Source organism: Ornithodoros turicata, chromosome 1 (assembly GCF_037126465.1).
Source record: "Ornithodoros turicata isolate Travis chromosome 1, ASM3712646v1, whole genome shotgun sequence".
Lineage (NCBI taxonomy): Eukaryota > Metazoa > Arthropoda > Arachnida > Ixodida > Argasidae > Ornithodoros > Ornithodoros turicata.
This window is the reverse complement of record NC_088201.1, coordinates 232,803,734-232,864,681: the sequence shown is the minus strand read 5'-3', so window position 1 is coordinate 232,864,681 and position 60,948 is coordinate 232,803,734. Positions and strand designations below refer to the sequence as shown.

The window sequence follows — 60,948 nt, the reverse complement described above, 5'->3', positions numbered from 1 at the left end:
TCCAGCCCAAGGCTGCTTTTAAATCTGCTGATCTGACATACTGAGAGTAATTGTTCATGACAAACCTTGCAGCTTGATTTTGTACCCTTTCTATTTTCTTCCGAAGACCAATACCAGATGGGTCCCATACTGCGCTAGAATATTCCAAGATCGGGCGAACATACGACTCGTAAACTATTATCTTGATCTCTTTAGGAGCTGATCTAAAATTTCGTCGCAGGAATCCAAGTGTTTTAGGAGCTTTACTAACAGTCCGTTCGATATGTTTATCCCACTTTAAATTCCTGCTCAGCGTGATGCCCAAATACTTGTAGTCTTCTACAGTTTGAAGGACTGTGTTGTTTAGATTATATGTTAAAGTGCGTATATTCGAAGAAAACGCGATAGACTGACATTTAGAGATGTTTAGTGCCATGCCCCATTCTCTGCACCAGGTCTCGATTTTGACCAGGTCTCTCTGTAGGATATTAATGTCATCTGCTGAGCGGATTGCCCGATATACTACACAATCGTCAGCAAATAACCTGATGCAAGAATCCACGACTTTGGGAAGGTCATTTATGTATATCAGGAACATTAGTGGGCCCAATACTGATCCCTGTGGGACACCAGATGTTACATCAACTACTTTTGAAACTGCACCATTTATCACCACAGGTTGCTTCCTATCTTTAAGATAGTCATTGAGCCAGTTCAATACCACAGGGTCCAATTTCAAGAACTGTAACTTGTGAAGCATTAAGTTATGATTGACAGTGTCAAATGCCTTTCTAAAGTCGAGGAAAATGCAGTCAGTTCGGATCTGATTATCGAAATTACGTGCAAGATCATGATAAAAGCAGACAAGCTGAGTTGTACATGACAAGTTTTTCCGAAATCCGTGCTGTGATGGAAAGAAAAAATTATTTAGAGATAAGTGAGACACTATATTTGAACAAACAACGTGCTCTAAGATTTTGCCACAAATGCATAGGAGTGAAACAGGTCTGTAGTTTTCAACGTGAGTTTTATCACCTGCCTTAAAGATCGGAACGACGTTCGCAAACTTCCATTCCTTCGGGACCTTAGCCGTCTCCAACGAGCGTTTGTAGATCACATAAAGATATTCCACAATAACACTGGAGCATGCCTTTAACACAATAGAAGATATACCATCAGGTCCCGGACTTTTTTGGGTGTTTAGATTTCGAATCTGAATTAATATCCCATTTTTTGATAACCTAAGACTGTCCATGTAGTAGTCTAACGGCACAACATACATTGGTTTGCGTGTAGCAGCATGACACGAAAACACAGATTTAAAATAATTATTTAAAACGTCACACTTGTCCACATCATTTGTTACAAATTCACTAGCAACCTTAATCGCTGGGATACCTGTAGGGACCTTATTCATCGACTTCACATATTTCCAAAGTTCCTTTGTATTGCCGCCAAGTCTGAGCTCTACTTTGGAAAAATATGCTCGCTTTTCTAACCTGATAGACTGTCGAATGAGTCTTGATAATAGCTTTATTCTATCGTACCTTGACGGGGTTTTATTCTTGACATAAGCGGAAAAGGCCCTCGCTTTCTGCCTAATTAGTTTCTTTATGTGCCTCGTAAAGTAAGGTTTGTCACATTTTGCTTTATGTTTGATTGTAATCAAAGGGACATAGGTACGAACTAAATTCATCAAGGTATTTTTAAACGCATTCCACAGATCATCAATATCTAAATGTTCTCCAAGAGCCTGGAAATCAGGAAGACTAACTACGAGCTCTCTACTTATAGCCTCGAAGTCTCCATTTCTATACGAGAAGACTTTCCTCTGGTTGCGATAATTTCTGACACTGTGTGGGGTCCTCATTTTAAATACTACACAGTTTATAGTAAAGTAACATAGTATAGTAACAAGTAGTAACGTAGTAACAAGTATAGTAAAGTAACAGTAAATACACACAGTTTGTTTCGTCTTCTATCCAAAAGTTATTGCGTGGGTAAGAGCACTTACGGGATAGAGGGAATCCCATGCACTGACTAAAGTCATGATGTACTGGTACAACTTCTCCTGGTACGCACCTGTGGGCAGCTGGAGAATTAGAGCGGCCGCGTATTACTTCCCACCAAGATGAGTGCAACATATAGTATATGCGTGATAGAAGACATTTAATACCTCTTTCACACGACACTTTCAATGCGGACTCAATCCGATCCGCATCGAGTATCTCAAGAGAGTTCGGTTCGTGATGATGCTACACAGTCCATTTCGATGTGTAATGAAAGACTCGCTTGTCGATAGGCGGCGCGAACAACCCGGGGGCAGCAGTGCCGTGTATGCCAAAGGGAGGTTGGCCATTAATGGGACCTGCCCATACGTGAGACTCAACCCACTTTTTGAGGTATCCAGTCAATCACAGGTCGAAATACAGTCGTCTGTTATTACATCCATCCATTACTTTTACCTCACCCTATTTACCGGGAGCCACCATTTTGGAGAAACTCGATTGATTCTGATTGAAACGGATATCACTGGTGACAGATTACAAAACGATAGATTTTGCGACCACTTTTATCAGCGCCATCTGCATGGAGAGAGGCATGTTGGGAAGGCTCACAATTGCAGAAATGGTTGCTGGCAGAAATGATTGGCCAGGAGAGCGGTACAACCGCCTCTTCGTAGCAGACGACTGCCGGTATGAAGTTTTAAATCGCGTAATGTAAGTAGATCGAATCAAAAATCAGCAAAGATCTATGTATAACTAAAATGCAATTATATAATGCAAAATCCTACGTATAAGGATCGTCGTTCTTGCTATTTTCTTAGTATCACGCTCTTAACTAGACCTAACGTTAGCGACGAAACATCCCATTTTCGCGTAAATAATGATGGCGGAGCGAAAGTTGCAGCTGATTTTGCAGATGCGTACAGGAGGATATATACTCACAGTATGGAATTAAGGTAGCCTGTGAAAATTTTTGGTCACGAAATCTCCGCTTCGCCATTCCAAGCACCGTCCTCCATCTTGGAGAAAATTTGGTGTCATGGCAGCTGTCATGGAAAACGGTAACCAATGGAATGCGTCTAAATTTGATTGACAGGTCGAGCTTCATTTTCGCGCTCCTCCCAAAAGACAGACTCCCTTTGGCATACACGGCACTGGCGTGCAGTACGGTGGGATTGACAGATGATGTTTCTAAAAAGTCGAGAATAACCGCATCCGCCAGTGGATTGTGGTGTTTACTAAGGCTTTCCGGGGGCCGCGGTGTCGAGTGTGGTCGAGATTAAACAAATTGGAAAACGCAGTCGCCCGTCATACCTAGACTGAAACCGTGAGCGTGAAATTCCATGGACTTGTACAGGAACATCTGCTAATTAACGTATGTTTTTGGTTACTACTGTAAATTCGCAGAGTTCGAGGATGCAAATGGCGGTCTTCAAGCCGTCTCGAGAATATCAATCCCGTTTGGCAAACAGGATCGGGTTTAGCAGGTGTGTCCGTGTAGCAGCGCCAGATCCGCATTGAGTTCGATGAGCATTGGCTGAATGCGGATCGAAAGTGCCCGCATTACAGGGGTATAATAAAAATGTAGAGAAAGCACAGGCCAGATATGAAGGTCCGAGTTTTTTTTCTGTTATTTTTTTTTTGTGGCTGGGCGGGGACACTTGTTTCGATTCCTGCTCAGTTGCATGGAACATTTGGCGACGGATACATCAAAGTGGCTACATGTCTTTTTTTCTCTCTCTCTTTTTTTTTTGAATTTCTGCAAAAAGAGGGGGTGCCTCTTATAAATATAAAAGCGATAAAAAAAACCCAGTGCTGGCCTGAAAGAGGAGAGAAATGACTGCCTACAAATATCCGATCTCGCGTTTTTCGAACGTCTCTAATTAAAAGTTAATTGACCAATCTCAGGTATTTTATCATCTTGTAGTTACATACTCTCGTTGACAGTATGCCCACCTAGCCGTAAAATCGGACTGCAAAATGGCATCAGTGTTGCTTTCATAGCTTGCTTTTATTAAACTGTCACAACGGACTAAATCTCGTGCCTTGAGTATCCTACCAACGTTATGTTACTGAAGTCTTTTTCTCACACTTTACATTCCTGCAAAATATTTTGGCTCTACGCGACGCGAAAGCTAGCGAAAATTATTTTTTTATTTTTTTATAAGTGTGACGTCACGTTAGGCCCCAACGGAGCGCCCGGCTGTCATCTGACAACGTTGTTGCCCTGGGCGTACTTCGGGAAGCTCACTTTTTGTGCTCCGTTAGCGGAGCCCCACGTGACGTATCATCCGACCGCTCCGACCTTCGAGAAAACACAAAGAAGGGAGGAGCCATCTCTCTCTCATTTTCCCCTCTTTCTATCAGTGTCACGTGACTTCTCCACCACGTGACCCTCCCCGGCAGCGAGCGTCGTTGTTAGGAGTGCCCTCTCCAGAAAGTGACATCATTGCAATATGTGGGCTTATGATTACGTCACCCCTCCTCACGTCATCGAAACCTGTGGAGGCTCAGCAGATCTTGAAAAATTGACGGAAACGAACATCTTTCTTTAACAGGATTGAAATTTCGCTGATAAGATCCTTGAGGCGCCTTCTTTTCATGGAGTAAATAATATAAACGCCGTTTTACGAGTCCTGACTAGCACTTTAAGAACCTCTTACGGATCAGCAGACGTTCTGTATAGTAATTGTGACTTTTTGCTGATATGTGTAAGGACATTCAGATGTCATTTCGTTTCAGACTTACATGGCTGTCGTCTTCGGCGAGAGCGTATGTCACATGTATGCCCCAACACATTTTGTCCGAGTGCTGCACGTACAATAACACATTAGTACTTAAGAAGAGTCGTACGCGAAAGATAGAAAGCTGCCTCCCAGAGGAACTGTGGTCGCAAAGTATCAGATGGCTAGAACCAGTCATAGCGACCTTCAATTGTGTAAGATCCAATAGGGAGAGTCGTTGAAGGAAAATTACTTTTTTTGTGATGCTTTACCATCACACATTAGAGTCTTCAAAAGCAACGCATTGTATTTTCATTATTCTTTCAAGCAACGCGTTATTAATGTAATTACTTTAATCAAGCAATGACATTACTTTAGCATTACATTTTCTCAGAAGTCTCCACCTCTGTCCTCTGTGGTGTTCGAAGCTCGTACTGTGACGTGATTGTACGTAATTAGAGCTTCTGTAAAACCGCTACGTATGAAGGACTTGGTCGTGAGATGTGAGCAGCATGCATAATGAGCTGCTGCGTAATGGACCTCTACCCGAGAAACGTGATCATGACGTTGGTAGAGAGACTGAAACCGAAACAAATCGGAAGCGGAGGGCTGGATTCCACCACAGGGGTGGCATCCAATGTATTGCTCCGTAGACGAAAGCATGCTGGGCGAACGCAATGCATCTTGGACAGGTGCTGGTCGCACGTCACAGCAAACGTCAAGGCACACGTGACCTTAAAGATGGCGGCACCCCTGATACGCGGCCAAACCGTTTGTAAGCAATGCGGTTGTTGTTTCAGGACGACGTTTTGGATGTTTTTCGATCACGGTAATTATTTTTATCCGATAATCTTGCGGTAAAACGCGCAGTTTTACACATAAAGCCTCGTATTGTTGACAACTTCCAAAGATGGGATGACGACCGCGCGTCAAGACTTACTGAGCCGATGCGATGTACTTAAACTAAGGTGAAATGGGCTACCATGTTGCGGAAGAAGCACGGCATACTTTACGCTGGCAAAATACGGTCATCTCTTGGTGTTATGACGGTGAAACTATGTCGGTAAGCGGTAAAACGACATGTAAACAAAGTCACATGACCTCAAAATGACGTTTTCTGTGACGTGCGACCAGGACAAGATGGCAGTTTTGCCAAAAGCACCCGCTTGAGTGTAGTTACAACAATGGCGGGTTTGTGTCACCCCTGTGGATTCCACGAACGGGCACTTGTTCGCTGCCTCTTATGGACCTTTTTCACGTACGCGTAGTACCCTAGCGGATCTCCGGCGAAGCACGCTCGGAACGCGGCAAAACGAATCCACTTGGATAGCGCAGAGGACCAAAACCGGTCCGGAGGGTATCTGGAACCCACTGATAGCTTTGACGCTCTATTACAGTTGTCAGTCAAATTTCTTCTTGCAGAGTGGTACTATATTACACTTCAGTGAGAGAAAGTTCCATTCTGTGTAGAGACTCAGACTTGTGCGTAACGCGTTACTGGTAATTGCGTTACTTGTAACCAATTACTTTTTTGAGTAATTTTTCGAGTGATCAGTTACTTTTCTGAGTAATCGACTACTCAGTAATTGATCACTTTTCCGGCAGAGATTGACTTATCTTCTAGATATTCTGCTCCAAGTCAAGCCTCTCATGACGTCGGCCTTTGTAAGGCCGTTCTACTATAGCAAGCGGAGGTGATTGTACTAAATTTCGGGAATTTCGGGGTCTCTCTCCCTGATCTCTTCCTACACCAGTGTGGTGGTACCTGAAGCTTTGGAGGTTCAGTGAGTCAAGGGGAAGTTCCACGCAATGTTCTTCCACAATCGGGTCAACGTCTTCTCGTGCGATAAATATAGTAGACGTACAGATCTACCTATCCTACACGTTTTTCTTTTTCGAATTATTTCAGCTGTTCCGCTGTTGATCGTTTTTCCTTCTTTTTTTTTTCTTCTCTGAGGCACACAAAGAAGGATATAATTTGCGTGAATGCAGAGTAACGACCGGAGCAACGCCTTACTTTTCTACTCGTTACTCAATTATATTTGGAGTCGAGTAATAGGTAACGGTAATCAGTTACTTTTTGCGTAGAAGTAACGGTAACGGTAATCAGTTACTTTTTCGAGTAACGGGCACAGGTCTGAGTCTTCAAGTACTGCCCAGCACCAGCGTAGAACTGACCGGGTGGTGCCATGGCACGCGGGACTAATGGCACGTCATCGTCTAGGTTCCAACCTTAATTTTTTTCCTATCCTAGACGCAAGCCTGAACTGACCCGGTGCGCTCGAACCCGAACCCAAACCGAGCCAACAAAATAGCGGTTCCAACCCCTGGTTCATTTAGCCAGATTATACCTACCTCAGTTATGCCGGGCTTCACGTTCATAGTGATGATTTCCTGCTTGCACGAAGCGAGTATTTCAGCTCCGAGCTTCGCTATCCTTGCGTTTTCGATGGCATCTGCAGAGAGTGAACGGATCAAGCTAAGAAAACATGGAATCATATCTAATATGCGAAGAATGCGGTGACCCGAAAAATTTAGAGCGCATCCTTCTCCATTGCAAGCACTACGAACTTTTCCGAAGCACACCTCCCAGTGTCTCTAAATAGCCCTCTCACCAGACTCGTTTCGAGGGGTTCGAGAACAGCCGCCTCGGGCCGCTTTTTACAAAAGCAAGCGCCACCTGTGGCACGCAAGGGGTCATGGGAACTTGGAGCGTCTTAAAGGAGCGTGGAAGTGACATTTAACATGACTCGAAATCCTGCTTCATTTGTGAAGCTGTCCACAAGGAGTCACCATGCAAAATATTTCCGATCTGCGACGTATAGGCCATTTGAAAAAGTCCCACGGAGCAGCGCGCGCCCTCTCAGGGCGTGCCGGGAAATGTTGTGCAAAACGACAGCGATTTGCTATCGTCTCTCATCGTTGTCGTCGTCGTCGTACTGGTGTATGTACCGCCGCTGTCGTTTTTGCACAGTATTTCCCGGCATGCCCTTACAGGGCGCGCGCTGCTCCCTGGAACTTTCGCAAATGGCCTATTGTCACTGCGCGATAAAATTTACAAAAGCCAGTCGGAGAACGGCAGTCGCGGGCGAGAGACACGAGCCCCGCGTGACGTAGCAGCTGCTCGGTGCCTTTTTTCTTTTTTTCTTTTTTTTCATCTCAGCTCACGCGCCGCTTATACATGTTTCAGCCGTGGCGTTGGACGTCACTGGTCACGTGCCGTAGCCCGTGATACGTCACGCCGTCTTCGGCTTCGCTTCGGCGCTCTTCGGATGTGGAGAGCTTTCTTTAAACGTGTGCGGAACAGAGCCTTGCGCGTGCTCTCTGGGTTACCTGCGCTCATCGGTCTGTTGCAGCAGCTCATTTTATTTGTTGAAGACGTTGCAGCAAAAAACAAAAAAATATTTTGGGGCATTTGAAAGCTCATTCCGAAAGAAATCCACACTGGAAATTTTATGTGCGACAGAAAACTCGAAATATTTTTTAGTCACGACTGAAATTGCGGTGGAAAGACGAGGGGCGACGCCTGGTGGGAAACAATCGCCTATTCGCCTATGTCCCCAACCATGTGTCGTCTAAGTCAGTGTTTCCCAAACTTTTGGCGGTGACGGACCCCCGGAAGCGATGAGAACCAATTCACGGACCCCCCCCCCCCCACGCACACACACACCATCACAGCCAGTGCATAACCAGCAACCTCGTCAGCTGCTGCGTGCTTTCGATACAGCTTCAGAAACGATTCCGGGCTGGTTTCTTCCTCTTGTTTGTATATGTATGACGCGGACAAACGTGCATTGCAGGACTTTTCTATCAGAAATTAGAAGCTAGCCGTTGAAGCATGCTTGTAGCAATTTTGGAAGTTCTGGGTGTTTGGAAATCGGGCAGCATGTACGAGCGCGTGTTTGTGGGGACGAAAATCCTCACTGAAATGTGAGAGACGGTCGCGGACCCCCACGGACACTCTCGCGGACCCCCAGGGGTCCGCGGACCACACTTTGGGAAACACTGGTCTAAGTCATGGGCATTGGCGACCCGTATCCGCGTATCCGATCCGCATCCGCAGTACACACAACCGTTTACATCCGCATCGGATCCGCTGAGCAAAACGCAACATCCGCTTCCGAGCCGCAATATCCGCACGTTTCGAAGGACGCGTGAAGACCGCCGGAAGCATGCTGGTATACGCCTCGTGCACAGACTAAAGGTGGCGCTTTGCGTGGCCACGTAGCAGTGGGAAAACGAACTTTTTGTGTGAGTCGTCCGATATCGGAACCAGTCAAAAGTGTATGTGGCGGGCGTCATGCAAATGAGAAATATGTGAATCGGTTGTGTATTTTTTTCGTTGTCAATCGCTTTAAACTGCGAACGACTAATTTCTGTCCTCAGTGGCCAAAAAGGCATAAGACTATATGCAGAAGCAGGTTTGTCAGCGCTATAACAATTTTTTTAGCTTTTCCTGCTGCGCAGCGCACTTGTGTGTGTTTTTCTCTTATACCTTTTACAGTAAACGTTGCGTACACGCCAAAAGGATGCAGAAGTCTCATTACCTGAGTGGGACAAAGCGACAAGGTCCAAGCTAGGTGGAAGTTCATGTCTGAATTGAGAACACACATCACGAACGATATACTGATTACGGCAATCAATTAGGATCACTGGCCTAAAAAAGACAGATAGAATTCACGGAGTAGCTTATTTTGTGACACGTACGTTTGACGGCCCACACCCATCTTCTTCTCCTGTCCACTTCGTGTGCATTTGGCGGGAAAGCGGTTACATTCGCTGTACCGGTCGTATTGAGCGCATTGCGCCTGTTCCTTCTGTTCCTTCCTTTTTTTGTGGAGTACAGATAATGCGATCTCTTACAGATATGTCCGAAAACGGTACCTGCGTTCTTTTATAACAGGACGGATTACAGAGGAGTAAGCAAAGAGGCACATTCCCTTCTGTATTCGTACCAATAAAATAAAACACACATAAACGCTCTCCACTTGTCTCACTAGCCTGGCTCCCACCTCCCACTCGCTGTACGGGGGCTCTTTGGATGTAGTTCCCAATTCAACCTAGTGTTACAGTTCCCACTCCAAGCTGGCGTTTTCCTTTTATTGGTCAGACAGGTTTTACAGTTGTTCTGTCATACTTTCTATGTCGATGAACCGTAACTTCAGCAGCAGCGGAGTTGAAAAGCCAATGAATCAGCGAATGAGAGGGCAACAGCTTTTATTGTCCATAAACGTAACACGGAAAAGGTGCGGGGGACAACCGTAAAATTCGTGTCTCCTTTTCCTTTTATTTTCCAATGAAGCTCAAACTTATAAACTCAAAACTCCTGCGGCATTCGTTTTAGGCAGGGGTGGGCAGTATTTAAATACATCGTAATTAAAATGCTATTTAAAATATAAATACATGTATTTATATTTTGTATTTAAAGACAGACTCGAAAAATGTATTTATAATTATATTTAAACACCAATTATTGGGTATTTATTCTTGTAAATATTTTATAAATAGCTCTAAATACAGAATATACTGACTCATGTCTTAAAGTTGCCGTGCATTTGACCTTTCGGGATGAAGGGCGAGTTTGGGGCGCAGTGTTTGAGCTAGTGTGCATGCGACAAACCATTTTAGACGGCGAGTTTCTCGCTGTTGTTGCGGACAATGATCGCGGCTGATTACTACCTTGTTGTACGAAGCATCTTCATCAAATTTAATACAAGCCTTTGTTCAGCGGCACCTGTGGAGATGCTGTTTTCCTTTGTTCATCTGATTTTACGGCCAAGCAGAAGACGCTAAAAGACGCAGTCTTCGAGAAACTTCTAATATTAAAATTGCCATGATAATCTAACAAATAAATGCTATTGTTCTTTGCTAATTTGTTGTTATGATCATCGTTATTTCTGTAATTCCAGATGACATCTTCCTCACTGTAGTTATGGTAGTAGTTACGGTATTTAAATACCGTATTTATATTTTGTATTTAAATACTCATATGGAAAAGTATTTATGAAGAGTATTTAAATACCCCTTTCAACAAAGTATTTTGTATTTATATTTAAATACTCAAAAAATGTATTTATGCCCATCCCTGGTTTTAGGAGCTACCAATTCAGGCGCGGCGTCACCGAAGCAAGGTGAATATGGAAAGTGAAAATAGCCCTCGAGAGCCGAGCGGACTCACACAACAAGTTCTTATGGCTGCCGCAGGATTCTCCGTGGCGCGGCGGCTGCTTTGCACGAAGCGTATAATTTCGGATATGCCTGCATGTTCTTACGGGAGGACTCACGACGACAAGCAAAGGTAAACCTTTCAACAAACGCGATATGGAGAGACTTTTGGAACGCGCGGAGCACTACCTCGTCGGTGCTCGAGTGGTTCGAGACGCTAGAATGCCTCCTCTCCTGTCTTGGCCGTGCATGGTGAAAGGTGAACCCCTAGCATGCATGCGCTCGTTGTCGGCGTGCAATGCAAATTAATTTCTGGTGGAAAAATTACAGCACGCGATATGTCCGCATCCGATCCGCTACCGGACCGCTGCCTTCGCAATCCGCATCCGACATCGAGCCAACCGCATCCGGACCGCACACCGCAGAAGGTGCTAAATTTCCATCAGAATCCGCAACTACCTTGCGGTTATCCGCGGATGGTGCAGGGCTCTAGCTCTCGATTGCTCCTTGGAGCCAACTTGGCTTCAAGGCCGCTCAAAGCTCCCGTTGGATGACTCCGGTAGTGTTCCCAACCTGCCAATAGAACAGACCTGCTACATGTGGGAGCAGCGAAGCTTGCTCCGGAAGCGCTCCGAATCTGCCATTGGAATTCAACTTATGAAAAAAACTGCTTGTTCCTTGGCTCGAAAGAGATAAGCAATACTCTACCCTAAACGTACTTCTGAAATTTTTGGACACCATAGGACTTCGGTCCTTGCTTTGAAGGGACTCGTTATTCCATTTCACCAGATTACCGCCGGCAATGGGGTAGAGCATCGCCCCTGGCGGTGAAACTTTCGAGTCATCATCGTTTAAATAATGTCCCTGTTGCGAGGAATGCGGACACGCGCTGACTTGTATAGTAACGTCTTCGTAAGCATTACTAGTATTCGGATCGGAAGTCTTTATACTAGTAATCGGATCGGAAGTCCACGTAAGCATAAGGAGGCTTATAAGTTCAAATGCTTACCGACTGGTGCTGACGGAAAAATTGCTACTACACACAAAACATCGCAGGAGAAGTACGCGTAAAATGCTGACACTGGGAATAAGTGACAGCGATATCTGTATCATCCACGCCCTATGGCCTCTCCAATGTTGAATTTTGGCAGATGTTGGCAAACATGAGTAGTGCGTAAGTCAGAATCGCGCCACGAAATAGGTCCGCTCGCTGAGTGATGAAAAGTGTGTTTACACTGCTGCTGTGCTTAGACTTTTGTCTCCTTTCGAGAATTCTGGTCTTTCTGGAACCGCCACTGCTGATGCGCATGCAAACCGTGCGTATTTTTGTATTCGCCCAGCATCATTCATCGCGCGGGAGTGCTGGCCGTCTTTGTTTGTCGTCCCGTCGTTTGTTGTCGCTTGTCGTCTCTTTGTTGTCGTCCCGTCGTGTCGTCCCGAGAATGTATGATGTAAAACCCCGAGACTAGGGAACACGAAGAGACAGACACAAACACGAAGTCTCAAACACAGCTGTCTTTGTGTCTGTCCCTTCGTGTTCCCTGGTCTCGGGGTTTTTACATCATGCATCGTCTTCACCTGGCTTCACCGCTGGCTTCACCGCTGGCTTCCTAGCCATTCTTTCATTGTCGTAGGAGAATGTTGCCGCGGTTGCCGTGCCGACATTGTTCTCCGTTTCTATTTGTTTCCGCGGTCCCGCGGTTCCTCATGTCCTGGTTGTCTTCGACGTTTTTACTTCATTGTGCCTCAGTTCCTCAATGTACGAGTGTCCTATGTTCACCCCGTGCTTGTTGTTCTAAAAAAAAAAAAAAAAAACGCTTTTCCATCGTTACATCTCAATTCGTGGACGCACGATTGTACACTCTAAATCTTTTCACACCTTTAAAGGTGTAACAACGTGCATGGCGCACGCCTCTTTAGGTGTAATTTTGGTAACATCATAATGGAGCACGATTTCGCACAAATTTTCTTTACTCGAGTGTTGTCTGTCCTCCAAAAATTCAGTCTTGCAACATCTCAACATTGTTCAACAGTATTGTAGACACTTGCGCGTGCTCGATTATCGATAGCGATGCATATATGCATTAGCTCGTACCTACGATATCCAAGACATAATGAAAGCAAGATTTGCACTGACACTTGATCTTTCGTAATGCTTTCCAAAGTTTGTAAAATATCATTCTGGAGACGCAATGTTACGCAACCAGGTTGAATGTTCATAGCGCACACCTTTAAAGGTGTGAAAAAGTTTACAGTGTACAGCTGTTCCCTAGACATGGTTCTTTTCTATGCTGCTTCTCTCCACTGTCACGCTTATATAGATTAGGCTAAATTGCTACATTCCTCCCGTAACACATTAGTGCATACTTTGTTCGGCTTAGGTTGGATCCTTGCAAGTAGAAAACGTCACTATGAACAAAATGTGAGAGCCCAAGCAGCACAACGTACCGATAGTCGAGTGCAATAAGGGGGGGGGGGGGTGCCGGGGTACACTGTAAACTGAAAAACACCCTTATGGGTGTAAACGGCTTGTCCTATAACTGACACCTCTTTTTACACCATATGGTCTTAGAACACCCTTTTCAGAGGGTGTATTCTGTGTAAGACACCCTTTGAAAGGGTGCTTTTCCTTGAAAATGCTTTCTTTTGCACACTTTAAACACCCTTCTAGGAGGGTGTAAAGTTGTTAAACACCCTCCTAACAGGGTGTTTAAAGGGTGCAAAAGAAGGCATTTTCAAGGAAAAGCACCCTTTCAAAGGGTGTCTTACACAGAATACACCCTCTGAAAAGGGTGTTCTAAGACCATATGGTGTAAAAAGAGGTGTCAGTTATAGGACAAGCCGTTTACACCCATAAGGGTGTTTTTCAGTTTACAGTGTAGGGGGAAGGCCTTGAACAGACTCGAGAAAGAACATTGGTAGGACACGCACATCGTCCGCCCCTACAACAGTCGACTTTCAGTACAATTTGTTGCTTGGGACAGTACTTACTCCTTTTGACTGAGCACCAAGAGAAGGACTTGCTCTGCGCCCGTTGAGCGGCACTCATCAATAAAATAGCGAAACGGAGAAGACGAACATCCATGTCGATATCTCCGCTACCCTTTCATGGCGTTTCCTGACTCTTTTTTTTTCTTTTTTTTTTTCAACAGCGTACTTCGGCACTGCGAGCTTGTCGCGGATATCGCCACACGGGCACGGTCTCGGCGTCTGGTCAAACAAGCCCAGGCTCGTCGCGAGGAAGTGTTGCTGATGTTAGCTCAGCAGCAAAGTTTGCATCTCAAGCATGGAGAAAGTGACCTTGGCGCCTTACCTCGTCTTACCCAAAGCAGACTGGGAGAGCATACAGGGGGTCCAAGAAAACATTAAATTACGACGCAGATACTACACCACCGATAATCACGCGGTGAACGGCAATTGTTCTTACGAACTTTTTTGGCACCTCCTGGTGTGAATGTCAACTAACTTCAGTTCTATTATGTAAATTCTTAGAAGCTGAAACTCGGGAATTTTCCAGGTAAGGGTCGTGTCTTTTAGATACCATGACGGATAGAAGTGGGAAATAATTAATCGATTGATTGATTGAGTGAGCATGCCAACGCACAAACGTAGTTGATAGGAGTCGAAAGCGAGCTGAATGTATGCTCATCAAATAGCAGGCAGGGCAGGAGCAAAACGTACCATATCGCCAGCGCGCACGAGCGGGCAATACTGAAGAGGACGAGACCTGGAGGAAGTGAAAGAGTAGAAGGCGACCGGACAAGCGAATCTTATGAACCTATATCTGTTCGATAACATGAGAGAGAGAAGGAAAATAATTGATTGAGTGAGCACGCATACGCAAATACTAAGCTCGTAGAAGTCGACCGTGAACTGAATGTATGCGGTTATTCATTCGATAACAGGCTGGGGAGGAGGAAAACGTCCGATAACGCGAGCGCACGAACTCACATGGCGTGCAAAACAAAATTTCCTCGCCCCGTCGGGGAATCGAACCCCGGTCTCCCGCGTGACAGGCGGGGATACTGGCCACTATACTAACGAGGACGAGAGCTGGAGTTGAAACAGTAGAAGTCGACCGGGAACCCAATGTTATGAACCTATATCTGTTCGAGAACATGACGGATAGAAGGAAAATAATTGATTGAGTGAGCATGCCAACGCACATACTAAGCTCATAGAAGTCGACCGTGAACTGAATGTATGCGGTTATTCATTCGATAACACTGTGGGGAGGAGGAAAACGTCCGATAACGCCAGCGCACGAACTCGCATGGCGTGCAAAACAAAATTTTCACTCCCCATCGGGGAATCGAACCCCGGTCTCCCGCGTGACAGGCGGGGATACTGGCCACTATACTAACGAGGACGAGAGCTGGAGTTGAAACAGTAGAAGTCGACCGGGAACCCAATGTTATGAACCTATATCTGTTCGATGTCATGACGCGTAGAAGGAAAATAAGTGATTGAGTGAGCATGCCAACGCCCATACTAAGGTCATAGAAGTCGACCGTGAACTGAATGTATGCGGTTATTCATTCGATAACACTGTGGGGAGGAGGAAAACGTCCGATAACGCCAGCGCACGAACTCGCATGGCGTGCAAAACAAAATTTTCACTCCCCATCGGGGAATCGAACCCCGGTCTCCCGCGTGACAGGCGGGGATACTGGCCACTATACTAACGAGGACGAGAGCTGGAGTTGAAACAGTAGAAGTCGACCGTGAACTGAATGTATGCGGTTATTCATTCGATAACACTGTGGGGAGGAGGAAAACGTCCGATAACGCCAGCGCACGAACTCGCATGGCGTGCAAAACAAAATTTTCACTCCCCATCGGGGAATCGAACCCCGGTCTCCCGCGTGACAGGCGGGGATACTGGCCACTATACTAACGAGGACGAGAGCTGGAGTTGAAACAGTAGAAGTCGACCGGGAACCCAATGTTATGAACCTATATCTGTTCGATGTCATGACGCGTAGAAGGAAAATAAGTGATTGAGTGAGCATGCCAACGCCCATACTAAGGTCATAGAAGTCGACCGTGAACTGAATGTATGCGGTTATTCATTCGATAACACTGTGGGGAGGAGGAAAACGTCCGATAACGCCAGCGCACGAACTCGCATGGCGTGCAAAACAAAATTTTCACTCCCCATCGGGGAATCGAACCCCGGTCTCCCGCGTGACAGGCGGGGATACTGGCCACTATACTAACGAGGACGAGAGCTGGAGTTGAAACAGTAGAAGTCGACCGGGAACTGAATGTATGCGGTTATTCATTCGATAACACTGTGGGGAGGAGGAAAACGTCCGATAACGCCAGCGCACGAACTCGCATGGCGTGCAAAACAAAATTTTCACTCCCCATCGGGGAATCGAACCCCGATCTCCCGCGTGACAGGCGGGGATACTGGCCACTATACTAACGAGGACGAGAGCTGGAGTTGAAACAGTAGAAGTCGACCGGGAACCCAATGTTTGAACCTATATCTGTTCGATGTCATGACGGATAGAAGGAAAATAATTGATTGAGTGAGCATGCCAACGCACATACTAAGCTCATAGAAGTCGACCGTGAACTGAATGTATGCGGTTATTCATTCGATAACACTGTGGGGAGGAGGAAAACGTCCGATAACGCCAGCGCACGAACTCGCATGGCGTGCAAAACAAAATTTTCACTCCCCATCGGGGAATCGAACCCCGGTCTCCCGCGTGACAGGCGGGGATACTGGCCACTATACTAACGAGGACGAGAGCTGGAGTTGAAACAGTAGAAGTCGACCGGGAACTGAATGTATGCGGTTATTCATTCGATAACACTGTGGGGAGGAGGAAAACGTCCGATAACGCCAGCGCACGAACTCGCATGGCGTGCAAAACAAAATTTTCACTCCCCATCGGGGAATCGAACCCCGGTCTCCCGCGTGACAGGCGGGGATACTGGCCACTATACTAACGAGGACGAGAGCTGGAGTTGAAACAGTAGAAGTCGACCGGGAACCCAATGTTTGAACCTATATCTGTTCGATGTCATGACGGATAGAAGGAAAATAATTGATTGAGTGAGCATGCCAACGCACATACTAAGCTCATAGAAGTCGACCGTGAACTGAATGTATGCGGTTATTCATTCGATAACACTGTGGGGAGGAGGAAAACGTCCGATAACGCCAGCGCACGAACTCGCATGGCGTGCAAAACAAAATTTTCACTCCCCATCGGGGAATCGAACCCCGGTCTCCCGCGTGACAGGCGGGGATACTGGCCACTATACTAACGAGGACGAGAGCTGGAGTTGAAACAGTAGAAGTCGACCGGGAACTGAATGTATGCGGTTATTCATTCGATAACACTGTGGGGAGGAGGAAAACGTCCGATAACGCCAGCGCACGAACTCGCATGGCGTGCAAAACAAAATTTTCACTCCCCATCGGGGAATCGAACCCCGGTCTCCCGCGTGACAGGCGGGGATACTGGCCACTATACTAACGAGGACGAGAGCTGGAGTTGAAACAGTAGAAGTCGACCGGGAACTGAATGTATGCGGTTATTCATTCGATAACACTGTGGGGAGGAGGAAAACGTCCGATAACGCCAGCGCACGAACTCGCATGGCGTGCAAAACAAAATTTTCACTCCCCATCGGGGAATCGAACCCCGGTCTCCCGCGTGACAGGCGGGGATACTGGCCACTATACTAACGAGGACGAGAGCTGGAGTTGAAACAGTAGAAGTCGACCGGGAACTGAATGTATGCGGTTATTCATTCGATAACACTGTGGGGAGGAGGAAAACGTCCGATAACGCCAGCGCACGAACTCGCATGGCGTGCAAAACAAAATTTTCACTCCCCATCGGGGAATCGAACCCCGGTCTCCCGCGTGACAGGCGGGGATACTGGCCACTATACTAACGAGGACGAGAGCTGGAGTTGAAACAGTAGAAGTCGACCGGGAACTGAATGTATGCGGTTATTCATTCGATAACACTGTGGGGAGGAGGAAAACGTCCGATAACGCCAGCGCACGAACTCGCATGGCGTGCAAAACAAAATTTTCACTCCCCATCGGGGAATCGAACCCCGGTCTCCCGCGTGACAGGCGGGGATACTGGCCACTATACTAACGAGGACGAGAGCTGGAGTTGAAACAGTAGAAGTCGACCGGGAACTGAATGTATGCGGTTATTCATTCGATAACACTGTGGGGAGGAGGAAAACGTCCGATAACGCCAGCGCACGAACTCGCATGGCGTGCAAAACAAAATTTTCACTCCCCATCGGGGAATCGAACCCCGGTCTCCCGCGTGACAGGCGGGGATACTGGCCACTATACTAACGAGGACGAGAGCTGGAGTTGAAACAGTAGAAGTCGACCGGGAACTGAATGTATGCGGTTATTCATTCGATAACACTGTGGGGAGGAGGAAAACGTCCGATAACGCCAGCGCACGAACTCGCATGGCGTGCAAAACAAAATTTTCACTCCCCATCGGGGAATCGAACCCCGGTCTCCCGCGTGACAGGCGGGGATACTGGCCACTATACTAACGAGGACGAGAGCTGGAGTTGAAACAGTAGAAGTCGACCGGGAACCCAATGTTATGAACCTATATCTGTTCGATGTCATGACGGATAGAAGGAAAATAATTGATTGAGTGAGCATGCCAACGCACATACTAAGCTCATAGAAGTCGACCGTGAACTGAATGTATGCGGTTATTCATTCGATAACACTGTGGGGAGGAGGAAAACGTCCGATAACGCCAGCGCACGAACGCGCATGGGGTGCAAAACAAAATTTTCACTCCCCGTCGGGGAATCGAACCCCGGTCTCCCGCGTGACAGGCGGGGATACTGGCCACTATACTAACGAGGACGAGAGCTGGAGTTGAAACAGTAGAAGTCGACCGGGAACCCAATGTTATGAACCTATATCTGTTCCCTGTCATGACGGATACAAGGAAAATAATTGATTGAGTGAGTATGCCAACGCACATACCAGGCTGATAGAAGTCGACGGTGCGTTGAATGTATGCGGTTATTCATTCGATTACAGTCTGGGGAGGAGGAGAACGCCCGATAACGGGAGCGCACGAACGAGCATGGCGTGCGAAACAAAATTTTCACTCCCCGTCGGGGAATCGAACCCCGGTCTCCCGCGTGACAGGCGGGGATACTGGCCACTATACTAACGAGGACGAGAGCTGGAGTTGAAACAGTAGAAGTCGACCGGGAACCGCATGTTATGAACCTATATCTGTTCAATGTCATGACGGATACAAGGGAAATATTTGATTTAGTGAACATGCCAACGCACATACCAAGCTGATAGAAGTGGACCGTGAACTGAATGTTATGAACCTATATCTGTTCGATGTCATGACGGATACAAGGAAAATAATTGATTGAGTGAGTATGCCAACGCACATACTAAGCTGATAGAAGTCGACAGTGCATTGAATGTGTGCGGTTATTCATTCGATTACAGTCTGGGGAGGAGGAGAACGTCCGATAACGCGAGCGACGAACGCGCTTGGCGTGCAAAACAAAGTTTTCTCTCCCCGATGAGAGAGGCGGTACCCGAGACGGGGAGGGAGAGAGACGACACAACAAGAATTCTCGAACACAGGAAAAAAATTTTATTTACCAGAGCTCTATATATTTAAAAACCTCCGGAGAGGAGGAAGAGGAAGAGGTTACACGTCCGATACTTCTATTTAGAGGTTAAACTTGACTTGTAACGTTACACTGGAGGAGCACTAAAGGTTACTTCAGAGGTCAACGCTCCACCCAGTTATTGAGCTCTCTAGCCAATCACGATCCAAAATAGAGGTCGCTATTAACCGCATGCAATTTAACCTATATATTACGCGTATTCACTGGGTACCGGCACTTTCGGGAAAATGGATTCGATTCGATTGAACAGGATATTCACTGGCGACCTACCAACATAATGAGTTTTGCGTGGGCAGCACCTGGATGGAGAGAAGCATGTCAGGAAGTCTCAGAATAGCAGAAGGGCAGAAGTAGCAGAAGCAGAAGTGCATGCTAGCAGAACTGATTGGCCAGTACACTCTTAACTCGATACCCTTTTTTGTAACTTTTAGCAATGTGTAACCTTTATATAGACGGAGATTTCCAAATATCGCAGAGGTTACACGTCCGATACTTCTATTTAGATGTTAAACGCGACTTGTAACGTAACACTGGAGGAGCAACCTAGGTTACTTCATAATAATAATAATTAATAATTGGGGGTTTACGTCGCGAGACAACTGAGATCATGAGCGACGCCACAGCGGTCGGTCTGTGGATTGCTTTTGCCCACCTGAGGGTTCTTTAAAGTGCAGCTCCGCTGCTGTTCCGAAAGTATGAAGACGTTGTGATATTTAGAACCGTGGTCCCAACTTCATTCATAAACGCACATTGCTTTCCAAATTTCCATACTCCTTCGTGAGAAATTTGGGAAAAACTACCGGGCGGCGGTTCCACTTGTGACGTCATACTTGGAACTGCGCGGATTGGATAGCCACACCTAGCCAGCTCTGCCTGGCAACCAGTTTGTGTTTACACTCCGTCATGGCCGCTGTATCGTGCTGAAATAGCTGTCACGAGCTATCGGGGACCGCCGCACCGTTTTATTACGTTTCTTATAAGAAATACTTCGTCTTCGAGCACGTTCTCGTTCTCAATAGCTTTGGTGGTGCTTTCTGCACGCGCAGCAAGTCCGCGCATAGTGCGCTGCCAAAGCTATTGAGAATGCGCACGAGTACGTCACACGTTAGGTGTTAGGTCTTGTTGGTAGCATGAAGCACAGTGCGGGCACAGAATGTCCGCTCACGACGGCCGTCGTTGCGCAGCGAGGCCATCCTGTAAGGCTTGTTAAAGAAGACCGACAAAACTATCTTTGAGGCTATTAACGACAGCAATTATCACGGAACACACCCAAAACATTCACCTTCGCCCATAGATCTCCGCCATCGCATCGACGATTTGGCGTTAGCCAAGCCACGAGCGCGGCTAAGCCAGGACGAAGCCGGGATTGGTCAGGGTTTGCCGACCACAGGACCGCCGTGCCAGGGAAATTTAAAAAATTGTTTTCTTAAAAACAACAAACAAATGGGTGAAAATTTTTCACATGTATGCTCCCTGTGCGGAAACGAACGCACAGCCCAAGCATGGCTCCATTCTGTCGCAGTCGAAAATCGGCGGAGCTGAGCTTTAACGTGCGATGAAAGCTCATCACACGGCACCCCGTATTTAACGTCCCTCGCCGAAGACGGCGTGTCTAAGCAACTTGTACCCTGCCACCAAGTTGCTGGCGTCCTCGGCCGGGTTCGAACCCGCGATCTCGGGATCAGAAGGCGAACACGCTACCAACTGAGCCACCGAGGCCCTAGGTTACTTCAGAGGTCAACGGAAATCCAATCCACGTAACTCATAAATGTACCCATTATAGGAACGTTGTAACTTCTAAACAAATTCCGCGTTTGAATTTCCTTTGTTTGTGTTTCTCGTTTCTTTGCAAGGTAACCAGTATAAAAGGTGCTACTCAAAAGTCACTGCGTTCTCGTTCGAGCCGCACATTCAATCACTCAGTACGAGAGTTTCGGATCAGTGTGCGTTATACGTTATTGTGTCTCTGCGTCTGTACGAACTGCGAAGTAGAAGGTAAAAATTTTGAAATGTTTACCCTTTACTAGAAGGTACCAGATTTAGAGTGTAGAGTTATTATACGGTAACAATAATAATTGGGCCTTTACGACGCGACACAACTGAGATCACGAGCGACGCCACAGCGGTCGGTCTGTGGATTGCTTTTGCCCACCTGAGGGTTCTTTACCGTGCGATGAAAGCTGATCGCACGGCACCCCGTATTTAACGTCCCTCGAGGAAGACGGCGTGTCTAAGCAACTTGTACCCTGCCACCAAGTTGCTAGCGTCCTCGGCCGGGTTCGAACCCACGATATCGGGACCAGAAGGCGAACACGCTACCGACTGTAACGGAGACCCATAAGTAATACGTGGACCGGACTCCAGCTGCAGGATAACTGGTGAAACAGGAGGGAAAATAGCACCGAGACAGTGGAACTCACGGACAATCGCGGCAAATTCTCGAACACGTGAAAGCCAAGGATCGTGTAAATCGAGAAATGATCTTGGCTTTTTTGTGTGGCTGTCAGCTCGTTCCTGTGACCCAGGGTTGCACCCTTATTTTATTACGCCCTTCAGGGTACATTAAGGGTGTTATATCACAACCCTAAAAGGGAGTGAGTTATCGCACTTTCCGTGAGTGAATGCACCCTCTACACTCAAAAGAAAAAAAAGGAGTAAAACGGGGAGTAATCGCAGCTTCCACTCCCCTAGTCTGCAATTACTCCCCATTTTAGTCCCCTAACCCGACATCTAGTCCCGACATTTACTCCCCAGGACTGCAAATTGTTACTGAACTTCGCGAATGGTCTCCTGAATGCAACAGTCTACGTAAATATGTGTGCTTGGTCAATTTGAACGGCATCAGGCTGTATAACTCAGCCAACATAGCAATTTTCCAGCCACACAGAGTAAGAAACAGATAGTCGCAATTTTCTTCGCAAATTGCGCCCTATGTATGTCACAAGATTTTATATCACTCGATATATCGCGGTTGACGGTATCCTTCAAAGTATTTTCATGCATGCACACGAGTGATGTACCTGGAACACTTAAAACAGCACGTGAAATGCAGTCTCCACTCTGTGACATTCATTTACTCCCGTGAATTTGCTCCCGAAAGGGAGTATTTTTTGTGGCAATGCATTTAGTCCCCAAAAGCAGTAAAAGTACTTTTTTTTTCTTAGAGTTTAGGACTGCGGCTAATTTGGAACACCAGGACGCATAGAAATCTTATGGAGAGAGGCTAGAAGGAAAGCTGGGGAGGAGGATCGGAGGAGAGCAAAGTCCTTGAACGGGGCTCTTCCTTCTCTCAATGTATGCGCTCGGAAGCAGCCATATTGAATCGGCCGAGGAAACGTCGTGTATTTCCAGCCCGTGAAAGCAGCCACAGTACCAAAAACTGGTGCAACACTTGCTCGGTTGCTCCTGTGCTTCCGTCGGCTACATATTTGGTCAGTGTCCGCCCCTATCTAGGCTTGTAGTCAAGGCTGGTTGAGGCAGCGGCAGCGGAGGAGACGGCGTCACCATGTGGCGTCCGTGTCGTGTCTGTTTCTTCGTGTGTGTGTACGTATGTGTTCTCATATATCTTACCGTTTCATGGGTTCTGGCGGCGTGTTACTGTTCCAAAAACATTTTTTGGCGTTAGGTTTGCTGTATGCTTACTGGATTCCTTTGTTTGCATGCGCCGCGGCAACAGTAGCTGATTCAATATGGCGCTCGTCTCGCCCGTATGTCTCAGTTTCGGAGGTTTCCTTCTAGCATACTTCTTAAGATTTCTATGCCAGGACGTGCTCGGCGCTGGAAGCAATGTCTGTTGTGTCCGGTCAGCCAGACATCCCATTCCAGAATCCTTTATCGATAGCCATGATCATGGTGCTTCTTATACCCCTGCCACACGGGCAGCTTTCAATGATTCTTGAATTCAATGATCATTGAACGCGCGTTTGGCGCCACCAAGCGTGTAACGTGTCAACTTCGCACAAAGCATTGGATCTGACGCTCCCTGAAAGGTTGACACGTTACACCCTAGATGGCGCCACGCGCATGTTCAGTGACGATTGATTTTAATGATCATTGAAGGGTGTATGTGTGGCAGGGGTGTAACACTCGCGCGCTACCGGCTCTGCGCGGCACCACAATGTCCACCTCCGCTTCACATTTCTACCTGTCTCGGTCGAGACTGCACACGTGATCTTGAACACAGCAAAGCAATACGCTGCCGACGGAGCTGCCGAGGCCGGTCAACTCTAAAAAGTGATCTTATTCCCGCGATTCGCGCGTTAGGCGGTAGATGTGTGTTTGGATGGTGATACCTGTGACACAGGCAGCCTTTAATGATAATTGAAAATTAATCTTAGTTGGACACGAGCTGCTGTGCAACGTGCCAGCTTGCCAGGGAGCATTGGGCTCTCTCACAATTTCATATGTTACACACATGATGGCGCTACGCACGCCTTGTTCAATGTCCATTGTTTTCAATGATCGTTGACTACTGCCCGATCACCAGCGTTCTGAAACACATTCCAGACTTTTAAACAGAGTTGTACGTAACACGTTACTATTAATGCGTTACTAGTAACCAATTACACGGTTATTCCTAACGTAATCAATTAATTTTGTGAGCAAGCAATTTTCCAAGTAATCTTATTACAATTTTCGGTAATCAATTACTGAGTAATCGATTACTTTTTAACCTTATGACAACGATGGCAACCCTTTTCAGCAAGTCAGTCTGTTCTGTTCCACCTTGAGTTCGACCGAAGCAATGACGCAGAGGCCACTGTGACGGTCGTCTCTAGTCCACACGTGTTCCATGACAATCTCTTGCAACCGCGATCTGCCGGAGCAACAGTAAAATAGGTGACTGTATTGATAAATTGTGCGGGCTGAACGTAACAACACTAACAAAACGAAGCGGATGTTTCGATGTTGTTTTAAATCTGCATTTAGATCCGTAATAAACGCGTGTATGTGTTTTGTATGTTGCTTTCTAATGTATTTGTAAATTTCACTGATCATGTATGTCGATGTGTGAGATTAAAATTTGCAACAAGAGCTGCATGCTTGGATTCACTGCTGCAGGCATGTTGGCTTTGCCATGACATGCGGGAAGTCGCGCTATGATCAAACGCGACAGCGACAAATTCTGCAGTGCGTCGCTTGTCGCTTCTTATGGGGTCCGCGCTTAAAGGGCAACCCCCATGGAGCGAATGTACAGCGAAAAAGCTGCGAACTTCGCTCAGCGTCAGATGCCCTGCGCGAGGCGTCAAAAATGTGAGCGTTCGCCGCCGATCTGGCCGTGCCAGATATTTTCGCGCAGATTTCGACCGCGATTCCGGAAGCGTCAACTGCAGATGAACCAATCAAAGCGCCCTTCCGCTACGAATCTACGCCTGATCGTCTGCACCAGGTCGTCTCCTTTCGTGAGTCATCATCATCGTCCTCTTCTTGCAACTCGATAATGTCATCTGCTCGCTGTTTCGCCAACTGTATCGCTAGAATGCGGATCCTTCTCTGCCAAGAAACACGTTTTGCTTACGCAGTAGTGAATATGCCTTTCGGGATACATTAGTGGGCGCACCTTTTCAGATAGTTGTTAGATTTAGTTGCAGAATTTGTTACATCAAATGCATTTTTTCGAGCTACTGATTTCCCACCTTGTACTCTGGCAACAGTGACATCACAGCATGGCTTCCCGACGCCGACCGCTTGCTTTCGCCCCATGGAGCCGGCGAACAACTGGCGGCGGAACGCGCTTGGCAGTCTGCCGCGCGAACTTCGCTGCAAGAAAATGCGCTCTATGGAGGTTGCCCTTAAAACGTCACTTCCTGTTCGTCAGGCAATGTCTCTCAGCGCTGCTCAGCGCCACCGTCGTACGGTGGCTTGAAAAAAAAAAGCTGTTTTTCAAAATCTATTATTTTAAAACCCCTCAAGTGAGGAACGTGAGACACTGCGTGTTGGCTCCATGGACTACATTTGGACTACATGGACTACAATGTATGACACCATGAAATGACGTCATATATTTAGTCGGCTATATTTGCTTTCTACACTCCATTAAGGCGTCCTGCTTTCTGGTGGTGATGAGAGTCGTGCTGAAGACGGTGGGTTGAAGTCCCACCACCGGCTGTGCTATCTGAGGTTTTCTCCGAAGACTTCACAGACGAATGTCGGTACAGTTCCCCCTGAAGTCTGCCCACGAAGCATACTAACCCCCACCCTGTCCCGCACTTCTTGCTACTGTACTCTCCCAAACTGTCCACATCTGTACTCCTCTTATAGCTACAGTTGCTTCGCGGCGCTAACACGCAATAATACAAAAATAATAATACACCGATATCGGGTTTGCTGCACATCCACAACGTGAGAGTTGTAGAGTTATCGATGATTGCTAGTGCGTGAGCTGTGCGTGAAGCTCTTCCGCAAAATTGAGTAGTACTTCAATTTCAATTCTGTTTCAATTTCTGCAGTAGAGAAATTTGGTCCATGTACAAAAGGTCCACGCCGGACGATGTACATGGGCCAACATACTGCGGCCAGTGGAACCACATCAAGATGTACAGGTTGGGACAAAATTTTACGGAACACGCGAGCCACGTACTTTTTGTTCGGTGCGACACCCTAGCGGCTGCCAGAAGCGGATGAGTTCACTGTTTCGGAGGGGTGGAAGGATGCGCGTCATCAGCGACACAAAGTGAGTGTTCAGGTGTCGCTTGGGTGTGCCTCGGAAGTGGAAGCTCCCGCTGTGTGTCGCCAACAGTGCACCCTTCCACCCCTCCGAAACACTGAACTCACTCGCTTCCGGCAGCCGCAAGGGTGTCGCACCGAAGAAAAAAGTACGTCGCTCGCGTGTTCCGTAAACTTTTGTCCCAACCTGTACCAGGGAACATGAAACATGGTCGCACATGACCTGAATTGAATGTGGATTGATTGAAACCCAAATTAAATATAAATCTTCGGAATTATATTTATTGATTCTCGTCCTTTGTCTTGTCGGCTCTCTTAACTCTCTTATAGCACTGTCACACGGACAGCCTTCAATGCGTATAGCGCCATCTAGCGTGTAACGTGTCACCCTGTCGGGGAATGTTGAATACAATACTCTTTGGGAAGTTGACACTTTACACGCTGGGTGTCATTACGCGCATTTTCAATGACGATTGGTTTCAATGACCATTGAAGACTGCCCGTGTGGCAGGGATATTAAAGGCTCAGTTGTTTTATCGTCTTTTGTCCCAGGAATGTGCGTCACCGATTTTGGACTGAAGCGAGACGGCGAGGTGTTCTACGACAATATAAGCTGCACCCAGTATGAATGCGAGGCCCAGTTAGGTTCCCTACACTACAAGAGGCAAGGTTTCATTCTTATTAGAGAATTTAAAAAATAGCATACAGTGCTGCAGAAAAAGTTTACAAAAGTTTACCAAACATGCGAGTGGTGTACATTCTCGCTGGCGAGACGCCCCAGCATCGGGCGGAAGTGACTCGCACACTCCTGCACAGGGACTGAGAGGTGCGTTGTGCGGGTGGCGACGCCGAGCCGTAAACTTAGAGAGCGCATTTAAGCGATACCGAAACCACCGAGGTGTGTCTTGACCAGCACGCTCATCCACCTCTCTGAACGAGCGAACTCACTCGCTTCCGGTTCGCTACGCGCATGCTGAATCGCCATGGATTTAAAGGACCAATGAGGACCGTCCGTGTGGCAGGAGTATTACTGTGATACGTTAAACTTAGCGAGCGCTCTTAAGCGATACCGAAACCACCGCGGTGTGTCGTGACCAGCACGCTCATCCACCTCTCTGAACGAGCGAACTCACTCGCTTCCGGTTTGCTACGCGCATGCTCAATTACCAAGGATTTAAAGGGTCAGTGAGGGACCGTTCGTGTTAGTGTCACTAAATAGGGAGAGTAGCGACACTGAGCCACGCCGGCGAGCGAGACCGCCAACATGGGTCTGGCGCGGCTGCGTCGCCTAGCAACGGAACGCCAATCTTCTCCTTCTCCGCCGGAGAACAGGGCGCAGTAGAGCCAGCTCGCAACCGAAGAAACCGCTTTCGTATGGAGGGGACTCAACATGGACGGCGTGTTCTTGGGAGGAGAAACCACGTGACACGATCGGCTCAATCGAGGACACAGAACGGCGTCTCCGGCGCGGAAAAGGAATGCTATACTCTATACCCCTTATTTAGTGACTCTAGTCCGTGTGGCAGAAGGGTTAATGTGATAACTGACACTAAACAGGTGTAAGACAGGCGTAACTCGATACTGTCTTCACGATGTAAGCGCAACTGTTCTGTGTCTCTAGCCTGTAGATGGGTTGACGCAACGATCGCCTTTCTGCGTATGACATGTTAACTCGATTCCTAACGTTCCTTTTACAGGTGCGACCCGGACGATTACATCCTGAGCAGGCCAGACTGCACAGTCATAGGCAATGAGTATGGGGCGTTTCCTGTGTGCTGCGAACCCTGGGAATCGTGTCCAGAGTGATGGTCAATAAAGCGTAAGGTGCACCTTCAAGAGGGGAGCTTCGTTTCCCTTACAACGCTTTAGGGAAACCGTTTGAGTGAAAACGGAGACGCCTTACATTTTAGGGAACATAGGTCTAGAGAACAGCTTGTTTTAGTGTATCGTTTTATGGCCACGACTCAGTCACTTCCCCTTTCTACTGCGCATCCGCCAAACCGTTCAAAAACCGTACGAGAAAGAACGATTCACTTAAGCAAAACTAAAACGGGACGTATATGGGTTGCAATCCCAGTGCCGGTGGTACTGTCTGGCGTTTTTTGGGGGGTTTTCTCAGACGCTTTTAGACATGTGTCGGCTCAGTTCCCTCAGAAGTCGGCCCAGGACGCACATTCCTCTTGGACATGAGTCGTAATTTTGCCACCTCTGTGAGCAGTGGTGTGAGCAGGATGCGTGTAAAAGTAAGTAAGACCGGTTGTGGCAAAATTTGATCCTTTATAACTCAAAGACAACATACTTTCTTCAAGGCATGTTTTCGAAGGAGCCAACTTCAGCATCGCAAACGATTATTCTGCGGCTACGTGGCTAGCCTTGCGGAAACGTGTTGAGTCTGGCAAGACTCAGTCGCCTTCATTTAAGCTGTGGCATGAGAGACTACACATTGGCACAAAGTGTTATCGTTGTGACGATAAAGACTTCTGTTAAAGGTTTTGCAATACAACAAAGAAATACATGTTCAAACGTAAGAAGGTCACTTGTTGAAGTCATGCCACTCTCCATGATTTCGACGAATATCCGGAGTGCCACGCCGAAGCTTGCGGATTTGCATGGCCTTGTACATGCAAACGCCGGAGATATGGTATAGTCCTAACCCAAACTCGGTTAATACCTGCTATCTCTGGTAGTAAACTTTCCCAAGCAGCACAATGTACTGAAAGTCGAGTGCAATAGGGGTGGCCGGTATGTGTCTTATAGATGTTCTTTAGTTTCACGAGTCTGATCAGGGCCTTCCACCTACCCGTCCACCCCTATTGCACTCGACTTTCAGTACATTGTGCTGCTTGGGTTACGACATGGTTTTCAGCGTTCTCCATATTCAAATGTGATAGAGAAATGATAAGAGGCGGCGGCGCGTGGATAGCTGCGGAAACATATCTGCACCCTAGAAGTCATCGCATAGACACTGGGACAAACGGAACAGCAACGAGCTTCGTTACGTTAAGGGGGCACTAAACCGCTTGACAAACAATTTCCAGTTATTATGATCTATAGAAAAAAAGGAAAAAAAAACGAGGCTCACAATATCAAAATATGAAATTCATTTACTTCTAGGGAGCGTCTTTACGACAAAACAATGCCATTCAAAGAGCATACCCATGAGCCTCTGCTTCATCCTTCAAACGGGGACACGTCACCAGATTCTAACGTATATCGACACGGAATTCCAGGCGCTGGAGGTAGGGGATATTTCGATCTCCCAGCCAATGATGGGCCCCACTGAGACAAGTGGCAGCCCGCGAAGGAACCGGTTGCGGTATGATCTCGCTGACCTCGCGGAGCAATACAACACTGAAAACATAGTGCGCACATAAAATGCAGCATTGCGGGCTTTTGGTACTGTTTGATCTGGCCAGGGTGCCGGAGCGAATCGAAAACCGGAACCGAAAACCGAAAAAAAAAAACGCTATTTTGCTGCGAACCGGAACGGAATCGAAACCGTATACGTTTTTTCCGCTCAGGAGGGAAACTGAAAAATTTATTTAACGGTTTTCGGTCCAAGCAAAAACTTCGCCGGTTTGGACTACGAGTAGGCGAATGAAATTGTCGTCGTGTGTTCTGAAGTCATGTCATGGATACTTTACGAGGGTTACTGTTACAGTGCAATGTATGTCGGTATACTATGACTCTTAGGATTCCTTTGTAACGTTTTATCGTTCGCGTACATAGACTTAGATGTACTTGTGACCGGTTGTGACTCTCTACCAATGTGCGACCCAAGGGTGCTGCGAAACGGCTTCTCTATCGGTAATCTCGCGCAACGTATCCCTTGTTTGAGAGCAGCGAAGTTGAATACATGTACGTATTCGCGAGGCAAGCGCGTGCGAAGTGGCGCCTCTTTTGTGGACAGGGCACGAAAAAAAGAAAACGGAGCCGTCGAGCGCGTTTGTGTGTGAAGGTGTTCCACGATTTGTGTCGTACTCGTGCGGGAGTGCTTGCTGGCGAGCAAGCAGCAACAGGCATTAATGCCTGTTACGTACCACCATATGGTGGTCACGTATAATAATGTTAGTTTTTATAAAAAAAACTTTTAATTTTGATTGTAATCGTATTGATTAAAAATATCTTCTTTGATTAAAATGTGATACTCCTTCTGCTTAATTGAAAACTTCCAATGATAATAAAAAATGTTGTGTATGATGTGTGATACCCTTCAATGCTATTGCATCATGCCTGTAATAAGTATAATCTTTGTTTGGAGTATTGTGTCTCTTCTGCATCAGGTTTTTTGGCTAAGTTTTTCTCCTTCACACAGAGTCATAACATAATTTCTGACATTAATGACTTTAATAAATATATTTTCACTTGTACTTTTGCGTATGGCTATCCTTTGCATGTAAACAGCCTACTGCACACCCATTGTAGATGAAAAAAAATTACGATTGAAGTCGGCACAGATTGAAAAATAACGAAATAAGTCGGCCCAGGCTGAAACATGTGAGATGGTAAGCGCGCACGCAGCCCTCCCCCCCCCCCCCCGATAAACGCCATACAACCCTCCACCCGAGCGCCGCCTGCCGCGCAAGGGAAAAAGTAGCGAAAAAAAGTCGGCGCGACGGTAGCGCTGCCCTGGCGGCAATGTCGTCGTTTCTCATTGTCGTAGTCTCTCAACTTAATAGTACTACTGCTGCTGGTTTGCCACCGAAAAATTTAAGATGATGAACGGCCGAATTACGCCGGACATGGTGTTCGTTGTTCGGGTCACCAAATGTAGAGGAGGAGGTGGTGTTTCTCTACATGAGTTCTACCGGCACCGTCCTAGCGTGAGGCCACGTCCATCTGCCCGCTGGGACATTCCATCAGCGCCGGTCAGGACTCGTGTGGAGGAAGACCATCGTCCTCCACATTGTAAAGTGGAACTCCCTTTTGGAGGGTGTAAGTTTTACTCCAAAAGGGAGTGTTCTACGGAACAGGCCATTTACTCCCATAAGGGGCTTGTGACGACACCGTTTGTCCTCAGAGCCCAGACGAGGTAAGTACGCTTTCAACGCCTGTTTTTAACACGTTGAAGCGCAGTCGTCCTGTCGTCCTTGTGAGCGCCGCGGCTAGTACCCCACGCGCACGCTGCGGCGTCTGCTCTTCATAAAGTTCGCGCCGCGCGTACGCTTGTCAAACACTGGGTTTGCAAGCAAACGTCGCGGCCTTCCGCTACTACAAACTGATATAGCTTATAAAAGGTGACTGGCCCGCCGTAGTCCACGGAGTGAAGCAGGAATGGAGTATACTCTTAAAAAAGAACTTCACCTCATAGCACGCTCTGCGCCAACCATTCCCACGAATGATATCATTATCTGCCCTGATTTGTTGAAAATGGGAGGCGTACGCCTTTTCTGTGAATATTATGAACAGCATAAGTGTCACAAAAAAGGCGTACGCCTCCCGTTTTCAACAAATCAAGGCAGGTAACGATATCATTCGAGATGATGGTTGGCTAGGAGCGTGTTATGCAGTGAAGTTCATTTTTAAGAGTGTAGGCTAGTTGTGTAGCTGCATAGAAAAAATATGTGTTTAAGCAAGCGGCCTACATTTTTCGTTACATGCGAGCAGTACAAATTAAACAAGGGAGAAACATGAGAAGTGGAGAAGAAACATACGCAGAACGATGCCTGTACGAGTGCTGGTCTAGAAAATAAATGTAGTCCTGCTTACTGGCAGTGCAATGGTGTCGCGACACATTGCCTTTATGTTGTGGTACTCTGCTGCGACCTCGGACTGACGAAGGCTGGCAGACTTATTTTTGACGTGCTTCCGTACGCTTTCGGATCGCAGTACCGCGGTCTTTCTAAAATGCTGTCCATCTTATTTCGCTCTGTTAAAGTGTACCTTGCTAGCACTGTTCATGTGAAGAAAGCGACTATGTGAACAGAAAGTAGCAGGACTACAGCAGTTCATCGTCGTGGACGCTATACCTGCAAGTGCTCATCCAGTTCTCCTCTCGCGCCAAAGGGAGTACTTGCCAACTAAGAACGTCAATGCAAACAACAGCAGAAACTATTACCCACGCATTTCCTGATAAAAGCAGTTTTATGCGACGTATAAAACGGAAGTGTTGTACCGGTTCGACTTTTGGCATGGCCGAACCGGTGCTCAACAGGAAAGAAATCCAGACCACGCAAACCCGAATCCAAACTGAACCGGTATTTTTTTGCGGTTCGACACCCTGCTTAGCATATAAGGGAGGGAGTTTCTCGTAGCTAGTACACTGTAAACTTTTTCACGCCTTTAAAGGTGTGCGCCATGCACATTAAACCTGGTTACTAACATTGTACATCCAGGTTGATATTTTACAAAATTCAAAGAGCATTACAAAAGATCGGGTGTCAGTTCAAACCTTGCTCTCATTATATCTTGGACATAGTAGATACGTGCTAATGCATATATGCATCGCTAGCGATAATCGAGCACGTGCAAGTGTCTATAATACTGTTCAACAATGTTGAGACTTGAAAGACTGAATTTTTGGAGGACAGACAGCATGCCAGTAAAGAAAATTAGTGCTAAACCGTACTCCATTATGATGTTACCAAAATTACACCAAAAAGGGCGTGCGCCATGCACATTATTACACCTTTAAAGGTGTGAAAGCGTTTACAGTGTACGGACTTTTCAACGAAAGCTGGGTTATAGCAAAAACGCAGGTTTCGCATTGACGTTAATAGCTTGCAGGGCCGGCGAGTCCCGGGCCTTGGGGATGACTCACTGATGCGTCCTGCCCGGATCCCCCTCCTCAGGTCACCTGGTGATACAAGTAAGATCTTCGGTCGAACGGGACGCTGAAGAGGCCCGAGCCCCGGGGGTCTATAACCGGCTGCCCCCCTTGCCGGGCCTGGTACATTGCACGTCTGTGGGCATCGAGGCGAAAGACCAGTCAAAAGGACTGGCTCCCATATAATAGTTATCAACAAGCTAGGACTAGTACTAGAACTAGTGCTGATTGCACAAGGGACTTGGATTTTCAAAGAAAACGGGTTTATGCGCAATGTAATATCCCAAGCAGCACAATGAAGGTCCAGTGCAATAGGGGCGGACGGTATGTGTCTTATCAATGTTCTTTAGTTTCACGAGTTTGTTCAGGGCCTTCGACCTACCCGTCCATCCCTATTGTACTCGACTTACAGTGCATTGTGCTGCCTGGGATGCAGCACGTCTGCCACCCTGTTTTCCTCGTTCGTTCAAGGATTCGGGTTGACACGTGTTATGTTCTTCCGGCCGATTTGCGAGACAGGTGGTGGCGATTGTTTCACAACTTGGATGGAGGCTGTATACAGGGTGTTTCACGAAAATGAGGAAAGTTTTTTTTTTATGGTTCATCGCACGCGAAAAAGACGGACTGCATACTGTCACTGTCCCAATAAAACCACAAACGTCTCTTAGACGTACCAGAAATATTCAAGCATCTATAAGACCGAAGGGAACGTCTAATCGATATATATTATACGTACGGTTAGTACGTTGTAGACGGTGGACGTCTATGGGACGTTCACTGTACCCATGTTCGAGACGACCTCTGTGCATCCATTTAACAGGTACAATATTGACTGGTACTAAATTTTTTTTTTGTTTTTTTTTTCTTTTTTGTGGTACTTGTCGTACAATTTACTAGTAATGTTTACATATAGTGCTACAAGAAAGGGAATCTATCTTGTGAGAACGTGACATATTGAAGAACAAGTTTTTCCAATGTTTGCGTCCTGCTCTCTCCAAAGTATTTGCGTTGCACTCTTCCACCAACACAGGAAACCTATCAGTTTGGCAGCTCCACTCAGTAGGTACCTCATCATAGACAATAGCCTGAATTACAAACACAATGTTTGTCAGGTAGGAATGTCAGAAATGCCAGCGGGTAGTTTGACTCATCGCAGAAGTACATATTAATTGCAGAAACACATCCTCGTCACCGTTGCACATGTTTTCGGCCCCCACTACCCCGAACAAACATCCGACAATTATCTGTATTCTAGTATATGTTCCATTCAGCACGCCAATAGAGGCTACTGAGAAATGCACAGGCTGTGTCGAGTTGGGTGTACGGCCACGGATACGGCATTTGCGCTGTTCATGCACACAAAATAACCGAAAAACTGCATATGCAATCCAGTCTATATTGTCGCATATTAATCCGGCAAGAACGTCGATAGGACTTATATTAGACGTCAAAATGCCTCACAAACACTGGATGTGACAGATGTCCAGAAGGTACATCTAGAGGACATGATTCCATAGTTATGGATGAGCTTCCGATGATCCATGGCATGTAATATGGATGTGTCTGGATATCTACTAGACATGCCACATGTGCACTGTGTACCATCTTCCGAGTAGTAATAGGTCTGGTCGTAGGAAAAGCGGGCCCACTAGGCGCGCCTGGGCCGACTTCACTCGCGTATTTTCGGTTTGTCCGTGCGCTTACCGGTGGGAGAGGGCTGCGCGTGGGCTTATCATTGGGTAATTTTTAGCTTGGACCGACTTTTTTCGCCATTTTGCCACCTGGGCAAACTTCACTCACAATTTTTTCCGCTACATAAACCGTGCGCTGAGCGGCTTACATACAAGTATATACATGCAAAGAATAGCCACACACACAAGTGTACAAGTGAAAATATTTTTATTAGTGTCAATAGTGCTGCGAGTTATGTTGTGAAGGAGAAAAACCCAGTCAAAAACCTGAAGCAGCAGAAACACAATCAGGGCCGGTGCTACGGGTGCGCGGGGCCTGAGGCAAAGCCACATCGCGGGGCCTGTTTCACACCAGCAGTAATGAAAAGATACGAAATGATAAGATTTTCGCGGTGGGAGATTTTAGCAGTACGGGAAATGGAAGCAGCAGAGAAGGGTGCGAAATCCTCGGTATAGCTTGCAGGGTTGGTGGATTTTTCTTAAAAGTGTGACTTTTTTCTCACCCCATGACGGAGTAGCACATGACACATTCTTCGCTCATTTCTGTTTTAGTCGAACATCCCGCGTGCGATTAAGTGCATACTTGATATTTAAAAAAAGTAATCCCTGGTTAAGGGCTTCGTGCGTGGGGCGTATATAAGCGCGGGGCCTAAGGCGTCGCCTTACTCGCCTTACCCTATCGCCGGTCCTGAACACAATCCACGTAACAAAGAGTGTGCTTATTACTGGTACTGTACAATAGCTTCGAAGAGGTATCACACATCAAACACAACAGTTTTTTATTAACGGTAATCACACACACACATTTTCAATGAATCAGAATTAAAATGGAATAGTACATTTCATCAAAGAAGATATTCTTATTCAATACGATTACAATCAAAATTACGAGTTTACTTATCAATAGAGTTGAGCGCAGGTGCGGGTATACCTGCGGATACCCGCAGTGTCCCGCACATTATCACGACTTGCGGGTAGGAATTCGCGGTCACTGCGGGTAGCGGGTAAAATGCGGGTGTGCCCGCAATGCAACCGTGGCCAACTTAGTGATCCCTCTTTGTCACACGCCAGCTGAGCAGTGCCCTATGTCGTTGGCCGTATAAATCCATGTGCCAGACTGCAGCAGGTAAGGGCTGGTGGGCGAGTTCGATTAACAATGCAGACATATGATATGTGGCTCCTTGTTGAATTGCAGTTGTAGCAGACGGCGCGCCGCTCCGTGACACACTGCGCGTCGTCTGCTACACAGTTTTATTGGCATACGATTGAAGCCATCCGAGACACGTTGCCAACGCTCAGAATTCCCATTGCTTTAAAGTAGAAACAGCGGTAAAGTGGACGAGGGGGCGAGTGGACTTTCAATAACTAACAGAAGGAACGCATCTATTGATTTGCGGTAAGGCTGATGCATCGTGCCCGCATGGTCTTCTTCATCGCGCAGAGAGTGAACAAGAAGAATATCGGCGGCTTCTGTCCTGAGGCAACTCCCTTCCTAAGAAGAACAAGAAGAACGTCTATATCATAGAAATCTTACGGAGAGAGGCTAGAAGGAAAGCCGTGGAGGAGGATCGCAGGAGAGCAAAGCACTTGAACGGGGCTCTTTCCCTCTCTCAATGTATGCGCTCGGAGGCAGCCATATTGAATCAGCCGATGAAACATCGTGTATTTCCATCCCGTGAAAGCAGCCACAGTTCCAAAAACTGTCGCAACACTTGCTCGGTTGCTCCTCTGCTTCCGTCGGCTGCATATTTTGTCAGCATCCGCCGCCTATCCAGGCTTGTAGTCAAGGCTGGTTGAGGCACCGGCGGAGACGGCGCCCCCTTGTGGCGTCCGTGTCGTGTCTGTTTCTTCGTGTGTGTGTGTCTTTTCATATATCTTACGGTTTCATGGATTCTGGCGGTGTGTTACTGATCCAAAAACATTTTTGGGGTTATGTTTGCTGTATGCTTACGGAATTCCTTTGTTTGCATGCGCCGCGGCAACAGTAGCTGATTCAATATGGCGCTCCCCTCGCCCGTACGTCCCAGTTTCGGAAGTTTCCTTCGAGCATACGCCTTAAGATTTCTATGGTCTATATCGCTCACTTCTCCCTGAGGGTCCCTATGCGAATATGCGGGCATAGAGACAGCACTGCGGGTGCGGGTCGCCCAGATGAAATTCTTGCGGGTGCGGGTGTGGTTGCGGGTCACACACGCGCGGGTACTGTGTGGGTGCAGGTCCAAGTTTGCTCACCCGCACTCACTTCTAGCTATAAAATGTCTGAGACGTGAGCACCATCATTGCAACAGTGGAGCTTTAATTACAAGTTCTGATAGATGTAAGTAACTTCGAGCACAATATGGAAGCTAAGTTTAATCTTCCAAGGTGACACAAATTTAATTAATCAGATTGTTGAAGAGTGAACTTGACTGAGTTAGTGAACAGCGCAGACATAAGGAAATAATTCGAATGAACATGATCAACAGATAGCATTAATAATGAACCAATCCGACGTATCCTCCAACATGTAGGGAAATAATAGGTGACATAATTTCCAGGTGACAGACCACGAATGAGTTAACGATAGGTCACGCTGCAAAGTAAGCTGAGAGTAGAAGAGATTTTGCATTGTCTAGGTAAGATCCTTAGGAAGGTCATTGATATAAATCAGGAAGAGAAGAGGACCTAGCACCCCGCCCTGTACCAGAAGTACCAGAAGTAACAAGAACACGACCAGAAAGAAAATTGTTACACTAAACAAGCTGTGAACATCAGGAGGGAAACTGAAGTGTCCAGTTGTACACGGAGGAGTCCAAGCTCAGAGTTGACAATTTCAGCAGAAAGTACTTACGAGGAATCTTATCAAAAGCCTCTCGGGAATCTGGAGAAACGGCATCTGTCTGCCAAGAAGAATCTGAGTTTAGATAGATGTCATGAAGAAATCATGCAAGTTGGGTTTGGCATGAATGAATTTTGCGAAATCCATACTGGAGTGCATAAAAGAAATCATTCCCTTCGGAGAATTTCACGATGTGTGAGAGAAAATAACATATTGTAGGATATAGAACAAACACTCGTTAAAGAAACGGGTCGGTAGTTACTATCTGCGTGGCTATACCCATATTTAAAGGCTGGACCGATCTTTCCTACTTTCCACTCCATAAGCAACTGAGAGTGTTGGAGTAATTGGGCAAAATATAAGCCAATATGATACTCGATATACATTTTTAATCATGATGAGCAATTTAGATTTAATGCCGTCCGAACCTGAACTTACGGAACATTTCAGAGATTATATGATCTTATGGACTCCGTATGATGTAATCAGCAATTTAGCCATCTTAGGCAACTGTACACAAGTTACCTGACACAGAACCGACACGTCCAACAAACTCCCCAAAGCAGTCGCCGAACACTTTGAACTTTGACAACATTAAACTGGATATTCTAGAAACCGGGCTCAGATCCACACGTGACAGACGTGATAGGGAGTCTTATCTCATTTACAAGTTCAACGCTCTTCACTCGTTCGGTATCAGCAAATCACAAGGCACCTTAGAAAACCTCACAAATAAAATATGCTCAGTCCTTTCCATTCAATCCCATTTATCATCTGTTATATTCTGCATGGCCACTGCTTTTTGATCTCTTTATTGCATGCCACAACTTTGTATTACGAATATATATCTCTAAAAAAATAATAATAATAAAATAAAATAAAATACAAAATGCTTTTCTCGCTCTTGAATTTTCTCCACGTCACCACTCACCTCCGTATCTTTCGAAATGGTTGCCAATTCCTGCCTGTTGTCCCGTTCCGTCCCTGTACACGTGAACCTCCCATTTCTGTAACCGGTCTCGAGCCAAGATCACTTCGTTCACATAATCCCCTCTACAATCTAACAAAGCTGCCATTCACTCCGGCCGTGGAAGCCCGTACGGACCCTTTCTTCTCTCCGGGCTGTTGGTTGACCCACAATTCGCATAAACCTCTAACACGTCACACCTAACCCTTTCAACACCATGCCAATGAGGAAAACGGTGCCCAGAAGAACAGGGTCCTGCCCTGAGGAAACTCCCCAAGCAGCACAATGTACTGAAAGTGGAGTGCAATAGGGGTCGACGGGTAGGTGGAAGGCCTTGAACAGACTCGTGAAACTAAAGAACATTGCCAGAAGCTTTCTGGCTCGAACCTTGGCCAGAGAACAAAGATGGGGACCTAGGAAGCTTCTAGAGTCTAGGCACATAGGCGGTAAGCCCTCGGTTTGTAACAAAAACCGTGGCCCCCTTCCCCCAACAATATTCCCATCTCCTTAAATAGCGACCGGTTGTGCAATCTCTCATTCAGTTTGGCACTGATGATGTCCGTCGCAGGACGGACCAAACGTCTAAGTAAACGACGAAAGATGAAAGTTACTGAAGAGGTTAGCCAGCTGTAGGACTCGAACCCACATCTTCTGGATTGCCGGTCCAGGGCTCTACCAATTGAGCAAAGCTAACACGCCTTCTCAGCGACTTCCAGGCTTTGTATTGGAGCTTTGTGTGTATTTGTCGCTTCTATGTCGTTCCAGCCTCAGAACATCAGTTCTTTCATATCTACGTAAACCTTGTTATGTTGAACATGAGAGAACTGATGTTCTGAGGCTGGAACAACATAGAAGGAACAATCACATACAAGGCCTCAAGTTGCCTAAGAAATTAACGATGAAAGATGAAAGTCACTGAAAAGGTAAGCCAGCTGTAGGACTCGGACCCACATCTTCTGGACTAGGGGTCCAGGGCTCTACCCTGAATTTTATCGTTACTCTTTACCTCTTCATCCAGCTCTTTTGCTGGATGACGAGCCTACTGTTCCTTTTACTGGAGTACATACATTTTTAAAGAACATTGGATATCTTAACAAACTGTGAATTTACAGTGAGCTCTTTTCTTACCCCTTCATGTTTTTTTTAAGCCACCACTAGCCATGTTGTTTTAATATGAGCATTTAAATTCTTAACTGGGTTCATCACATTACCTTGTTGTTTGGCGCATTATAGCCCTAGTAGCTTTTGCGCCAGAAAAACAAAAACAAATCATCATCATCACCAGGGCTCTACCATCATCGTCTTTGATCTTTCATCATTTCTTGTTGTGTTGTTATGTTAAGACTGAGTTTCTCTACATTTTTGTCCAGTTATGTTGTCTCCCGGCTTTTCCAGTATTCTTGCATGCCGTAAAGTTCACTATTAGAGCAGGTGCTAACCGTGTCTCGGTTAAGACTACACGGTATCTACGGCGGTTGCATATTCAAGGTCATGTAAACCTGCAAGCTTCGGTATGACACTCCGGATATTCGTGGCAATCATGTAGAGCAGCGTGACTGCAATAGGTGACCTTCTGACCTCTGACCATGTATTTTTTTTTGTTATGTTGAAAATCCTCTAACACAAGAGTCTTCACCGTCATATCGACAACACTTTGTGCCAATGTATGGTTAGGAAGTGACTGGTTCGGGTTAAATGCGCCTTTCTGATATTCGGGGGGTAAAAATCGGGCGTTGTTTTTCAACCTGTAAAGCGAGGAGAAATCGGGCGATAGCTGTGCCTTCGGGTGTTATAGGTTGGTTTTGTTTCTCCTCCTGTCTATTAAGTCCTTTCCTAATCTCTCTTTTTTGTTCTTTCGTTTTTTTTTTTCGTGATCGTGATCCAGCGGTAATCCCCGAAGGCATGGGCAGTGTTGACACATCTGGGTGTATTGCTGACACACGTAGCGACCTTTGTTCGTCTTCAGCGGAAACGTCACGTGAGGATTTCATAGTGTTTGGAATTCGGGGAGAAGGCGGGTTGAAACTGGTCGGAGGTCAGTTCGGAGGGGGGGGGGGCATAACCGGGCGGAATCGGGATTAAGGCGAAAAAGGCGGGATTAAGGCGAAACATGTCACTCCCTATGTATAATCTGTCATGCCACAGCTTAAGTGACGACGACTGAGTCTTGCCAATCTCAACAAGTTTCCGCCGGGTTAGCCACGTAGCCGCAGAATAATCGTTTGCGATGCTGAAGTTGGTTCCTTCGAAAACATGACTTGAAGAATGTATTTTTTCTTATTACTTACTTACCATAACACTTACTTACTTACTTGCTTACTTACGCATAAACTTTTACAGGCATCCTGCTGACACCATGAAACAGATTGATGCTAGAGCTTTGCAGCTGCGTTGGAATCATCCATGGAATTTCTTATTTCGGAATATCTGTGTACCCGCTTATAAGCAATACAATATGTGCATACCCGTTGGGGATGAGAAATGTTGTGCGCGAACGAAGACTGGATGTGTTATGATAGTGTACAAAAAGTAGGGGTGTGATACCTCCATCTAAGAAATTCAGTAGTCCCATGGAACCAGACACTAAAAAAAAAAAAAAAGGTATGAGCTTCCCTCAGTAACTCTCATTGGGAAACACCCTCGAAGCCGGTAAACTCCGCGATAAGTATTCGGCGTAAATGGGGTGCCAGAAGGTAACATTGTACGATGCGCTCTCACGTAACAGTGAGAGCTCCACCAACTGAAGGCGTCTTCCGATATATATAGCAGCGCGCTAATATAGCGCTACAAAACAGCGCTCACTGTTATCGGACGGTTTAAGGGCAGTTCCCACATATCGCGCTTTGCTACAAAGCGCTAGAAAATTGCGCTATATTTTCCTCCTCGCATTGCCGCAAGCAGCTATGAAACCGCTCTTGTCGAAGTAGAGCCCCGGTAACTTTTCTAGCGCTATATTAGCGATGAACCTGCGTTGACCAATCGTGAGCTTCTTTGAGCCGTGACGTCGCGGAAGCTGGGGTTTGTTTTGCTTCCGATCACTCGAAGCAGCAAGACGGGAATACGACGACGATGACGACGTCGTGAAAATGACCACGAGTTTCGCCTGCCAATGCATGAGTGTTTGGTCACTATAGTCTGGTGTCGCGATCACAGCATCGAAGGTGTCATACCCCCTTCATGCTGCGGAGACCCGACGCCGACAGTACGCAATCACTGTAGTACCGGTGCATCACGTCGCAACGAGATATCACGTGACCCCAACAGGACAGCGCTATGTGCTCGGTTGTATGTGAGAACGGCAGGGAGAAACACAGCGCAAGATTTTGAGGGCTATTTTCTAGCGCTATAAAGCGAAGCGCTGCATGTGGGAACTGGACTTAAGGCGTACTTACCTCACGTTCAGAGAAAGGGTAGCGCTGTTCTCGTCTGCTAGTGCGGCACTAGCGCTATAATTTAGTGGCGATAGCGCTATAATTTAGCGGAAGTTGGGTGCTCGTTCCCGGTCTGTCTCATCATGGCGCCTCCGGTGTCCAACAGCATTCAGACGAAAAATTTCGATCAACTGACAACGTCACGGAAGTTGTGGAGGAGTTGTTTTGGTTCCGCATTTAACGGCACGGCGACCTCATTGGAACCGGCGAGTGTGTCATCCAAAATGCCTGGTAATTTGGTGGCATTTTGGATGATAGACTCGCCGGTTCCAATGAGGTCGCCGTGCCGTTAAATGCGGAAGCAAAACAACTCCTCCACAACTTCCGCGACGTCATCGCTGAAGGGCCTCCTCATTGGCCAACACTAATGTCGTGCTAATACTCGCGCTGAAAAAGTTTACAAGAGCTCAACTCCGGCAAACGCTAATTTTTAGCGCTAGTATACAGCACTGCGAGGAGGAAAATATCGCGCCATTTTCTAGCGCTATACTGCAAATCGCTATATGTCGGAACAGGCCTTCAGAGTCTTAGTGCGAAACAGTATACAATACAATGAAATATACAACAAAAGTGTTTCAATATATGGATGACTGCACTGTAGTACACAAATTTATAATTCGAAAATAACCGTACCTGAAGGAGGGCGACGTCACACACCACTCGTCCGTTAAAATTTGGCCCGCAAGAGGGAGCATCTATTTGCAGTGATGGAGTTACATGGTAAGTGCAGGAAGAAAGGGGAGTACCCGATTGACAGGGGGAGTGGAAATGGAGTAAATGTGGGAAGTTATTTCCACGTTACCTTTTACTTTCTTTCTTTCTTTCTTTTTTTTTTTAGAGTGTGACTTCTAGTATTTATATGAAGACGAAAGATTCCTCGTTTGCGAATTTAGCGGCACTTGAACTCATATGCTGATTACCTTTATGTCAGAACCGCTTCATTGCGAAACGGTTACCGCTATTACTTATTTATTTATTTATTTATTTCTGACATTTTTTTTTGCTTCTGTTGAGGTTCGGGCTCGACAGCGTCAGGAAATTTGCGTTCGGATTGGGTTCCGGCAAAAAAAAAAACGGTTCGGGTACGGTTTTCGGTGCCGGTCCGGATTCCGTTCGAATCCCTGGTGCTCAGCATCTGACTTCCAGGAATCTCATTGAAACAAGAGCGAAACCGAAACTTTCGCGAAGTTCAGGTCACTTCGCTGAAAACGTATTTAGTAGAGCTTTAGTGACGGTGGTGGTGCTGCTGATGAAGGCCTCGCTGATGTGGGCTCGCCGTTGTAGGCCAGAGGCGGGCAACATCAACATGTGCGTCCTGGGCCGACTTCTAAGGTAACTTTGCAAACACATGTCTGAAAGCGCCTGAGGAAACCCCAAAGAAAGACCCCAGACAGCACAGCCGGCACCGGGGTTCGAACCCGGGCACCTCCCATTTTAGTTTAGTTTAAGTGAATCGTTTTTCGTCAAAGGGTGTTTGAAACGGTTTGGCGAATGACCAGTGGAAAGAGGAAGTGAAGTAGTCACGTGACTGGGTCGTGGCGAAAAAAAAAAAAACGATTCACTAAAACAAGCTGTTCACTAAGCAAACCTACCTTTCCCTAAAATGTAAGGCGTCGTCGTTTTTCCTATACCGTTGTTCTCTAAAGCGTGGCACGGAAAAGGCCCGGCGCCGGTGCCTCAATGACCGGATTAGGGAACATGCAGCAAATGTTGAAAGAATGGCCGGGTCTTCGGAACTGGTAGATCATTTACGGGATTGTAAAGGTTGCCAGCCTTGCTTCAAGGACACTACAGTGCTTGCGTAGGAACCCTACGCACACCGGAGGTTGTTTCGGGAATCCTTGGAGATTGCCACCAGGGGAAACGTAGTTAGCAATGCGTCTTTTATCCCTCTCGCACCCCTTCGAAGATTTTTAGCTTTTAAGTTGAGATGAACTAATAAATTTATTGCTGTGTCTGAGAACCTAAGTGTGTCGTCTTTTGTGTCCGTGTCTCTCGGTCTTCTTCACGGAAAAGGAACGATGAAAGATGGAAGTTACTGAAAAGGTTAGCCAGCTGTAGGAGTCGAACCCGCATCTTCTGGATTACCGGGTGGGTTCGACTCCTACAGCTGGCTAACCTTTTCAGCGACTTCCGTCTTTCGTCATTAATTTCTAACGGAATTTGAGGCTTTGTATTGTATTTGTCCTTTGTATGTTGTTCCAGCCTCAGAACATCACTGAAAAGGAAACTCGCTACTTGTAGGTGGCCTTTTCGGTTTATTGACGATCAGTATTCACACGATTCTATGCGTTTGCAGCACACTGGATAAATTCCCTCCTCATGGCCTATGACTCTGCAGCCTGGCCTGCTCGGTTCGTAATTGGATATTTCACACCTGTAAAAGGAACGTTGGGTATCGAGTTAAGATGACACCTTCAATGTTACGTCAACCCATCTACAGGCTAGAGACACAGGACAGTTGCTCTTACACCTTGAAGGCTGTATCGAGTTACAGTTGTCTTTAGCGGTTGTCTTTTAGCGCCAGTTATCACACCAATACTCCTGCGACATAGACTAGAGTAATTGAATACGGGTACAGAGTATAGCATTCCTTTCCGCGCTGGAGCCGCCGTTCGGTGTCCTCGATTGAGCCGATCGTGCCACGTGGTTTCTCCTCTCCCAAGAACGTGCCGTCCATGTTGAGTCTCTTCCATCCAAAGCCGGCTTCCTGGGTTGCGAGCTGGCGCGATCACGCGCAGTTCTCCGGCGGAGAAGGGTAGGGATTGGCGTCCCGTTGCTAGGCGACGCAGCCACGCCGGACCCAAGATGGCGGTCTCGCTCGCCGGCGTGGCTCAGTGTCGCTACTCTGCTCCCTATTTAGTGACTCTAACACTGACGGTCCCTCACTGATCCTTTAAATTCACGGTCATTGAGCATACGCGTAGCGAACCGGAAGCGAGCGAGTGGTGCAGGGGGTGCGAGTGGTGCAGGGGGGTGGACGAGCGCGCTGGTCACGACACACCGCGGTGGTTTCGGTATCGCTTAAATGTGCTCGCTGAGTTTAAGTTATCACACTAATACTCCTGCCACATGGACGGCCTTCACTGATCCTTTGAATCCACGGTCGTTGAGGATACGCGTAGCGAACCGGAAGCGAGCGAGTTCACTGGTGCAGGGGGGTGGACGAGCGCGCTGGTCACGACACACCGCGGTGGTTTCGGTATCGCTTAAATGTGCTCGCTAAGTCTAAGTTCTCACACTAATACTCCAACCATTCGGGTGGTCTTCACTGATCCTTTAAATACATGGTCATTGAGCATACGCGTAGCGAACCGGAAACGAGCGAGTTCACTGGTGCAGGGGGGTGGACGAGCGCGCTGGTCACGACACACCGCGGTGGTTTCAGTATCGCTTAAATGCGCTCACTAAGTTTAAGTTATCACACTAATACTCCTACCATTAGGATGGTCTTCACTGATCCTTTAAATCCATGGCCATTGAGCATGCGCGTAGCAAACCGGAAGCCAGCGAGTTCACTGGTGCAGGGGGGTGGACGAGCACGCTATTTTGAAATTACCGTAATTTGACACGCATAAGCCGCACCGCAGATAAGCAGCAGGGCCCGTTTTTAGGAACGTTTTGCAAATTTTCGGACAGACAAGCTGCAGACGCAGATCAGCAATACGCCACAACTCATTTGTGCAGCAAAAGAGACGCCAGAGAAGGTCATAAGCACCGTGGTCCATACTCGGGGTTCGGCATGGTGTACAACGAGGGAGGTCATTTCTAGATTGGATTGGATTGGATTGTGCCCCTGTTGGGTGTATTTCGTGGATCGGCATGTCAGTGGCGTTCAGAAGACACGAATCATTGTCGCTATACTTTCGTTAAGCTGCTGCGGGAATGCACCAGGAATGTCAGTCAATCCAATGCGGCGCTTCCCTGTCACTCATTGTTCGCCTATTGGTTGGGAGGTGTTGTTCCAGAGTCACCAGTGCCGTATATTAAAGGGGAGTCTGCCACTAATGGGTCATGCCTATACCTGAAGCACCACCCACTTTTTCAACTTTCCGACCAATGAAGTCTTGAGATATAAGGCGCTATCAATCAGCCTATCCTCACTATTTGCCCCATTATCCAACATGAGCAGCGCTATTTTGGGTGGCAAGTGGATTGGATAGGATTGAAATGGATATCTCTCGCAATATGCAAAACTAGTGCATTTTTTGTGCAAATTTGATGAACGCCACCTAGGGAGTGTAAGGCACGTTGGGAGTTGTCGTCTGCTTCCGTCTTTGTGCCGCTGTCGACAGAACCACCTGCTGGGACACATTCTGTTGTCGGTATGATTTTTAAACAAATCCACATGAATAGTTGGAATATAAAAGGCAAGAGCGTTTATATCCGTGAAATCCAGCAATTAAATATAAGACTGTACAGCACAGCGCCGTTCTTCTTATGATTTCGTTGTGATCGCCGTGTTCACTAAGCCTAACACCGGCGACAAAACGTATTATTTTCGGTTAGATATCGATGGATGAGCACAAGTTGATAGTGATGACCGAGAAACGTATATTAGGATGTACATTTGCAGCGTAAAATCAGGGTAGTCTGTCATTTTTTTTGTCACGAAATGCGCGTTTCACTGTGTTTGTTTTCGTCGGCACTTTGGGTGGCAGCGAGATGTCATGGCGACCCCCTAGATAAAAAGCAAACCAATCAGGGAACGGAAACTGTGATTGACAGGCCGAACCTCTTTCTGTGACTCCTCCCAATGGCCAGACTCCCTCTTAATATACGGCTCTGAGAGTCACTATTACACATAAGCATACGCATAAGCCGCGGCTAGTACGCGTGAAATTACGGTGTATCTGATGAGAATGAAACCTTACGCATCGTAATATAAAGCGTGCTCCCGGGCCATGCAATAGTACATGTAGCAGGCAGCCCTGTCGTAGTAAATCTGATGGTCTCGCAGCAATCCAAACTTGGTGACGCACATTCCTGTGACAAAAGTAGATAAAACAAGTGCCCCTTTAAGAGAATTAAAGTAACACAGAGGTCATTTTTAACACTCAGTTTTTTTTCCTATAGAACCACTTGTGGACCAATGCACCCAATGCAACCACCAATGTGGACCAATGCAACCACTTTTGTGCACCATTGTAGACCTTCTTGAATCCTTACAGAATCGGGCAGCTCGCTTTATTTTATCGGACTATTCTTTTCCGTCCAGTATTACATCTTTAAAGGCCTCTATCAATCTTCCTCCTCTTGCACACCGTAGGAAATACTTTTGTCTGTGTTTATTCCACAAATTCTACTACACCACAACCATCCGTCCAGGGTACATCACTATGGCCCACTACATCTCCTCTAGGATCGATCATGCCCATAAAATCGACCACATTCCATGTCGTACATCTCATTTACAATTTTCTTTCTTCCCCAAAACCATCAGTGCTTGGAACGACCTTCCCCAGTCTATCGTAGCTAACTCCGACTTTTCAGTTTTTCGCAGCCAGCTAGCTGCCAGTTTTGGTGTCTAATTTCATTATCATCGCATATGTTTTCTTAACGTTTTCACATAAGTGTTTTTTTTTTGCTTGTTTTTTTTGCAAAGTGTTCAATTGCTTCTGTTCTGATGATCTGTTCTGATGATTCTGTTCTGTTCTGACTTGCTGATGTAACCCCCCCCCCCCTCACTCAACGCTCCCCGAGGGCACGTGAGGTATTCTCATAAATAAATAAAAAAAAAAACACAGAACTCTCATAATAACTAGAAACCAAGCCAGCGAAGAGGGGCGTCTCAACACGCGAACCGCCATGATCGATACGGTGGGCCTATCGTCTTACGAAAGGTGTCTCCTACGAGTTCGAATGCGTTGTTGTTTCATGTTGCAACCACAAGGTTTAAACAGTAAGATACCCATTTCCTAGGGAATCCAAGCCCACAGGTCTTCGGTATCGCTTAAATGTGTTCGCTAAGTTTAAGTTATCACACTAATACTCCTACCATTAGGATGGTCTTCACTGATCCTTTAAATCCGCGGTCGTTGAGCATGCGCGTAGCGAAACCGGAAGCGAGCGAGTTCACTGGTGCAGAGGGGTGCACGAGCACGCTATTTTGAAATTACCGTAATTTGACACGCATAACCCGCACCGCAGATAAGCAGCAGGGCCCGTTTTTGGGAACGTTTTGTAAATTTTCGGACCGACAAGCCCTAGACGCAGATCAGCAATACGCCACAACTCATTTGTGCAGCAAAAGAGAGGACAGAGAAGGTCATAAACACCGTGGTCCATACTCGGGGTTCGGCATGGTGTACAACGAGGGAGGTCATTTCTAGATTGGATTGGATTGGATTGGATCGTGCCCCTGTTGGGTGTATTTTGTGGATCGGCATGTCAGTGGCGTTCAGGAAGCACGAATCATTGTGGCTATACTTTCGTTAAGCTGCTGCGGGAATGCACCAGGAATGTCAGTCAATCCAATGCGGCGCTCCCCTGTTACAAATTGTTCGCCTATTGGTTGAGCGGTGACAAAACAAACACACTTCGCACACGGCATGGCACGCGGAGCAGAGCGGAAGCGGAAGCGACTTGCATTGGATTGGATAGCGTTGCGCCGAACGTGCCTAGTCTTCACACGCGGAAAGGCTGTGGTGGCATCCGGTTCAATCCAAAACATCGATCATGGCGCCTCCCAGAGTTGGGCAATGGGAGAGGGTCTTGCCTCGGTACAACGCCTTCGCTCTCTCCCATCACTCTCTCTCTCTCTCCCAGCTTTTCTTCTAGCCTTTCTACGTATGATTTCTATGTATAAAACTGTTAGGATGCAGAGTAAGATGCGCCATGCTAAGTTATTTACACCGCGGAGTCATCATTATCGCAGAAATTGAATTTAAAATACGTCGCAAGAAGCGACCGTGCGCAACGCTGGTGAGAGAGCTGTAATCACTCTGTCTTCTGCCTGGAACCTCGCGCTGATTGGTCTAGAGAAATGTTGTCTGCTACTCCGCTGTCGTCTGCTACTCGGCTGTTCACGGTTCTGAAGAAGTCTTTCTCCTGGCTCGGATATGGTTCGGCCGCTCCTTCTATCCCCAATTCTCCTGGAGAGCCGGCAAAACTGCTTTACGGCAGCAAAGGGACAAGACGCTGACCCCCACTGACCGGAGGACCAGAACGAGTTCTCCTTATTGAGTCATCAGTGATGTGGCATCTTACCTCCTCATCCTTGTTATAGCTGGAGTGGCGAGTTAAGGGTGAACGCGCGAAGCCATGTTTATGTGCGTTTTTTTTTTTTTCTGGGAAACAAATTGCACGCATCAAAACCTTTCGCGCTATTTCGCCACGGGACAAGACCAGAAATGGTCCGTCGTACGGGGCCTGGCGGGGCTTGCGGACCCCGTCGTGCCTGAAAAAGATGTGGGTAGCCGTCTGCAGGAGAGGGTGCTGGTAAGACGGGCGGGCGCTAGATCGGGCGGGGGGGGGGGGGGGCTGGAGGTCGGCAAGGCAGGACCGTACTCGCTCTACATATGAAGCTATGTCGACGGCAGTGGTCGGGGTAGAAGATGGGAAGAAGCCACCGGGAATACGGAGCGTGGCCCCGTAGACAAGTTCAGCAGGGGTACAGTGGAGGTCCTGTTTGACGGTTATTCTTAGCCACAGCAGTGTATGAGAGGTAGTGCTTCTGCCCAAGGGCATGTGGTAGCGGCCTTGAGGGAAGTTCTTCGGTGAAGCCAGGAGCAAGCAGGAGAAAGAAAGAGAACCGGCTGGTTTGGCGGCGAGAGCCCAACTGATTCATTTTCCCCGGCTACGCGGCCGCGAGAGGCTGATCGAAGATGATGATGACACCGCTGGGGCTGCTACAATGTCAAGGTCAATCTCAAGGCCGTCAAATGGTGCTTGCAAACCAGGTCCCCCAAGGTCGCCATTTTCCCATGTATTTGTTCCTATCCCGATGTGTGCAATGCCGGAGGCCGCCGTTAGATACCCCATTGTTACCAGACGTTGGCTTGCGTTTGATTGTAGTGCGCTAAAGATCCAGTTGAAGCACAATCCAAGGCAGGCCAAGTCACCGAAGGAGAAATGGACGACTGCAGCGCCTGCGGCGCCTGGTACGACAGGTACGCTATGTGATGCACGCAGCCGTGCACTAGATCCTTCCGATCGCTCAACACGTTTAAAAACGGGACCAAAAAGTGAAACACGACACAGAAAGTTGTTATACCCGTTTTATTTGGACATATAAAGACTAGATTCATTCGCAGAAACAACAAAAACATTTTGCCGCTAAACTTAGCGCGCTGAAGTGATCCGGAACGGCAACTGTGGGGTATCTAGTGGCGGCCTTCTTCGTTGCACGCTTTTCCGAGGTGAGTTTGGGGGACCTGTTGCAAACGAAAGGAACATTTCACCCGCGCACGATAGATGGCATCGTGCGCTGACGTGCGCGGTGCGCGTGCGCGTGGGTAGCGTGGCGCCGAAACAAGATGGCGCATGCTCGCTCCTGGAACTCAGTGTCGATACTCTGAAGCGTAGCTTGTTTAGTGACTCTATCTCGAACATGAAACGTCATTCAAAAACACGATCGAGGAGGTTATGAGTTGAGAGCGATAGGGGAGTACTCAATGATCATTGACATCAATGAACATTGGAGAACGAGTGCGTAGCTCCATCATGTGTGGAACACGAGTTCTAAAACTGTCCAATCTTCCCTGGCAAGCTGACACGCTGCACAGCCGGTGGCATTGGGCTCGTGTTCAACTGCGATTTATTTTCAATTATCATTGAAGGCTGCCTCTCTGTCGCAGGTGTCACCACCTAACACACATATTTACCGCCTAACGCGCAAACCGCGAGAATCAAATCGCTGCGTATAGAGTTGACCGGCCTCGGAACCCTCTTGAAAAAAAAAAAAAGAAAGGTGTACTTTAACTCCTTTTTCTTGCCACATGTATCACTCCCGTTTGGAGAGTACGATTACTCTCAAAAAAGAGTCTCCTCACTCCCACAAGGAAGTAACATTACTCCATTACTCCCTAGCGCAGAGTAATATTACTCTCCAGTAGGATTTAGAGCGTAGCCCCACTCCCAAAAAAATGGAAGTTCGGGGAAAAGAGAAGTCTAAAGTCTCCTCACTCCCTAAAGGGGCTGAGGAGACTCCATTTTGAGAGGAATTGTACTCTCCAAAATGGAGTCATATATGTGTTTTAAGAGTGCAGCCCAGTTGGTAACGCATTGGTTTGCCTCGTTCAAGATCACGTGTGCAATGCCGACCGAGAAGTGTAGAAATGGAGAACGGAGGTGGACATTGAATTCCAGCGCAGCGCAGGTCACAGTACCGTCCTCATTATTCTCATTACCGCTCTCATTCCGTACTCATTACCGCAGTTCCATGATATACAGAATCGACAAAAAAGATACAAAAACGAAGTGCGTCAAAACTTTTTTTTTCCTGGCTTTGGTGCAAGAGTCCTGCAAACGATGTGCACACTGCACGAGAGCTCGCAACTTGTTAAAATCTTTTTGAGGTCCTTTCCTTATTTGTACTTTCTGCCAAGTCAATACTGAACAATGCGCTTGCAGGGCAGCCGGATTCCGAATCATATCGTTTTCTTACTTGACTTGTTGAAAATTTCAAGCGTGCCCCTTTTTGTGGGACTTATTTGGATGTAGAGCTCCCGTGAACCTTAATAATTGGAGTTAACGAGTTTACAGACTTAACGAGTTCGAGAATTCGCCGCGATTGTCTCGCGGTGCTATTCTTCGTCGTGCTTCACCAGTCATCCTTGCAGTTGGAGTCCCGTCCACGTCTTACATTATGGGTCTCCGTTAGCGTATAATAACTCTACTCACCATTCTCAACATATATCTCCTGACGACCTTCCCTCCCGAAAGCTACAGCCAAAAGGGCCGCCAGGACTACGCAACAGTGGAAGACGTACATTACTGATCTCTCGCTCTTCCACACTCTGGTTCATCCACTAAACACTGCGGCTTCCAGAATTTTTTCCCCCCAGTTAATTAGTGCACTTTTTACTCTGGTACGTCTCCGAGGTTTAAACGGTCGTAAACGTGCAGTTGTAGCCATTTAACCGTGATATATTACCTAGAGAAGCGAGTTGAGGTTTATTGACTGTATAGGCCATTGGAAACGCCATATTGGAAACGCAAGCGACGACAAACATCATCTATTTACAGCGGCACAACACGTTCGAAAGTAATAAACTGGCCGTACACGTGGAATACACTTGCCTCTTTTGAATACTCTTTTGTTTCGCGTACCGTTCATTATGCGCTGACCCGTTCGCTTTCATACTACGCAGCCGTTCCGTTCACAGCTGTCTTGGGCTGTTCTTAACGAGGCTGGGTATTATGTGCGAAACATACAGTAACGCAAGTACCGTATTTTCACGCGTATTAGCCGCACCGCAGATAAGCCGCAGGACTCGTTTTTTGATACATTTTGAAAAATGTTTTTGCAGATAAGCCGCACTCGCAGATAAGCCGCGGGTAATACGACGCGACTGCTTTGTGCGCTAAACCAGTGATGCACAAACAAAATCATTAGAGACTCTCAACGCTCGTCGACGGCGTACTGCCTGCCAGCTGCCCTGTTCGCGTACTGGTCCGCGACGTCGACGACTTTTAGTTTGAAGCCGCTGTCGTAGCTGCGCCTCCGCGTTGGAGCCGTGCCTTACCTCTAACTGCCGTGCCCGTGTCCACGAATGATGTTGCTCAGGTCAAATGAGAACTGACGCTTAGCTGACCACGTTTTATCCCGATGTCAGGTGTATTGAACCCTTCCTGCCGACAAAGGAGACCGTAGGGAAGGTCATAAACCCTGTGGTCCATATTCCGGTGTCGGCATGATGTATAACAAAGGAGGTCAGTTGTAGTGTTCTACTAAGATCGGATCGTGCCCTTGTTGCGTGTTTTTTGCCGATTGATGAATTAGTGGTGTTCCAGGAGACATGAATCACTGTCAGCCCTTTTGTTAGAGCTTCGTGGGGGAATGTATTCGGAAGGTCAGTCCACTCGAACGTGGACCCGCCCTTGTTCGGTATTGTTCGTGCACTAGCAGGGCGGTCCTGTTCCGAAAAAACATGAGGCACTGTCGGTCCTTTCGTGTAATCCGGGGTATGGGGAAAATACCAGGGAACAATAGCCATCAGATAAGCCGCACCCGTGGATAAGCCGCAGAGCGTCCGCGAAAAAAAAAAAAATTCGCGTATAAGCCGCGGCTAATACGCGTGAAAATACGATAGTCGACGCGGATTTAAAGCGTTTCAAAGCGTCGACGTTAGTGTAGTTTCCCTTTCTTTTATTAATAACGCGTCCTGGAGTAGCCAGTCCCGAGTGGCTCGAGACTACCATCTCCATTTTTTTTCTTTCAAAATCAATCTAAAGCGTAGTATGTAGACAGGATATCTTGAATGGACTTCGAATGTATCGCTGAACGCGTATGTTTATTTGCATTGTTTTTAATACAGTCGACCCGCGTTTATCCGGGCGGCTCCGTTTCCTGTGAAAGTGTCCGGGGAACCGGATAAGTGCGAAACACGAAAATCCAGAGTGATCCTAAAAGAACATCTCTATTGACAATTACACAGAAAACTATTCATTGTCATCTGTTTCATTCTAATACACACATCTACTTCTCGCAAACCTTTGGCAATGGCATTAACCTGCGAAATATGGTTCTGTTGCTCTAAAAATACTAGCGCTGTTCTCAGTGCCGCCCGCGCATTTTCTACCGTCACAGCTGGTGCATGCCCGCTTTCATCATCAGATTCTTCTTGAACACTATCAGAAGCGACGACACTGACGATGTCGTCATCTGTGATTGCAGCGCAGGGGTCCTCGTTGCGGACCTCCTCACCGGACCTCCTTGCGGACCTCCTGCTGAATGGATCACTGTTGTATAACGTGCAAAATCGGAAAGTGAGAAAATTCTTCCTAACAACTCCGTCTTTGTGTCAGTAAAAAGGAGGCCACGACCAGGGTTCTCGACCTCCCTTGACTAGTTGTGGGCCAAGTGTCCTTCCTGGACAATGACCGGATAACTGAAGCCACTTGTTGGATATTAGTCACTTCTGTTCTCTGGAATTCTCGTCCGAGTCCGGAAGCTGAAGTCCGGATAAACGAGGGCGAAATACATGGGAAGAAATCCGTACCCATGCCTTTTTGTCCGGATAGCGCGGGATCCAGATAAATGAAGTCCGGATAAACAGCGGGTCTACTGTAGTCCATGTAAACTAGCAGCGAAGCTACACACTAAGAGAGAAACGGTAGACGCTGATGACACAAATGCTATCCACTTCCCGGCTCCGGTTACATACGCCTCAATGGGAGCCCCCCGCCCCCCCAACGCATAGTTTCGGAATACTTGGAGCGCTGTGGTGGCAGCGCGCCAAAATGGCCCATAAAGTGGCGTGTGCAAACGGACTTCATTGCGCCATTCAGGCCACAGGGGTGGCATCCAATGTATTGCTCCGTAGACGAAAGCGTGCTGGGCGAACGTAATGCATCCTGGACAGGTCCTGGCCGCACGTCACAGCAAACGTCAAGGCACACGTGACCTAAAAGATGGCGGCGACCGTGATCGGCGGCCAAACCGCTTGTAAACAATGCGGTTGTTGTTTCTGCGCAACGTTTTCGATGTGTTTCGATCACGTTAATTATTTTTATTCGATAATCTCGTAGTAAAACGCGCAGTTTTGCGCATAAGACCTCGTACTGTTGACGACTTCCAAAGATGTGATGACGACCGCGCGTTAAGACTCACCGATCCGATGCGATGTACTTAAACTAAGGTGAAATGGGCTACCATGTTGCGGAAGAAGCACCGCATAGTTTGCGCTGGCAAAATACGTTCATCTTTTGGCGTTATGACGACAGAAATATGTCGGTACGAGGCAAAACGACACGTAAACAAAGTCACGTGACCTCAAAATGACGTTTTCTATGACGTGCGACCAGGACAAGATGGCAATTTTCCCAAAAGCATCCGCATGAGGGTAGTTACAACAATGGCGGGTTTGTGTCACCCCCGTGATTCAGGCAACGTGACTCCCCCTGTAGTTCCAGAGAAAGCTACAGCTCATCCGCTATTCTTACGTCACATGCCTAACGCTTTTCTGTTCTGTTGAAGAGCCGTTGTGGCGCCTATTTTACCGTCTGGCCGTCCAATACCGCCCCGAGGCTTCCCAGAGCTTCCCGGGGAGACTCCGGGACAATCCGAAATTATATTATAATGGCGGCGCAAATAAGCTGGATACATTTCTTTTTTCCAAAATGAGAAATAAAGTTGATTTGACAATCAGAGACTCGTTAGTTACCAAAAGAAACGTGAAGCTCAAAACGAAACCGAAACTTCTTGAGGTTCCCTCTCCTATCTTGTGTACCCTCGGTGACGTTGCCGGTATAGTTCGTGTGGGCCTCCGGCTGTTTTTCGAGCACGCGCTTCGTGACTACTTCAGGCCACGTTGCTTGACCAGTTGCCTGCTTCAGCGATTTCATTCTAGAATATTATCCAGCGGTAAACGAAAAAAAAAAAAAAACGGTAAACCATATACGAGGAACACCCGTGAGGTGAAGCTTAGTCTGAACTGCTCTTCTGTGGAGAAGCGCCTGGTCACTCAAAGGACAATATCCCGTTTCTAATTGTTTGTGCCACACTCTTAGAAATGAACTTCACCACATAGCACCCTCCTAGTGACTTTACACGCTCCTAGCCAACCATGATCTCGAGTGATATCGTTATCTGAGCTGATTTGTTAAAAACGGGAGGCGTAGGTCATTTCTGTGACAATTATGAACAGCATAAGTGTCACAAAAAAAGGCGTACGCCTCCCGTTTTCAACAAATCGGGGCAGATAACGATATCATTCGAGATGATGGTTGGCTAGAGGCGTGCTATATGGTGAAGTTCATTTTTAAGAGTGCACTTGGTGATGGCAAATTGCATCCGCTGATATATCAATTGGTGCGGATTGATGTTTCAGTGTTAGCTCGACACGTTTTTCGTGCGTACTCTCCTTTAAAGGGACAGTCTGTACCACAGATGTGAAGTAAATAGCCTTAATCACATTATTCCTCGTAACAACAACAACAGCTTTATTTCAGGATGATGGGTGGGGAGTTTCATCACCGGGGACGATACTCTACTCCATTGCTGGAAGTGAAGCGGGGAATGGAGGAATGGGTACCGTTACAATGAGGATCGAAGTCCTGTGGCGTCCAAGAAGGCGAAGAGAGCCTTGAGGACAGAGCGTTGGTGAGCTGGGTGGGGCCAGGGGCCAGGCAGTTTGGTGAGGGAGAGGGTACGGGAGTCGAGCTCGTTGAGGGAGGCGGAGAGTACGGAGCGGGAAGGGTGGTGGTGTGGGCAATGGAGAAGAATGTGCTCTACATCTTCAACAGCACCGCAGTGACTGCAGTGGGGAGAGTTAACTTGTCTCAAGCGGTAGTGCCACCGTGTTGTGAAGGTAACGTCGAGGCGCATTCGATGAACTAATACGGCGTCTTGATAAGAGATATGCCAATGAAAAAATGGCTAGGAAGTAAGCGAGCTGGTGAAGATGATGCATAATGTAAAACCCCGAGACTAGGGAACACGAAGGGACAGACACAACACGAAGTCTCAAAAACATAGTCTAAAAAAAACAGTCTAAGAAACAGTCTCAAAACAGAGATATGTGCTGGCATGCGGAGAGCGAGCGCTGGGTCAACTCTGCTCAGGATGGCGGGGGGTATGATGTCGGCGCTCCGTTGGCGGGTAGCCAGAGGAGTCACAAGGATTCGAAGTGTGGACCGCCGATCGCCTCTCAGCAGTGTAATATGCGTCCGTGTCCTTGTATATTTCCGAGCAACCATGCAAAATATTTCGTTTATATTCGCCTCCGAGAATTTATTATGCAATTTGCAACTTGCATCTTTCGCTCCCGACTGAAAGCCGCGCTTGGACAGTCGTGGGGCCAGGAGGGTTCTCTGCCGGCCTTGGCGGCGTCTGCTCGGCTCGTTTCGGCGGGCTGTATGTTCTTTGTGCGTCGCCCTTCTTGGCTTCCGTACTTTTAGTACGCATGGCATTCCTGCTTTTTATTAAGAGTGATTGGTTACTGCATATGTGACGGTGTTGTTGAGCCATGAACCATAGGGTGTTCCATAGTGCATCGTGAGAACAAGAATAAAGACATAACGTGCGTGTCAGATTTCGAGTTTGATCGAACCCCCCAAACAGTTGGGTGTAGCCCGTATTCACCGTCCTGGATAAAAGCTCGGTGCACTACCAATGCCTTTTGAAAAGACAAATAAGTATTGTTAACTTGCAACCCCGTTCTGATCACAGATTTGGCGTACACAGCATAAACATTTGTCAGGCAGGCCTCTCTCAGTTACAGCACCAACATCTGCATAGAAAAATAGTTGCAAGCTACGTAGTTGGGAATAACATAAGTTATTAAACAAATCGCCAATCCCAACTGGGGCAACTCTCACCTGAAAATCTCACTTTGCACCTCAAACAAGCGCTGAGTGTTGTTTTGTCAACGTGCAGATTTGTGACGTCGGGAACAACAGTGACGTCACGGAGAAACCGAAACCGGGTATGAGTTAACCGTAGGACATTATTCATTTTCTCTAAATCGTGAAAGCTTTCACCCTTTTCTATTTTGCGTGGATGATATACGTTTGGAGCACAATCGAATGGAGTCGCAATTCGAATACCCTCCGGGGGACCGGACTGTCTCTTTACGGCCGTATCTAACTTACGAAAATGGTTAAAAATTGGGCTGTTCGGTGTATCATACTTTAAAAGCGTGTGCCTATGTGTTGTGTCGTCTTTAGACTTGTTCCCCGGCACGGGGGTTTTATCACTTTTAAAGTATTCTAACTTACGGCTATTTCTTAATGCCGTAATCCTAAAGGTCGTATATGTGCTGGTCTAACAGAGGTATTAGAGCCGCATGGCCTTAGACGACGCTAATGGGAAATACTGTGTTCATTACTCCATATAACTACGCTTGCATTTTTTTTTCTGACACATTTTTTTTGTGGGGTCACGTTATTCCGTCCGTCTTCAGATGCAACATAGCTAAGTTACTTTACTGTAGCTGCAAATTGTTGCATTTAAAAAGCACTGACTGTAACTGACACACAGTTCAACTGCAGGCTAAATGCAACTGTGTTACGTTTTTAGTGACATACCTTACAACTCCCATTCACCGTTTTGGTTTATCAGTGTTGTGAGAAGTATGTGCACAAATATGTAGCCTATTACTCAAATATGCGAGTCATATGTCAGATGTGTGTGTGTGGGGGGGGGGATGACTGCGTCGGCCCGCCGTTGCTGGCAACACAAAAGTGGGCATCGTCCAGACCATAGCAAAAAAAAAAAGCGAAAAAAAAGAAAGAAGAGACACGATGGATGATGGAAAATGAAGGGTAGAGATGCGTAGAGGCTGCAAGAGTCCGCCGGACTCTGCAAAGGAAGAGAGGGGTCGTTGGACAACCTTGAATACTTGAGAGCTGACGAACGAAGATGAACTGCGTATCCCGTGGATAGGGTTCCTCGCTTTCGGTTTAAACCGAAAAATACCCCAAAAATACTCCGGGTAAATCGACCGGGAGTATTTTTAGCGCTATTTGTAGTTTTTACTATTTTTAGTATTTTTTATTTTTTATTCAGTTATTCCACTAGTTATTCACTGACTGATACCAGTGCATATTCTACTGAAAACGGAATTGCGTCAGATCAAGTAAAGAACACAGTGTTTGGTAGGAAGGGATGTCTGTTCTGTAACGCTACGCGCTTTCCAGTTACTGCAGGCAGTGTGAGCTGGAGATGCGTATGTCCGTCACCTTCGCGAAAGTGTTTCGCTCCTTGGTACTCTAGCGGTGGGTTCGCTTTTTTCATTTATTTTTTTTCTTTTATGTGTTGACCGTGTATAAAGCCTCGCTGTACCGCGTATTTTGTTACCTGAAGAAGGGCAGACTACTGCACGAAAGTTTTGTAATTAAATTATTTATGCTTCTAACCAGGGAAGGGTATATTTTCGGGTATCTTTTACATAGGACGGGTTTTCATTACCATTTCCATTTATTTTACTACTATATTTTCATTTCCGTTATCCGTTTCTGATACCGGCCTTTCAACTTCGTAAAAAACGAGGATAAAACCTGAGACATGGGACAGGAAAAAGAGAACACGGCACGTTCTCGAACTCAGTAACCCATTCAATGATAACTTACACTCCCGATAACCTCCTGAGGCGTGGAAAGGGGGAAACAGAGGGAACACTAACACAGTTGCCTCGTGACGTAAAGGTACTATAAAGCAGTCGAGGTCGAACCTATGCAATCAGCATGACGTGAGAGTGCTAGACTCAAAGGTTCAGCACAACAAGTAATATGCGCAGGAGTTTACTCCAAGTATTTTTAATTGGTAAATAAAAACGAAGTCTAGAATGTCGGGGTGACGCCTGGTGGGAGGAAGTCTTCAATTTGTCAAGCAACCCTGTAAACAAGGAGACCGATAAACAGATGGCTTTCCTGTTGAGATTTGCAAATACTACCTTTTGAGAAAATGTAATTTGTGGGAAATAAAATAAACAAAAGACGAATCTTGCACCCAGTACCGAAACCTCTATACCTGGGCCTTGTTTCAGCACCGTGGCGCTGCTATCGCACGTCGCTCTGTTTTGCCCAGAGTCGTGCGCATGAGACATTTTCGCCGCCGTACTTGGCGGAATTGGCGTTTCGTCGGTCTGCTTCGCCACAGTGTTGCCAGTAGATTTAAATTGGCGTTGTTTCGGAAGCTATAACGTCTATGTGAGAACATTTTGCGGCATTTTACTCCTGAGAACGCACACAATACATGAGGTTGCACTTCGACTGCTTTATAGTACCTTTAATCTATTTGAACTCAGCTAGGAGTCGCCTAAGTCGCCCAAGAGTTCAAAGAGATTAAGTCCCGAGGCAACGGTGTTAGTGTTCCCTCTGTTTCTCCCTTTCAACTCATCATGGGGTTATAGAGAGTGTAGGTTATCATTAAATGGGTTGCTGACTTTGACAGCGTGTCCTGTTGTCTTTTTTCTATTCCGTGCACTCTCAAAAATGAACTTCACCGCATAGCACGCTCCTAGCCAACCATCATCTCGAATGATATCGTTATCTGCCCTGATTTGTTGAAAACGGGAGGCGTACGCCTTTTTTGTGACAATTATGAACAGCATAAGTGTCACAAAAAGGCGTACGCCTCCCGTTTTCAACAAATTGGGGCAGATAACGATATCATTGGAGATGATGGTTGGCTAGGAGCGTGCTATGCGGTGCAGTTCATTTTTAAGAGTGTGTGTCCGGTTTCATCGTCGTTTTTAACAATACACCAGCTTGTCGGAACCCTTGCACTTGTACTATTTCAACTTCGTTTCCGTTACTTTTCTGTTACCGTTTCCGCTTCCGGTAATGGAAAGGCTGTTACAGAACTGCAGGAGGACACCCAGCTCGGCTATGTCAGCATCTTGTTTTTCCCAGGTGCTGCTTCCATGTCACGCGTACACACTGCACAAGTAATTTTATGTCGTTGGGATGGGCACATCTTGCAAGATTCAAGGGACAGTCCGGGAAAACCGGAAGTTGATTTTTTTTTCAACTGCCACGGAGGCTTACATGCTGTGTGGAAAGTTTCAGCTCACAAAACGGCGTGGTTTTCGAGACACCGAATAAAAACTTCTCCTCTGAAGGCATCCGGTTTCGTTTTTCTCCCTCGCATACTCCTTGCCCCAAATATCCTCTATGTACGTCATCAGTCACGTGAGCATGACGTTCCCAGTGGACACAGTGGGGCGCAGGACTGCGCCGTTGCGGGGAATTGAGAGAGGTGTTTTTTTCTATGAGTGTACTGAACCGTAGGCTGCGTCGTGATACATGTATTTACATTGACGCTACTCAGCATTTTACTTTGCATAACTTGTGATTGCTACTCAAAATCATCATAATGGGCAAATGCTACCACGCAACAACCAACTATCGCGCAAACAGGCATGCGCAAGTCACGTGCACTTGC

General features: G+C 46.9%; 2 long non-coding RNA genes and 17 other non-coding genes across 19 annotated transcripts; all 19 read right to left on the bottom strand.

Annotated features, from left to right (window-relative positions):
• Positions 1-2,014: 2,014 nt before the first annotated feature.
• On the bottom strand, positions 2,015-13,917 carry LOC135377170 (uncharacterized). The gene is made up of 4 exons (XR_010418078.1): positions 13,865-13,917; positions 7,064-7,164; positions 4,734-4,796; positions 2,015-2,071 (listed from the first exon to the last, which is right to left on the bottom strand). It is a non-coding gene; the product is annotated as an uncharacterized LOC135377170 (long non-coding RNA).
• A 931-nt stretch (positions 13,918-14,848) lies between these two features.
• Trnad-guc (transfer RNA aspartic acid (anticodon GUC)) lies at positions 14,849-14,920 on the bottom strand. Its single transcript has one exon. It is a non-coding gene; the product is annotated as a tRNA-Asp (tRNA).
• Positions 14,921-15,170: 250 nt separating this feature from the next.
• Trnad-guc (transfer RNA aspartic acid (anticodon GUC)) lies at positions 15,171-15,242 on the bottom strand. Its single transcript has one exon. It is a non-coding gene; the product is annotated as a tRNA-Asp (tRNA).
• Positions 15,243-15,492: 250 nt separating this feature from the next.
• On the bottom strand, positions 15,493-15,564 carry Trnad-guc (transfer RNA aspartic acid (anticodon GUC)). The gene has a single exon. It is a non-coding gene; the product is annotated as a tRNA-Asp (tRNA).
• A 140-nt stretch (positions 15,565-15,704) lies between these two features.
• Trnad-guc (transfer RNA aspartic acid (anticodon GUC)) lies at positions 15,705-15,776 on the bottom strand. The gene has a single exon. It is a non-coding gene; the product is annotated as a tRNA-Asp (tRNA).
• Positions 15,777-16,026: 250 nt separating this feature from the next.
• Positions 16,027-16,098, bottom strand: Trnad-guc (transfer RNA aspartic acid (anticodon GUC)). The gene has a single exon. It is a non-coding gene; the product is annotated as a tRNA-Asp (tRNA).
• Positions 16,099-16,238: 140 nt separating this feature from the next.
• Positions 16,239-16,310, bottom strand: Trnad-guc (transfer RNA aspartic acid (anticodon GUC)). Its single transcript has one exon. It is a non-coding gene; the product is annotated as a tRNA-Asp (tRNA).
• Positions 16,311-16,559: 249 nt separating this feature from the next.
• Trnad-guc (transfer RNA aspartic acid (anticodon GUC)) lies at positions 16,560-16,631 on the bottom strand. Its single transcript has one exon. It is a non-coding gene; the product is annotated as a tRNA-Asp (tRNA).
• A 140-nt stretch (positions 16,632-16,771) lies between these two features.
• On the bottom strand, positions 16,772-16,843 carry Trnad-guc (transfer RNA aspartic acid (anticodon GUC)). Its single transcript has one exon. It is a non-coding gene; the product is annotated as a tRNA-Asp (tRNA).
• A 249-nt stretch (positions 16,844-17,092) lies between these two features.
• Trnad-guc (transfer RNA aspartic acid (anticodon GUC)) lies at positions 17,093-17,164 on the bottom strand. The gene has a single exon. It is a non-coding gene; the product is annotated as a tRNA-Asp (tRNA).
• A 140-nt stretch (positions 17,165-17,304) lies between these two features.
• Trnad-guc (transfer RNA aspartic acid (anticodon GUC)) lies at positions 17,305-17,376 on the bottom strand. The gene has a single exon. It is a non-coding gene; the product is annotated as a tRNA-Asp (tRNA).
• Positions 17,377-17,516: 140 nt separating this feature from the next.
• On the bottom strand, positions 17,517-17,588 carry Trnad-guc (transfer RNA aspartic acid (anticodon GUC)). The gene has a single exon. It is a non-coding gene; the product is annotated as a tRNA-Asp (tRNA).
• A 140-nt stretch (positions 17,589-17,728) lies between these two features.
• On the bottom strand, positions 17,729-17,800 carry Trnad-guc (transfer RNA aspartic acid (anticodon GUC)). Its single transcript has one exon. It is a non-coding gene; the product is annotated as a tRNA-Asp (tRNA).
• Positions 17,801-17,940: 140 nt separating this feature from the next.
• Positions 17,941-18,012, bottom strand: Trnad-guc (transfer RNA aspartic acid (anticodon GUC)). The gene has a single exon. It is a non-coding gene; the product is annotated as a tRNA-Asp (tRNA).
• Positions 18,013-18,152: 140 nt separating this feature from the next.
• Trnad-guc (transfer RNA aspartic acid (anticodon GUC)) lies at positions 18,153-18,224 on the bottom strand. Its single transcript has one exon. It is a non-coding gene; the product is annotated as a tRNA-Asp (tRNA).
• A 140-nt stretch (positions 18,225-18,364) lies between these two features.
• Positions 18,365-18,436, bottom strand: Trnad-guc (transfer RNA aspartic acid (anticodon GUC)). The gene has a single exon. It is a non-coding gene; the product is annotated as a tRNA-Asp (tRNA).
• Positions 18,437-18,686: 250 nt separating this feature from the next.
• Positions 18,687-18,758, bottom strand: Trnad-guc (transfer RNA aspartic acid (anticodon GUC)). Its single transcript has one exon. It is a non-coding gene; the product is annotated as a tRNA-Asp (tRNA).
• Positions 18,759-19,008: 250 nt separating this feature from the next.
• On the bottom strand, positions 19,009-19,080 carry Trnad-guc (transfer RNA aspartic acid (anticodon GUC)). The gene has a single exon. It is a non-coding gene; the product is annotated as a tRNA-Asp (tRNA).
• A 25,055-nt stretch (positions 19,081-44,135) lies between these two features.
• LOC135379096 (uncharacterized) lies at positions 44,136-51,905 on the bottom strand. The gene is made up of 3 exons (XR_010418710.1): positions 51,741-51,905; positions 46,772-46,883; positions 44,136-44,274 (listed from the first exon to the last, which is right to left on the bottom strand). It is a non-coding gene; the product is annotated as an uncharacterized LOC135379096 (long non-coding RNA).
• Between the last annotated feature and the right edge of the window lie 9,043 nt (positions 51,906-60,948).